Below are 72089 nucleotides of genomic sequence, written 5' to 3' on the forward strand. Positions count from 1 at the left end.
ATTTCCCATAACCTATCAGCAATGGGAACACACAATCAACCTTGATATCTCAATACACCACTCTTCCTTATTATCTTTCTTGGCCTTAACATACACCACAAGGGATGATTCAAAACCATTATGAAAAATAACACCACTATTCTCGAAATCAACCAATCGAACACCCAAATAGGCTAATCTATGAACATCACGAACAAGTTCTTTCTTTGTATCCTCTACATGGACAATACTATTCATGCAAAATTTACTAAGAGCGTCAGTAACTACATTTTCTTTTCCCGGATGATACAACATGCTCATGTCATAGTCCTTTCATAACTCAATCCATCTCCTTTGTTGAAGATTCAAATCCTTTTGAGTGAACACATATTGCAAACTCATACAATCAGTGAATACATCAACATTGACACCATAAAGGTAGTGTCTCCACAACTTCAAAGCAAAAACCACTGTCGCTAACTCCAAGTCATGGGTTGGATAGTTCTTCTCATGCACCTTGAGTTGCCTATAAGCATAGGCTATTACTTTCCCATTCTGCATTAAAACACAACCAAGAATGACCCTTGAAGTATCACAATACACGACGAACCCTTCGAATCCTTCCGGTAAAGTCAACACCGAAGCGGAGGTAAGCCTATCCTTCAACTCGTGGAAGCTTTTATGACTTGAACCATTGAAATTTAACCTTCTTTTGAGTCAATGTAGACAAGGGTGATGAAATGGAAGAGAAGCCTTCCACAAACCATCTATAATAATTGGCTAAGCCCAAGAAACTCTGAATATCGGAAGGAGACAATGGTCTAGGTCAATTCTTAACCATCTCGATCTTTTTTGGATCAACCGTAATACCTTCACCGGATTCAATATGGACAAAAAAAGCAACTGACCTCAACCAAAACTCAAACTTACGAAACATAGCAAATAACTAAATTTTTTGAGAATTTGTAAGACAACCCTCAAATGATCGGCATGCTCTTCCTCACTCAGAGAATAGATCAAAATATCATCATTGAACACAATTACCAACATATCTCAATTTGCTTAAACACCCTATTCATCATCAGATCCATAAAATCTACAGGAGCATTCGTTAGTCCAAAAGAAATAACCATGAATTCAATATGACCATAACAAGTTCTAAAAGCCATTTTCAGAATGTCAGTCTCTTACTCAGAGTTGATGATAACCCGATCGAAGATCAATTTTTGAAAAGAAGCTTGCTCCCTGAAGTTGATCGAATAAGTCATTAATTCTTGAAATGAGATAGTTATTCTTAATTGTGAACTTGTTCAATTGTCGATAGTCAATACACATACGGAGAGAACCATCTTCTTCCTCACAAAGAGAATCGGAGCACCCCATGGAGAGATACTCAGTCTAATGAAAACCTTATCCAATAAGGCTTTCAACTGACTCTTTTAACTCTTTCAATTCTGTTAGGGCCATATGGTAAGAAGGAATAGAGATAGGCTGGGTATTAAGTAAAAGATCAATACCAAAATATATTTACCTTTTGGGAGGGATACATGGGAGATCATTGGAGAAAACTTTTAGAAACTCATTAACAACCAAAACTGACTCAAGAGTTAGAGCTTCATAATTTGTATCTCTAACTCAGACTACATGATAGATGCAACCTTTGGAAATTATTTTCTGAGCTTTATGGCACAAAATGAATTGACCTTTAGACAAAGAGTTCTACCTTTCCATTTTAGGACTGGTTCATTAGAAAACTGAAACTTGACCACACGGGTCCTATATAATATAGAAGAATAGCATGAATGATGCCAATCCATACCGAGAGTAACATCAAAATCGATCAACCAACTTCTACAAGATTAGCTGAGGTGACGTTATGAAAAACTAAAATTGGGCAATTTTGATACTCTCTTAGACACAACTGAATCACCAACTGGAATATAGACCGAAAAAGTATCAACAAGATCTTAGGACTAACAATGAATTTCATGGAAAGATAAGGAGTAACAAAATAATAGAGTAGTACTTGAATCTAACAATGCATAAATATCAAAGTCAAAGACTTTCAACATACCAGTCACTACATCGGGCTAATTCTCTAGCTCCTAATGAGTTCGAAGGGTATAAAATTTGTTTTGGCACTGACTGCTACCTGAAGTAGTACCACGCTGATCTGTACCGCATGTAGTCTGAGTCTGAGTCTGAGGTCTAGCACCACTCCTACACTCCTTCTCTTGATGACTCAACTTTCCATACATATAGCATACTGTCACGACCCAAAATGGGCCGTGAGTGGCACCCACACTTAACTTCCTAGGTGGGAGAACCAACGATACAAACCCCAACTAATAAATATAACAATAACGCGGAAGCTTAAATAAATATGTTTTCCCCAAAACCTGAAAGTCATCACATGAAGGACATCTAAATTCTAAAACTAAGTTTCGAATTATCAAACACCAAATAAATAAATAACATAACGTGTCTGAAAACTGAGGACACCATGCCATGATAAGAGATTCCATCGCCAGCTAGAAGGATAGCTCACCCTGAAATCTTATGAACTGGAGACTGACTAGAGCTGAGGTCGAGTCGAAGTCGATGGAACACTCGCTGCACCCCACAAAACAAAACAAGAAAAGATATAAGTAGGGGTCAGTACAGGACAACATGTACTGAGTAGGTATCATCGGCCGACTCAAAATAGGAATCAATATGCAATAAGTAATAGCGGGAAATCAACTGTAGCACTTAACAGGTGGCAACTAACAGGATCAAGATCAAGTGACAACACAATGAACAATTTCATAACCAATCAACAATATTAAGATCACACATGAGGACTCAAGCCTCCATATCACACTCCTTTGAAAAATGAGTTATTGGAGATTGGGTAGCATCAAGTAATTTTAATTTATTTCCCTTTAATATTACCGTGCCGGAACGTGACACCCGATCCAAATATACCGTGTCGGAACGTGACACCCGATCCAAATATACCGTATCGGAATGTGACACCCGATCCAAATATACCGTGTCGGAACGTGACACCCGATCCAAATATACCGTGTCGGAACGTGACACCCGATCCAAATATACCATGTCGGAACGTGACACCCGATCCAAATATAATTAATTTATCATTCTTCATGATTACATTCCACTTCATTAAAAATATTTCATCAAGCCTCCTTTATTCAAGGCACCATTTTTGATAGAGCAAGTTCAAGATTATGGATTTCATGGCCTCGGGATTTCAGACCAATCACAACAACATATCAACCATCCAAACCACAACAATTAAATGCGTAGTAAACTTCACACATTACCCAATGAATATCAATCACTATTAAGAGTCTATCTATGATATAGAATAAAACCATAACCTACCTCAACCGAAAAACCGAATCCAAGCAAGCTAATTCACGAATGTCTTTCCTTTCTTCAAAGCCTCACGTTTCCAATCTATCAATTATACAATATTCGTAAGCAAACGGATATATATATATGTATGTTTAACCTATACTTAACAAATCATCCAAATTTATAATCAAATTCCTAAGTTTTGATACCCACTAATATCTCAAGTCTCATATTCCTAAATCTTAAGTCTAGGGTTAAGTCTCAATTCCTCAAATAACTTAAATCTAATGGTATTTATATAATCTAATAACCTAATGTTTAATTATCTCTCTCAATATATCAAAACTTGAATCACAATACCATAACCATAAGAAAATTTCCAATTTGAACTAAACTAAGCCGTCAATACCCTACAATAACGAAACCAATCTGCACACTGCCTATATCATCCAAAACTGCATCACAAACTATCCCCAATAATTAACCCTTCATTGGCCATCATAATTTCTTATTCAATATTATCCTCATTACTTAAGAATTGAATTACTATTTGTCTACCTACTATTTTCAAAACAAAAAAAAGACTTTTCAACACCACAACAATTCGCTGGCTTATATCAATTCCTTTAGAATATATATATATAATTACACTAATATAGATGTAGCAACACCATACAATTCCCTATGTGCATTCCAGGAACTTAAAGCTTTAACAGATTCTTACCTGGGATCGTCGCCTACTCTTTTGCAGTTCGTGCACAACTGCACCAATAACCCTCTCCACTTATTTTAATAAATGGTATAGGGTATTAAATAAATTATCAACTTAGCCCCTTAATTAAATTAATGATTTAAATTTACCCCTCAACTAAATAACTTAGTTATCAATTAGTTCAAATACCCATTAAAAGTTTACGGAATGAGTCTTTTATAAAATAAAAAGCTCCAGTTTTCAAAACGACCTAATGGGTCGTTACAACAGATACCAATTTACCCACCGTTCGTCCCCGAACGGACAAAAGAAGAGTGATGATAGAAAATGGTACCTGACTCGACGAACAAATGTGGATATCTTCCACGCATATCAGCCTAAATCTCCCAAGTGGACTCCTCAATAGGACGATTCTTCCACTGGACCTTCATAGACGCAATCTCTCTTGACCTCAACTTGCGGACCTCCCTATCAAGAATAGATACAGGCTCCTCCTCATAAGACAAATTCTCATCAAGCAAGACCGAATCCCAGTGACTAATATAGTTCTCATCTCCATGATATTTCTTTAGCATAGACACATGAAACACTGGGTGCACTCCAGATAAACCTGGAGGTAAAGCCAATTCATAGGCCACCTCTCCAACATGCTTAAGAACTTCAAACGGCCCAATAACCGCCAAAATCTATCACGCACACACGAAGCATATCCTCCGGCACTTGAATTGTCCTTTCAGACTGCCCATCGGTCTGAGGGTGAAATACAGTACTAAGATCTAACCTAATACCTAACTCAGCATGCAAGGTCCTCCAAAAGTTAGAAGTAAATTATGTACCTCTATCTGATATGATAGAAATCGAAACTCCATGTAATCGAACAACCTTGACTGGAATGAAGTGAGCAGACTTAGTTAACCTATCAACAATCACCCATATCGAATCAAACTTACCCAAGGCCTTTGGAAGGCCGACCAAAAAATCCATTACAATTCTTTCCCACTTCCATTTAGGAATGGGCATTTTTTTTTGAACTGTCCCTCTAGGCCTTTGGTGCTCATATTTTACCTACAGACAATTTGAACAATGGGCAACAAAATCAACAATGTCACACTTCATTCTGCTCTACTAGTAATGTTGTCTCATATCGCGATACATCTTAGTTGCACCAGGATGTATAGAGTACCTCGAACTGTGAGCCTCTGCAGGAATAGTCTAAATCAAATTATCAATACGGGGCACACATACCCGCTCCTTAATCCTCAAGACGCCTTCCTTATCGATCACAACCTCTTTGGCCTCTCCCTGCAAGACCATATCACGAATTCGGCTCAGCTTCTCATCATCAAACTGCTTTTCTTTAATCTTGTCAAGGAAAGAAGATCTTGCCTCCACACAGGCCAAGAATCCTCCTTTCTCAATTACTTCCAGCCTCATAAAGCTATTGGCCAGAGTTTGAACCTCTCTAGACAATGAACGTCTGGAAACCTGCAAATGAGCTAAACTTCCCATGCTCCCTGCTTTTCTGCTCAAGGCATCGGCCACTACATTAGCTTTTCGTGGGTGATAAAGAATAGTGATATCATAGTCCTTTAGCAATTTCATCCACCTCCTTTGCCTCAAATTCAAGTATTTCTGAGTGAACACATGTTGTAAGCTGCGATGATCTGTATACACTTCACACTTTACCCCATATAGATAATGTCTCCACTGCTTCAATGCAAATACAATCGCAACTAATTCTAAATCATGAGTGGGATAATTATGTTCATGCACCTTCAATTGCCTTGAAGCATAGGCAATTACATTCTTCTCCTGCATTAGCACTGCACCTAAACCAGAATATGATGCATCACAATAAACAATGAAATTCTTACCTTCTACCGGCAGGGCAAGAATCGGTGCAGTAGTCAATAAGGTCTTGAGTTTCAGAAAACTCTCTTCACACTCATCCGACCACATAAATGGAACTTTCTGCTTAGTCAGATTAGTCAGCTGGGAAGCAATAGAAGCAAATCCCTTGACGAACCGGCGGTAGTAGCTAGCCAAACCAATAAAGCTCCTTACCTCTAAGACATTAGTGGGCCTTGCCCAACTCTTCACTGCTTCAATCTTCTGGGGATCCACCATCACTCCATCTTTAGAAACCACGTGCCCTAAGAAAGACACTGAATCAAGCTAGAACTCACACTTAGAGAATTTGGCATATAACTTCTTCTCCCTTAACAATCCCAGAACAGTTCTCAGATGCTCTTCATGTTCTTTTTGGCTCTTTGAGTAGATCAATATATCATCAATAAAAACAATAACAAAGAGGTCCAAATATGGCTTAAAGATTCCATTCATCAGACTCATGAAAGCAGCAGGCGCATTTGTAAGCCCAAAAGACATTACCAAGAATTCATAGTGACCATACCTGGTTCGGAAAGCCGTCTTCGGTACATCTGTTGCCTGTATTTTCAGCTGATGGTAACCAGACCTCAAATCAATTTTTGAGAAAACACAAGCACCCTCCAACTGATCGAATAAGTCATTGATGCAAGGAAGGGGATACCTATTTTTTAATAGTCACCTTGTTAAGCTGCCTGTAGTCTATGCACATACGAAGGCTACCATCCTTCTTCCTTACAAATAAGACTGGGGCACCCCAAGGAGAGACATTCGGTCTAATAAAACCTTTACCCAACAACTCCTGAAGTTGGGCCTTCGACTCCCTCAACTCAGCCGGGGCCATTTTATAAGGTGGTATGGAAATAGGGCGAGTGCCGGGCTCCAAGTCGATACAAAAATCTATATCCCTATCAGGTGGCATACCAGGTAAGTCTGCGGGGAAAACATCCATAAACTTACGCACTATCAAAATAGAATCAATCGATGGAACTTCAGAACTATCATCCTTGAGATGTGCTAGGAAGGCTAAACAACTCTTACTTACCAACCTCTTAGCACGAAGAAAAGAGATAGTCTAAACTAGGTCAGGAAGATAGTCACCCTCCCATACTAATTGATCCATCTCAGTCTTGACTAATGTCACAGTCTTAGCATTACAATCTAAGATAGCAAAATTTGGAGAGAGCCAAGTCATACTCAAGATTGCACCAAAGTCAACTATCTTCAGAATAATCAAATCTACATAAGTTCTGCTTCCCCAAAAAAAACTCACAAGGCAAGACCTATACACTTTCTCAACTAGCACAGACTTACCAACAGTAGTAGAAACACGAATAGGCATGTTAAGTAAGTCACAATGTAAATCGAGTCCATCAACAAATGCAGAAGATACATAAAAAAAATGTAGATCCAGGATCAAACAATACGAAAGCCAAGTTATCGCAGACTAGAGGAGTATTTGTGATAACAGCATCGAATGTCTCTGCCTCTAACCTCCCGGGGAAAGCATAACAATAGGCTCTGTAGCGAAGTTATCTGGCTTCACCCCCTCCACCTCTATCACAAAATCAACCACTTCTAAAGGTCTAACCCAATTTTATGTGCACGTTCTTACTAAACTCTTCGATTGTCTTTACCCAAGTTTACTTGTTGGGTCTTCTTGTACCCATAATCTTGTCGTTCCTATACCGATCCACTCTCTTGGAGCTTACGATGAAGTCACCGATCCTTATTTAGAATCTTTGGAATATAATCAACAACCTAAACGCATTAATCGTATCTAAGATATACCCCTAGAACACATTATACCTATCGAGAAGATCGTACCTCAAATAATCCGCACCTTCTTACTCATTGAATAACTATAAAACATTATCAAATTCGACCCATTCTATCTCTATCCCAAGCGATATACATTCTTTCATAGGTCAAGTCGCTAGCACAAGTAACACAATCCATAATCTAACCAAGTAAGCATCAATATCATTATAGTAGTCATATCCTGACCCTTTTTGATATACACTCAATCTATGAAACTGCAATAGAGATTCTGACCACAATCCTTTCACAAAGTGGCAAAATCCGCTCTTCTGGACTGAAGCAAAGTTGCATATTTGGATAAGGCACGAAACCTGATCTCACAAGCTAAAATGAATATCTTTCCTTGCTCTATATTTTGGAACTCATCTCCCCTCTTGTCCCTCTAGGTTCGGGGGATATACTTCTCTATGAAGAAGTCAGAAGACGTTTCCTACCTGCCTGATCTCTGCCCCTGATGGGCTTTCTCCTGCGACCTCTACCACGATCTCTCGTCACTAACCACCTCTAGCTACAGCCTTAATGGCTGGCTCAGGCGATGCTATTGTTTTAGTTCTGAACATTTGCGAAAATAGAGTGAAGAAGGTCAGATACCAATTTGTATCACCTAGATACCAATTGGATTCAAGTAATAGCACGAAAGAAAGAAGGAATAAAGTTTTCCTAATGTCCCGTAGCCTCTCGAAGAAAAGTAAAGGCGTCCCTGTACCGTTCCGCAAGACTCTACTAGACCTGTCCTTATGTGATGAGATCACCGAACCTAAGGCTCTGATACCAAGTTTGTCACGACCCAAAATGGGCCGTGAGTGGCACCCACACTTAACCTCCTAGGTGGGAGAACCAACGATACAAACCCCAACTAATAAATATAACAATAACGCGGAAGCTTAAATAAATATGTTTTCCCCAAAACCTGAAAGTCATCACATGAAGGACATCTAAATTCTAAAACTAAGTTTCGAATTATCAAACACCAAATAAATAAATAACATAACGTGTCTGAAAACTGAGGACACCATGCCATGCTAAGAGATTCCATCGCCAGCTAGAAGGATAGCTCACCCTGAAATCTTATGAACTGGAGACTGACTAGAGCTGAGGTCGAGTCGAAGTCGATGGAACACTCGCTGCACCCCACAAAACAAAACAAGAAAAGATATAAGTAGGGGTCAGTACAGGACAACATGTACTGAGTAGGTATCATCGGCCGACTCAAAATAGGAATCAATATGCAATAAGTAATAGCGGGAAATCAACTGTAGCACTTAACAGGTGGCAACCAACAGGATCAAGATCAAGTGACAACACAATGAATAATTTCATAACCAATCAACAATATTAAGATCACACATGAGGACTCAAGCCTCCATATCACACTCCTTTGAAAAATGAGTTATTGGAGATTGGGTAGCATCAAGTAATTTTAATTTATTTCCCTTTAATATTACCGTGCCGGAACGTGACACCCGATCCAAATATACCGTGTCGGAACGTGACACCCGATCCAAATATACCGTATCGGAACGTGACACCCGATCCAAATATACCGTATCGGAACGTGACACCCGATCCAAATATACCGTGTCGGAACGTTACACCCGATCCAAATATACCGTATCGGAACGTGACACCCGATCCAAATATAATTAATTTATCATTCTTCATGATTACATTCCACTTCATTAAAAATATCTCATCAAGCCTCCTTTATTCAAGGCACCATTTTTGATAGAGCAAGTTCAAGATTATGGATTTCATGGCCTCGGGATTTCAGACCAATCACAACAACATATCAACCATCCAAACCACAACAATTAAATGCGTAGTAAACTTCACACATTACCCAATGAATATCAATCACTATTAAGAGTCTATCTATGATATAGAATAAAACCATAACCTACCTCAACCGAAAAACCGAATCCAAGCAAGCTAATTCACGAATGTCTTTCCTTTCTTCAAAGCCTCACATTTCCAATCTATCAATTATACAATATTCGTAAGCAAACGGATATATATATATGTATGTTTAACCTATACTTAACAAATCATCCAAATTTATAATCAAATTTCTAAGTTTTGATACCCACTAATATCTCAAGTCTCATATTCCTAAATCTTAAGTCTAGGGTTAAGTCTCAATTCCTCAAATAACTTAAATCTAATGGTATTTATATAATCTAATAACCTAATGTTTAATTATCTCTCTCAATATATCAAAACTTGAATCACAATACCATAACCATAAGAAAATTTCCAATTTGAACTAAACTAAGCCGTCAATACCCTACAATAACGAAATCAATCTGCACACTGCCTATATCATCCAAAACTGCATCACAAACTATCCCCAATAATTAACCCTTCATTGGCCATCATAATTTCTTATTCAATATTATCCTCATTACTTAAGAATTGAATTACTATTTGTCTACCTACTATTTTCAAAACAAAAAAAAGACTTTTCAACACCACAACAATTCGCTGGCTTATATCAATTCCTTTAGAATATATATATAATTACACTAATATAGATGTAGCAACACCATACAATTCCCTATGTGCATTCCAGGAACTTAAAGCTTTAACAGATTCTTACCTGGGATCGTCGCCTACTCTTTTGCAGTTCGTGCACAACTGCACCAATAACCCTCTCCACTTATTTTAATAAATGGTATAGGGTATTAAATAAATTATCAACTTATCCCCTTAATTAAATTAATGATTTAAATTTACCCCTCAACTAAATAACTTAGTTATCAATTAGTTCAAATACCCATTAAAAGTTTACGGAATGAGTCTTTTATAAAATAAAAAGCTCCAGTTTTCAAAACGACCTAATGGATCGTTACACATACATCCGATCCTGCTAAGCATTCTCCCTTATTGTTTCTTCCACACTTCTTGCATGGAGGGATGACTTGACCACATGGAGCTCCTCCTTGTACCTTAGGATTAGGCATCTTATCTTTACCAAATTTTGGAGCCAGAGTGTTTGAAAAGTTTTGGCTGGAATACTTTTGATGAAACTGAGGATGGCCATCATTTCCAAACCCACCATATGAGAAATTACCACAATCAGTTCAAGTCCTCTTGGACTCCCTTCTAGACCTCTCCTTTAGCTTCTCTTTCTCTATTTGTTCGGCATGTGTCATAATCCTCTAAATGTCCACTTCCTTGATAAGCATGGTCATTCTATATTATTTGACCACCAAATCAGACACACCCAAAACAAACTTGCTCATCCGATCCCTTAGATCTACAACCATGAAAGGAGCATATTTTGACAACTTAGTGAACTTGAGGGCATACTCCCTCACACTTATATTACCTTGACGTAAATTTATGAGCTCTTGCACCTTAGTTTCGCTCAACTCCAAAGGAAAGAACTGGTCTAGAAAAGCACCTTTGAATTCCTCCCAATCAACGGGACCATTATTTCTACCTCTTTCATCTTTCCATTGATCATACCAAACTTGAGCAACCCCTTTGAGTTGATACGCTGCTAAGTCTTCTTTTTCCATCGGGCAAATACCCATGATGTCAAGAATCTTACCAATACCCTCCATAAACTCTTGTAGATCCTCATCCACCTTAGAACTATGAAACTTGGGAGGGTTCATATGGGTAAAATCACAAACTCTGCTAGCCATCGTACCCATATTTGGGTTCACGGGAGCTACCACTTCCTTATTTGCGTGAGCGGCTAGGGCCTGGGCTAGAACTTAAAATGCGGCCCGAAACTCTGCATGAGAGACTTGCTTATTCAAAGGGTCATTTGGAGCTTATTGCTCCTCCTCAACATTCAATGGGGTTTCTTCTTAGAGGCATATTTCTTAAATCGTAAAGAGAAAGCGTTAGAGAAAAAATCGTTAAAGTTCAACTCTACCGCATGATGAGATTATAAAAGAAGTGATGTTTTTCCTAAGATGCCTCATAGCCTCTTATTCATAGATATGGCGCACTTCACACCAATGAACAATACTCTACTCGATGCAGCATGTTAGACTCCCTGGAAAACTTTAAACCTTGTACTCTGATACCAAGTTTGTCATGACCCAAGTTAGACCCTAGCTGCGACACCGCGATTGGAATCCCGAGGGACCCTAACCAAGCCTCTTAGCATATCATTCATAATCATACATAAGGTAAATAAAGTAATAAAGCTAAGACATAGATGCGAAAATAAAGTCTCAACATAAAAATCCTCAATAAAGGAGAACAAGTCTCAAACTCGAATGAAAAGTTATATAGACTCCATGACATCTAACTTGCCTCCACTAACTCGATGGGGGCATAAGACAAGCTCCTAGATCACCCAATATAAAAGATATAAAAGTCATAAATACATAAGGTAAGAAAAATTTCATGTCCTCTGAACATGAGGACTCACCACAAGTGAAAGTAACAAGCTCAACTCTACTTACGAATAGGAGGTGCGCTATAATCGTTCGGCCCTAGATTATGATACAATGTAGGCAAAAGTATGTGTTAGTACATGGAATGCACTAAGTATGTGAGAAGTATGCATGAACAATGAATATATGACATAATCAATATGAATCATTAGATGCATGAGCAATATCTTTAAACATGAGCAAAACCTTGAAAACCTTAAAATATCATAATAATATAGTCAATGCATGAAAACATCATCCTGAGAACTTTATACCTTTTCAGATACGTTGATGTGGATAGGACCTTTAACTGACATATAATACCATGTGAGCTATAACATAGAATATGATATACTTCCACATCGAGAGAAGGGAGGCGACTTTGCCAAGGTAGACTTCATGCTACTACTTCCTCTAATTTTGTGCTATATGTAGATCCACTAGCTACGCCATATAGGCATTTTAAACCTACACGGGCAACATAGTTGGGGACTAAAGATTGCTATTAGAATTTTCTTGGTTAGCTACTATGACTACCAAACCGAAACAACCTTAAAGTCCTCTCGATGCTTAGTCATTATCCCAAAGGATGTCATAAATTATAGTCCTTAACATCCTCATCATAATAAAATCATAAGAGTAGCTCATTAACATGGTTGATTCATAATAATTCATGAGTTGGTGAGAATGCCCTTTCACCTCTTTAACATGATTGTGTGAGAACTACCTTATCACACCATAATTGATTGATTAAAACATAATTGAAATATCATTCATCATCTTTCATAAGTCATTCATAATCTTTAATAAGCATTCATAAAACATTCATTGAAATCCTTTTAAATTCATGATCATAATTCATTGAAAACAAACTCGAAACTAGCATATAGTATGGGTCATTGAAATTCATCTTAAAATCATGCAATATGATATGATTTTTTCATAATTAGTCTAATAAAATGAAATATATCATAATTAAGAAGATCCAATGTAAATTCATGGAATTAGGGCTTTTAGAAGAAGAATTCATAAGATAAATTTGAGAAGAACCTTGGAACTCCATGAGTGAAAGGATCCATGGATGAATTCCCACATACCTTAGATCATAGAAGCCCTAACTTGTTCTTGGCTTGAAGACTTGACTTGATTTTCTCTTTGAATTGCTTGAGGAAGAAAAAGACTCTTGAGAGAAGATTTTGGAATTTGAGTGTTACGCTGAAAATGAGAAGGTTAGTATGGCTTAGAAAAGTTAATAGGATAAAATAAACCCCTTAAAACCATCCACATTCATTAATGATATCATAGGGAAAAGACTAAAACACCCTTAAACTTAACTAAATAAACATCTGCATGAAGGACCCACCACGGCCCATGGTGGTGGTCATAGTGAAAAAGTTGTCTTGGGTTCTGAAGGAGGTCACCATCACAGAGGCCACATGGCTCGTGGTACTCACCACGGCTCGTGGTGCCTCTCGTGTTCTGCATCCTCTTTCCAACTTGCACTAGGCTGGACCATGGTGTCTCTTTACGACCCGTGAAGGGCTTCATCAAGACCCCCTGGTGCCAAAAAGCTGCAAATTTTAGGAACTCCTCTTAAATCCTCATTTATGACTTTCCAACTTCTGAGGTCTTACAGTATCATTGCGTTCATGTTGGGTTGTTATGTCTCTTTCCCTATTGTATTCATGCTAGCCTGAGCCACATATGTTCCCAATGGGTAGATATTGTAAGACCCCAAAAGTTGAAAATACGAAACATAGGAAAAGTTTCATAAAATGGGTTGGTGCAGGTTTTCACGAACCTTTCTACGATCCATAGGAAGACCTAAGAGCCGTAGGAAGGTGGTCATCGGAATCCTAGGCACTTGTGAAAAAATTTGGATCATAGGAAGTTCTACAGGCCATAGGAAGGTTCGTAGGAAAGAGTAGAAGACTTGGTAAATTGAAGTATGCAGGATGAACGGATCCTACAACCCGTAGAAAGATTGACGAGCCATAGATTGGAATCGTAGGGTGGGTCCTGAGGTTTTAAAAATTTGACTGAGTGTCAGGGCATTTGACGAGTGGCATCTATGAACCCTAGAAGGTCCTACAGTCCCTATATGGGAATCGTAGGGTTAAGGTGCAATTCCTGTAGCTACTTTTTTGGTGCACTAAATTCTACGGAAGAGTCCTACGACCCATAGGAATTTATATGACCCGTAGAACATAGTCTGTAGGTGTTGGGTCAAGTTTGGGATGGATTCTACAAAAGGTTTTATGACCCGTCCCCTGACCTACGACTTGTAGGTCCCCGCTCATAAGTCCTTTCGACGGTTTTAATGAGAGGTATTTTGGGTATTTTCCATTCTATCTACACCTAAGCTACGTCATTTTCAGGCCATTTTAGAAGACCTATATCTACACAAACACTTCAAACTAACCCCATTCTCTCAAAATCACCTAAGGATTCAAGGTTTCCTCTCAAGTCTTCTTTCCCAAGAAAGAGCTAGGGATTCAAGGATCTTCAAAGTTTCAACCTCAAATCTCTACTGCTTTTTGGGATTTGATATCTAAGATATGTAAGAATTCACCAATGGATTCCTTTCATCCATTGGGTCCCAAAAGAATACAACTCTTCCAATTCAAATTCATCCAATTTCAAAGGGGTTTCATACCAATTATTCATGGGTCTTTCTCAATTAATGTTATTCTTTTATATTATGCATGAATTTACTATGATACATGATTTTAAATTAATTTCATATGCATTATGTCAATGATTTTGAACTATGAATTTATGATCATGAACTCATGAAAGATTTATGAATGATTTGTGAAAAGCTATCAATTATGTTTTCAAGTATGTTGTCAACCATGAATGAACAAATTGTGAAAGGTTTTCTCACAATATGATGAAATCATAATTTAGATGCTTAGAAAGGTATGTGTTTATATGAATTATGTTATGATCATGATTTTCAAGGTGTTATTCTTATGATATACTTTATGATGCGGATTGGTATTGATTATTGTCTTTCCTAATGATATGAATGATAAATAATTCACTTATTCCATTGGGATTAACTTATCACCGAGAGGACTTTGTGGTCGAGACTTGGTAAGGGAGTCTCTAGTAGCAATCCCTAGTCTCAAAATACATGCCTCCGTAGGTTTTCCTTAATTGGTCTAGCTAGTTGATCCACATATAGCACATGATAATGATTATGATATGGAGTCTACCTTCGAAAGTAGACTCTTTCTTCTCGATGTGGGAGTTACATCGGATTTCATATTGTAGCTCACATGGTCTTAAATGTTGATTAAGGGTAATATGCCACAAATGACTATATTTTTCTTATAAGTTCTCAAAGGATGTTTTTATGATGCATTGACCTTGTTATATGTTTTCATGTTTTACTTCATGCTTTCAAGTTATTTGGTCATGCATTACATGTTCATGTTTATTATGTTCTTTTTTTATGATCATGCATATTTTTCACATACTTAGTACATTCCATCTACTAACGCATATTTTTTCCTACATTGTCTAATAATATAGGTCACGACGTTCCCGCTCCTCCACGTGGCTAGTTGGTGATCTACTCTTGCTTAGCTATTTTTGGTAAGTCCTTATGCTTTGAGGCCGAACCCATCATATTATTTCTTAACTATTCAGGCATATATCTTTTATATTTGGTGAGCTAGGGCTTGTCCTATGCCCTGTCTAAAGTTTGTAGAGACATGTCTAGACTATAGAAGTATGTTTAAGTCATTTGGCTTTTATGTTTGAATTCTCCTATACTCGAGATTTTATATATAAGATTATCTTCCATTTTTCAAAGTTTACTCTTGATTTACATTATGTTTTATCATGCTATGTATGCTAAGAGGCTTTGTTGGAGTCCTTTGGGATTCTAATCGTCGTGTCACATCTAGGGTCTAGCTTGGGTCGTGACATTCCAGAGGATCAATTATATAAGTCCTAGATCGAGACCAAGTAGTGTAGATGGACTTCCCACATCTCTTATGGGTTCGTCTGACCATGTGAACATTGAACAGGAAGAGGGAGCCGCATAGGTCCTACCTCACTGTCGGGATAGGACGTAAGTGTATATACTTTGTTGTGCAGCACTTGTTACAGATGGCACTATGGATCTTATTGCATAAATTGCATTCATATGCATATCCTATCACTAGTATATTGATTGTTGTTTGCACCTATCGGTCTTATGGGAGACCGGTTGGATTATGATTGTTGTTTTGTACCTTCCGAGCTTATGGGGTCTAATTAGGTTATTGTTGGACTATATTCATGTTTTTTATTGTGTTGAACTACTAGTTGGTTATGTATGTGGCCTGGACTTTCCTTGATATTGGTACTCCCTGATTTGGTAGAGTTAGATTGACTTTTAGGTTGTTTTGTTGAATAGCGGTGATTATCGTCAGTTTATCTATGGTTAGTTGACTTTCGTAGTATGATCTTTTCATGATTAATTGGTTGGGCTAGTGTTCTCAGGTATGTTCCCTTGTTTCGATCTCTTGCTCATTTATTCTACTATTTTGTCTCTAATTACTTGTATTATTAGTTGTTTGTGTTATACTTTCCCTTTTTACCTGTTGCTCATACTTTTATTATATTTGGAGCTCAGTCGGCCTTTGCCTACTGAGTACCACTTATTTGATACTCATACTACACTTCTGCATGTTGCAAATCATAGTATGTGCTCTTATTGTTGTTTTGGATCTCGTCCGAAGCAGCTTCTTGGATTCAGAGACTGGGTGAGCTCCTGACATACGAAGCAACCATTCTCCATCTGTTCCGAATAGGACTAGTCTTTTTTTTCTTTCGGAGACAGTCTGTATATTTTTTTTTTGTAATACCTTGTATCACTAATTTTGAATTAATAGCTTAAGTATCGTCTGATATTAGGTCTTGGGAGATGTTGTTTGTGTATTTGACTCTATCTATCTCTCGAGTACCGTCTGATATCACGTTTTGGGATATGTTGTTTGTATATTTGACACTATCTATCTCTTTTATTTAGTTACCCTGTTCTTTGTTTTCCATATATTTCTCTTCCGCGTGATAGCCTATTGCTTTTGGCTCCGGGTCATGGGTTAGGCTTACCTACCAGTGGTGTTAGTAAGTACCATCATCACTTGAGATTTTGGATCGTGATACAATTCCCACACTATTTTATGATAGGTTGCATCCAATACAACTCTTCTAAACTTCTTTCTCCTTCTTGCTTTAACTCTCTGTTGAACCTCTCCTTCATCATCACTGTAATCATCTAAATTTGTTTCAAAGCTAGCAGCTTCATCTAAGGGATAGTAAGGCTCATCACCAGCTAGCTTGCCTTTTAAGTTGTTTCTATTATTACCTATAAATTAGCAATGGAGACGACGACACAGTAAATGCTCCAAGCAATGAACTCCTCGATTGTAACCACCAACTTTCTCCCAATATGACTCAAAAACACTATAAAATCAAAGAAATCTACAGTAATTTCTTTGATTTACGATTGAATTTGTCGATTAGGTTTTCATGTTCTTAGAGAAATTAAACGGGTGGATGAAATAAAATGGATTAGGGTGAAATAAAATGGGTTTGGGTGAAATGAAATGGATTTGGGTGAAATGAATTGGATTGGGGTTCATTAAATATGTGGCATCATTAGGGTGCGAGTCTCACTCTATACACAATATATGGGTGTGGGGTATAGGAAAGGATAAATAAATTCACTTTTGAGTAGTACAGGTGTGTAATAGATCGCTTCAATAGTTTAAGCATGTAACTGACTGATCAAAATAACTTCAGGGGTGAATTTATGCCTTTAACCTCAACTATATTGCAATTTTATCATTGTATAAATTTATTTGATGTGTTGAATTAGTTGTTGTATCCTTTTCTTAGTTTATATTGTATATAATGATTGTGCCATGGTAAATGTAGTATGTATACATTATTTATATTTTGCTTGTATGCATATCTAGTGTTTTTTTAATGAATGAAATCTTATGGATACATGTGGCATATCAAATTTTTAATACATACATTAAACTATATTGCAAATTATATTTGTATGCATTTATTTAATGCGTTGATTTAGTAGATGTAGGCTTATTGTAGAGTATGGTAGACTTATAACCAATCCAATCGGAAACCTTTTATTTAATTCAAAATTTACTGTATACATGTATTGTGACATGTTAAATGCAATATGTCTACATTACTAATATATCATTTGTATATATTATAAGTATACATAAATATTTTGTGTACCTATTGATGTGTACGATTGACAGATACATTACCTTCCTTCAAAATATTTTGATACAAATAATCAAGTTTGTATACACATTGTCAATTGTGTGTGCATAATACTGATTGCGTATACATTCAATTTGAAAATGTATACATCAGGCTGTCATACAGTCATGCCTCAATGTATACAAATTAATATTTCACATTAAATAAGAACCAAGCCTTTCTTCAACTTGGACACCGAAGTGAGTTTGCATATATTGAAAGCGATGTTGTAGATGGAGAATCTTTAAAATCAAAATTATTATTCCAATTCTTCATAGGTTTTTTAGAAGAGTCACTCTTACCCGTTGACTTTAGAAAAAAAAATACACCAATTGTAGTAGTAGTTACTCGAAATTGAAAAATGAATACTCAAAACCCTGGGGAAGGGGGGATTCGAGTTGCGTAAAAGGAAAAAAAGAAATCATGAGTATAATGGACTTCTGGTGAGAGAGTTATTTTAGAGAAGAAAAAGAAGAATAGAACCGTAAATCCTTAAAGAAAGAAGAAAGAACAAAGAATAAAGAGACATGCACAAATTAATAATATAAATTAAAGAGGGAGAATAACGAGAGATAGCACAAATTAAGTAAATAAATCAAAACATAATAACCAGGCTATTGACTAGCCCAAAAGATTCTTGTTTGCCCAAAAAAAAAGGTATAATAGGTCTATTTAGTGTCAATTTTATCTATAAGTTTATATACCATATCATTTTTTCCAATAGTAACTAGAGAAAAGACAAAGGCAACCCTTCGTCACATCACCCTATGAATAAGTAGAGCTCCAGAGTAACTTTTGTGATATCTGGATTAAACCCCAGGTCGAAACAATCACATTGACACCTGTTTCCTCTTCAGAGGGCAATTGCAGATGCACAAATCCAATCCCAAGCTCAAAACACTTTATGCTGGCAAACACTCAATGGCCTATTAAATTTACTTATTATCTGAAGCTTCTCTTGACCTATCACAGAAATATTACAGAAAACGTAAGAAATAGGGTAGTCGATTTAGTGTTCTAGAGTTTCTTCAACTTGTTGTTTTGTGGTTAGGTTAGATGAGAGCAACAAAGTCATCCCAGCCTCAGAGAACTTAGGTCATCAACAGAAAGAACACTAATTAGACCTAGCTCTAGTTTGAAAAGTGAAAATAGACCTTTCATAAACTGAAATTGACAGTTCACAGACAAACACAATAATCACCTAATACAGAAATCACAGGAGATTCTACTATGAACGACAAGAAAAAGTAGAATCGCTTCCACAATACCAGTCAATAATCAACATGGAACAATGAAGCTTAGCTTTTCACTTTTCACCATTTGGGATGGTTTCCTTCACTAGACAAATCTACATATTCGTTGTCCAAAGTCCCCAACATACTCCATCCAAGCAAAATATTGTCACTTGTTCAAACATGCAGCTATTCTCCTTTAATTAAGAAATTTAACCGACTTTTTTTTAAAACTGGGAAAGGAAATAAAACAAAAGAATGTAAGCGAAATAATTAAGCATGTGTAATAACACGGTTCTGCAAGGTTTGAACTGCAGATGAGCACACAAGAAGATATATACAAAAGAAACGGTGGCTTCACCAAGGTAGGAATGGGGGACAACATGCCCTACTGGAAGGGAGGGGGTGGAGAGAAAAGCAGACTGGGGGAGGGAGCTGACAAGATGGTCTAAGGAACCTGAGAGAGGCCAGGAAAGTGATCAGGGCAGAACAGTTAATTTTGGGATTCCATTACTATCAAACTTGGATTTTCAAATGGCTACGGTCAATCTAGATCTTAAGGTTGAAGAGTATTTAGGAATATCGATAGATCATTAATATCAAACCTTGGGGTGTGTTTTTGCTATGGAGGAAATTATTCAATTTTTTCATGTATGGTTGCTCAAAAGTTTTTGAAAATCAAAAAGATACTTATTGTGGAAGAAGAGCCCAAGAACTATGAAGAGAATGGACTAAGTGCTACATATATTTCAAGATAAAAGTCCAAGTCCAAGAGGAAGAAGATTCGGTTCATATGAAGCCCAACAAAAGGGGCCCACATGGACCCCAAGAGAAGTCCAAAGGAGTGCCCAACAAGGGGCTTATTTGTATGCCCAAAGTCCTGAAAGTTAAAAACCAAAAAAGGCTGAAATTCATGCCCAAAGTAGGGCTGAAATTAGACGTGTGAATTGAAGGAAATTTGGCCACTTTTTTCTTTCTTTTTGTTAGCTAATTTTAGAAAGAAGTTTGGTAATATATTTTTACATGCTTTCCTTTTTGGTTTTAGTATTTATTATTTTCATTAAAATAGGATTCGAATCCCATGCTATTTGGATAGGTTTCTTTTATATATAACGATGGATTTTGTTATTTTTCATTAGACATTATGAATATTATTTGAGAGGTTTTTCTTCTTTCCACCTTTCTCTATGGTGAATTTGAATTTATCTTATAACCTTATAAGAATGATTCTTTACGTGGTAAGATTAATTCTTAATTTGATATTTTTGATTCTTTTTCATAAATTAAAAAAGGTAATCAGTCTTATACTAATTATTGCTTTAATTTCTTCGAAAGAGGGATCATATCACCTTTTGATCTAAGTTCTTGAATTGACTCTATTAGTATCATAACTAGTTTTAATCCGCTAATTTGAATACTAAGATCAATTAGAGTTCTTAGCGCTTAATCTTGAAATCTAGGGATATTATTCTTGAATTTTGCATATCTTTAAACTCCATCTTTAATCTTTGTATTTTCGCTTCCGCATTATTTTTTGTGTTTATTCAAGTAAACCCAATTTATATCAAGTGGTACTAGAGCGGTTCTTATCAAGTTTTTGTTCTTGATAATCTTGGAGGTTCTTGATCCACAATAGAAAACTAAAAAAAAAATCCTTAAAAATGTAGTAGCTTAAAAGGTAATCTACATATATAGCAAAAAACTGAAAATTACCGAGAAAGAGAGAGAGAGAGAATTCAATTGCTTGAGAATTAAGGTATTTTCAAGAAACTCCGAATTTGTTTTGATTCTTGGCTTTCTACATCAAAGAGGAAAACCAAGAAGAGGGGGAAATTAGAAAAAAATTCTTGTTACACAAATTGATTATTTTTTCTTGTTTCATCAAACCCAATTCGTTTGATTGTTAGTAAATTATTTTTCTTTCTACGTCTTACTTCTAAAGGGTTGTTACTAGCAGGGTTTTCTTAAAAATGTAGTAGCTTAAAAGGTAAGCTACATATATAGCAAAAAATGAAAATTACCAAAAGAGAGAGAGAATTCAATTGCTTGAGAATTAAGGTATTTTCAAGAAACTCCGGATTTGTTTTGATTTTTGGCTTCCTATGTCAAAAAGAGGAAAACCAAGAAGAGGGGGAAATTAGAAAAAAATTCGTGTTGCACAAATTGATCTTTTTTCTTATTTCATCAAACCCAATTCGTTTGAATGTTAGTAAAGAATTTTTCTTTCTACGTCTTACTTTTAAAGGGTTGTTACTAGTAGGGTTTATATATAAATCCTAAAGGATCCAGCCAAAGGTAGTATTTGAGTAGAAAAAGCAAGAGAGAGTGAGATCAATGGAGGGGGAAAAAGGTCAAATTGAGAGATACTTGTTTCTTTGATATTTTCTTGAAATGTCTCAAACAGGTAAGGAAACTGAAGCTGGAACTCAAAACGACAACAACTCAGCTGAGGTTCTTAAAATGATTATTGTCTGACTAGATGCGATAGATTCATCATAGTTGAGCAAAGGAAGACCAACCGAATGAATGTACAACTTGGCAAGGATGAGGAGGACCAAGGTAGAGTTAAAGAATTGTCTAAGCTATGCGCCATGAGAATTGACAGAGAGTGGCTATAACTTAATTAGCACTTATATGGTTGAGAGATTGAACTTACGTTGTATTTAGCTTATTTCACCCTACATGTGGAAAGGAGTGAAGAAAAAATAAAAAGGTGTTATTGTCGTTCACTCTTGAAAGTTATGAGGACAAGGTATGGTGTGATGTTGTTCCCATGTATAATTGTCATATCTTATTCCGGAAATCATGGTATGCTAATTGCAGAGCTTCATACAACATAGAAAAGAATAAATACTCTAACAGGGAGAAATTTGCTCTCGCATCTTTGACTCCTCATAAATTCGTGAGGATGTAAAAAAAATTAGAGAGATATGGATGATGATGAGAGAGAAAAGATTGAAATGAGCAAGAGAGTGCATGTTGACATCCCAAGAAAGGAAAAAAGAGAGGATGTGTTGTGTTAAGAGAATAGGATGTCAAGTGAGAAAAAAAGTGAGATCGAGTGAAGAAAAGGGAGTAGAGAGAAAAGGAGAGAAATGGTTGTGAGATACAGAGAGAAAAACAAGAGAGTTTGAGTGAGGTTATTTCGTATTCTAACTCTAACATTCCTACTTCTTTTTCTAGTTGTTTTGACACTCTTGTACGCACTCATGGGAAAGTTTGCATTGAAGAACCATCATCGGATGAACTTAATCCTAAGATGGTCAAAACTATATTCCCCACTGAGCAAGTGCATGTTGATGAGAAGGATAAAGGTAAAGAGAAATATTTTGGGTTCGTCCAAGATAAGACTCGTGAAAAGAAGTGCAACAAGACAGATGTGGATCTAACACCAATGAGCAAGAAAAAAAGAGATGATGTTATTCCTTTGCTGCATAAGACCAAGTACGGTATGTATAATTGATTTATTCACATTCTTGTATTCCTACAATACCTGAAGTTTTTTTGCAAGTAATGGAGTACACTTTTATTTCTTATGTTAGTGACCTTATTAATTTTGAGGATGATGATAGTTTGCTATATAATAAGTCATTAACTATTACTTTTAAGTTCAAGCATAACAGTAATTCTTTCCTTTTTAAAATTGAGTATAACATTATTGATTATAAATTCTCACTTGTTGACAAAAAGGCGCGATGTTTGTGGGAGGGGACTTGTGAATGAGTTAGATGATTCCTCCTCTCTTAATCAAGAGTTGAATCAGTTTTTGTGTGATAACTTGTTGAAATATGATTCTTTCTATGGGATGAGACATTATTCTTCAAGTCTTGATGATTGTAAGCTTAAAAAGGTGATTGCTATTAGTGATGGGAAGATAAATGACTATTATGATTCCTTGTTTAAGAATTTGAGTAATTACTTAGAATTTAACGGAGATTCTATTTGAAATTTAAAAATTCTTTTAACCTTCTTGAAAACTCTTGTACTCATGTGAATAGTTTTTATGTGGAAGAATTTGTGAGTAGTGTAATTGAGGATGCTTAATTATATCATAAAAGTGTTCAATTTGATGCATGTTTTAGGGATCCTGAGTCGTCTTTCTTGTGCCCATTGAAAATACTTTATTGATAGAACTAAATTGAAGTTTCATGTATAATTTTCTATGGCATCTACACAAGGATTTTGTTGTGCTTATATAAGTAGGAGAATTTTTTATTAGGATGATGATGTCCATATGCTTTATAAGTGTATTTATACATGCTAGGCTTAATTGGGTAAAGTTGACACATGGTCACTATCTTGTTTTGTTCCTATCATAGTTGCTTTTGCTTGATGGTTGTTGTTTATTAATGTATGTCTTCTTGATTTTGTGAGATTCAAATTAGAGGACAAATTAATTTTTAGCATCCATAATGGCATACCTCCATTAAAGTTGATGGGAAATCAATAAGATGTTTATCATGGAAGAAGAGCCCAAGAATTATAAAAGGAATGGACTAAGTGGTACATGTACTTCTTACTCTAAATTCAAGTCCAAGAGGAGGAAGATTGAGGCCATATGGAGCCCAAGAGAAAGGGCCTACATGGAGCTGAAAAGAAGCTCAAAGGAGTGCCCAACAAGGGGCTTACTTGCATGCCCAAAGTGCTGAAACTTAAAGCCCAAAAAGTTCTTGAAATTCACACCCAAAGTAGGGCTGAAATCAGGTGTGTGAATTGGAGGAAATTTGGCAACTTTTTCAATTCTTTTTGTCAGCTAATTTTAGGAAGAAGTTTAGTACTATTTTTACATGTTTTCCTAGTTTAAATTTTTCTAATTTGGTTTTAGTATTTATTATTTCTATAAAGTAGGAATCAAATCTCATGCAATTTGGGATAGGTTTCCTTTATATATAGGAGTGGATTTTGTTGTTTTTCATTAGACATGATGAATATTATTTGAGAGGTTTCTCTTCTTTACACCTTTGTATGTGGTCACTATGGATTTTTCTTACAACCTTATAAAAATAATTCTTTAAGTGATAAGATTATTCTTAACTTGATCTCTCTTTGGTTTTCATCCATAAATTAAAGACGTTAATTAGTCTTAACCTAATTATTGTCTATAATTTCTTCGTAATAGAGGGCTAGATCACCTTTAGATCTAAGTTCTTGAATTGAATTTGTTAATATCATAACTAATTTTAATCCTTTCTAATTTTGAATACCAAGATCAATTAGGATTGATAGCACTTAATCTTGAAATTTGAAAATTTTATTATCGAATTTTACATATCTTTAAATTTCATCTTTAATCTTTGTATTTTTGCTTTCTCATTATTTTCTTATTTTTATTCAAATAATCCGATTCTTATCAACAATACTACAGGAAGATTCGCTTGCTAAAAAGCCATCATTAAGAAGTGGTCTAACACGTGAAATTTAGGATATCACAAGAAAAATCCAAGAGTCACTGCAATATAACTTGGCATTGGCCATGGATGGTACCCTTTTGTTGGTGTCAAATCGAAATATGATTCCTTAGGAATGAAGAAATGAAAGCAGAACAAGAGTTTGATTGATTATTTCCAATGGTGAAATCGAGGGTTACGTTTATGGTATATACAGGGGGCATGGGTCTTTTTAAATTGGATCGAATTGTTTTTGTGCTAGTCCTATTGCCATGTGGGACCAATAAATTTTTGCCACGTGTTCAATTAAAAGACCCACATATTCCATATATCGTGTTAAAATGAGGGGCAATTTTGTGGTTAAAGATAACGTTAAGGGAAATTACAGTCCAATAGCTCGAAGGAGGATATTTTTTTATCCATTTTCAATACGTTAAGGGAAATTTTAATCCTTTTCTGATCATTTTATAAAAACAAAAAATGTTATATGGTACACTTTCGCTCTTCTTGAATCTTGATATAACATATGTTCTTTTATCATCTAAAAACATAAAAGTTAGCATGCAATTATCAGTTCCCCCACAAATACTGGACAATGCACAATCAGACTCGTCTCTATTTCCTTCCAATGGTCAAAAGAGACTATGTAAACGATAAAGCAGCATTTTGGTTGAATGAGAGTTGATTCAGCTCAACATATATAGCAATGATGGAAAAATTACGGTTTCCAAACTCATTGGAATGTAAGTACGGAAAAGGGTCAAACATATCTCTGTACTATTGAAAATAGTTTAAATATACCCCTCGTTATATTTTCGGGCTAAATATACCCCTCCTGTTATACTTTTGATTCAAATATACCCCTTTCACTATACTTTGGTGCAAATTCACCATTAATTTTAACGAAAAAACACTTGAAAAGCTCAAAATTAAATAACTTATTCCCAATTTTAAATATCTGATTTTTTTAGGAATAAATAAAATTTTCAAGTACTAATTTGAGTTTTTTTTTTCCCTTAGAAATAACAATACCACACTAATACATGACATTTCTAAGTACTAATTTGAGTCTTTTTTTCTTACAAAATGATAAGACAGAAAATGCTGAGAAATAATTTTGCAGCATTTTTTGTCATATAATTTTGTAAGAAAAAAAACTCAAATTAGTATTTAAAAATTTCATGTATTAGTACTTAAAATTATGCAATGCATTCTGTATTGTCATTTCTAAGAAAAAAACACTCAAATTAGTACTTGAAAAATTTATTTATTCCTAAAAAAATCAGATATTTAAAATTGGGAATGAGTTATTTAATTTTGAGCTTTTCAAATGTTATTCCGTTAAAATTAAGGGCGAAATTGTATCTAAGTATAATGAAAGGGGTATATTTGAACCGAAAATATAACATGAGGGGTATATGTAGCCCGAAAGTATAACAAGGAGTATATTTAAACAATTTTCAATAGTATAGGGATATCTTTGACCCTTTTCCGATGTAAGTATTATGCTTAACATCTGTAGTCACCATTTTAATCCCAGAGTAGGAGTTTTACTTACTTGCTCAAGAGTCAAAAACATGATAACATTCCACGATCCTAGTCGAAAAAAATTGGGGAGGAAACCCTTATAAAAAGCAAGTGGTCCCTGCATTAGCCATGTTAAGCTATATAAGCATTTCAATTAGTATCTACTAATTCGAATACCATCTTTTCTTGAGATTATCAGGGTAAATTTAAGATCAGTAATGCAACACAATGTAAGTTGAGAATATAGGATCAGCAGCAAGCAGTTTGTCAACTAGTACCTGAAGGGTGACCACTTCTCTGAGCTCCCCATTGACACCAGTTAACACACCAAGGAATTAAGAAGTATAGGCCAGGAGGAACTCATACCAAGAAGACAGAAACAGGAGTAAAATATTTGCTTAATAGTATAGCTGCTTTCTATGTTATAAAAAAAATCCTCCATAGCAATACCTTTCCTCATACATTATTTAGCAATTAGACAAAAATAGGTCCTCTCTGTCATCAACTATTTGTTATCTATCTCGCTACCTACCCCTACCACTCTTTTTCTTTCTTTTTTCTTTATGATCAGTGGGAGAAATCCACTTCTCATTGCATGCAAAGGCACATTTCAACTTCTGGATTATTTTTGATGAAGTACGAATTTGCACTAAAAAGCATCAAGAAGATGTATAGCAAAAATAAAAATGCGTGATTTGTAACTTCAACTTCTGGATTCTCCAAATACAAATAAAACAATCTTATGGGTAATGTTCAAGCTGAAATTAGAAGTGTTTACCTATTTCAAGCATGACTACTGTTTCATACTTTGGGACGACTATTACTTTTCCATATACAATTAGTGATTGGAAACACCTTTAGCTAGACTTTCTACAATTCTGAGTCTACATATGCAGTAAACAATTTTAGGTCGCAAATTACTGAAGTACGTTTTGATAATATTTTTCTACCTACAATAAATATGATATGCTGACAAATGACCATGCATTCTGAAACAAGAAAATGATAACAAAATTACCTCGTACTTCAATGTTCTGAAAAAACAATCAAAGGTGTTCCTGTATACTGAATCACCCATCATTCTTGATTTGACCTAAAAGACAGCAAGCAAATGACCTTTTCACAGGCATAACATAAATTGTGTTTTTACAGAAAGTATTCATCAAACTTCCAAGAAAAACTCGAACAAGTCATGAATATGTTCCCTTGGTCATCACTTAGAGGACCCTTGTGTTTGTGCATATGTGAGAATGCTGCATGCTTGTAGTCTTTTAATTCTTATTAATCTAACCATTCATGAAAAACTATGTAATAAACAACATATTTTTATAAGTTACTTTTTCTTTTGATGAAGTAAGTAGTATTATAAATGGCATCAAGAAAATGCATATCGAAAAATAGTTACAAAAGAGTGAGATTGATAGCTCTGTTACAATAAGAATTGAGACCTATGCTAAAGATAAAGAGCTAATGAAGTCCAACAATTTCAAATGAGAATCTATGGGGAATAGACTATCCCAGCTACCCAAATCTAAAAGACATCTAACCTTAAGGGGATGGTTTGGAATTGATGTTCCATCAAAACAACTTTTGTTCCTCTCATTCCAAACACACCAAAAAATACAAGCAGGAAACATTTTTCAGACTTGTCTGATGGATTTATCAACTTGCCATGAAATCCAACTAATGTAGGCACCCTTGATACTATCAGGCATTATCCATCTTATGCATAAAATTGTATTGAACATGTTCCAAATATAAGCAGCCATTGTGCCATGTAGGTGTAGTGTCCCTGAAATTTCAATTTAATTTTTTTTTTTATGAAGTGAAAGATTTCATTAAAGAGCGTCAGGGTGATGCTAAAGGCAGAAGTGTACAAAGAAAGAGAGTTAGTTCCTTAACAAGAGTACTAAGCTAGGATCAAAGAGCTAACAGATTCCAAAAAACTGTCAACATTATTAACAGGAGACAAAAGTTCCAACTAAACAGATTGACTAGGCATCTAGCTTTTAGAGTTTGGCTTGGAGTTGAGATCCCATCTGTAACACCCCAAAATATTCTAACTCAGATCAGTCTAGAAAAAACTCAGGAAAAGACTTCAGTTCTGCTGAATTCTGACTTGTACGGACCCCATCTACGGTCCGTAGAAGTTTCCACGAACCATAGATAGACTCCTGGAGTTGAACTTCAGTAATTGAAATTTGGACCAGGAACTACGGACCGTAGAAGTTTCCACGGGTCATAGACCTGATCCGTAGACCAAATCCTGAAACTCAGAAATCCCAAGTGTACAGGGCGAGTCCTTGTATGAGTCATAGTACCATCTACGGACCGTAGATCAAAGTCCTAAAACTTCACCCTCAGTATATTTTCTACGACCACCCTTGTACGACCCATAGAAGGGTTTAAGACCGTAGAAGGGCCTGTAAACCCAAACTTCAGAGACCCCGGGCTCCAGACACTTTCTACGAGAGAGCTTCTACGGCCCGTAGAAGCTTCTACAGATCGTAGATGGCACCTGTAGATGTTTTCGTCAGATTTTAAGGTTAGTTTGGTCTTTTTCCACCCTTTCTAAGCCTAAACCCCGACGGTTTTACACCAAATTAAGTCCCTTAACAGTACTATTCGACCATTTTCCTCTCTAATCACTTTCAAGACTTAGAGAGCAAGGATTCAAGAGGAGAAAAGTTAGGGTTGCGTGCATCTTCTTCAGGTTCTTCAAGAATTTTGTTCTTCCAGGCATGTAAGGCAATTCATAATGTTGGACTAAGTTCGTCCTCACACCCTATATCTAAATTAAGTCAGTAAGAGATTAATCTAGGGTTCTAACCCAAGTTTTCTTCAATTCTTGAATGGGTCTAAATTCCTTTTATTAAATATTGAGTATTATCATTGAGTGTATGTTTATTATTGTAATTCTGATCCTTGAATTATCGTTCGTGTTTATTCCTCACATGAACCCTATTAGCTAAGAACTTTGAAGTTTTTGCATTACTATTCATTATGCATGATTTTCAAAACTTAAGTAAGATCAAGTAGTTTGTATTATTATCAAGAAAGAATTTTAAGGGAACTGAAGGGTTCAAAATGCATTATTGTATTGAGAAAAACATGTCTATTTTAAAAAGAGCATAAATAGTTTCCAAAGCATTTTCAGTCAATTAAAGAGAAGTTCAGTATAGCTTCAAGAAGTATTTTGAGCATTGACACAACACATACAGTAGTATTATTATGAGCATTATTGCATTGTTTTAAGAAAAATCACCTTTTAGATTAGGATGGGTGCCTCTAGCAACCCAACCGGAGCACATCAAGCTGGGAACGAGTGTGTATCTACTACAACGCAGGTTTCAAATCATATGAGGAGCCCATTTGAATTGGCTTTAAGTTGATCACTTTTTAGCTTTTGGACATGTTTGTCTAATGCTGACTTTAAATCATAAAGTTCTTAAAGTCAGTCAAAAATGAAAAGTTAGAATTCCTAACTTTTTTTTTTCAAAGTGCTTAAAGTCATTTTCTTTGACCATGGAAATTACTTTTATATCCCTTATATTTTAACTAAATTCTCAAACTATCTTTTTTTATTCTTTTAACCTTAAAATTCACATTATAAGCACTTTTATCCAAACACTCAACTGCTTATTTATAAAAATAACTTTCAGCACTTCAAAGTTCTAAAAGCACTTCAAAGTTCTAAAAGCACTTCAAAGTTCTAAAAGCACTTCAAAGTTCTAAAAGCACTTCAAAGTTCTAAAAGCACTTCAAAGTTCTAAAAGCACTTCAAAGTTCTAAAAGCACTTCAAAGTTCTAAAAGCACTTCAAAGTTCTAAAAGCACTTCAAAGTTCTAAAAGCACTTCATACGTAAAAGTTACTTTTTTTAAGCCAATCCAAACGGGCTCGAGATCACCAGGTTCAAGAATGAAGCAGAAGTATGGTTAGAATGGGTGGAGCGCAGCCAATTTCAGATAAGAAGAGTCAAAATTAGCATAAAAGTCCTGAGGTGGTTGGTAGCCATATTTATTGAAGCTTCAAATGTACAAGGGAGAACAGTTCAGAGGTGGAACATGAAGGACCACTATGCGGAGTTTATTGCGCACTTAAATACAATGAGAAGGGGAGATACATCAATTTCATTGCAATTCAGGAAAAAAATAGATCAATCAGTATTACACCTGAAACAAATAACAAAGGGGGTTGGGGGAACATAGCACACAAAATAGCTGGTTTCATTTATGAACATGCAAGAGCACAGGGGATAGATAGAAAAGAGAAAGTGCAACAGGGAAAATCATATAAAGAAGCTTTTAATCGTAGCAGATGGATGACGGAATCAGTTGAGACGGCTAACATCTGAAACACAACCAACAACATTGATATCATCGAGGAAACAACAGAAAAAGAGAACGACATTTTGGGTCAATGTGTCATTGGAAAGTTCCAAAATCAAGGACAAGAAATTTCAGTTTGAATGACGTGAGGAAATGGGCTTGTAATTCCTCGAAATCAGCAATAGAAGTCAAAGCCTTTGCAATGAACGATGGACATTTTTTGTTTGAACTTTCGACAAGGAGAGTGTAGAGCATGTTCTGACGGGCCGATGGATCTAGAAGAGGATGAAGCTAGATCTTGATTGGTGGAAACCAACCACTGGATGTTGGCCGGCGGAAATCAAGAGAGACTGGGTCTGGATCAGGCTACTAGGGTTACCCATGAATCTATGGTCCAAAAAGGTTCTCGAGGAAAACGGGAATCGATGTGGAGGATATATCGAAACGGAGGAGGAGACTTCGCTAAAAAATCATCTCCACTGGGCCAGAATTAAAGTGAGAGGAGACGACAGCGATGTTCCCAAGGAAGTATAAGTGAACAGTGAAGGATTCACATACACCATGCCGATGTGATGTGAAACCCCGGTGACAGTGAGAGTATCGGAGAAGAAGAGAGAGGAAAGGGGAAGATATCGAATGGATATTATCCAAAGACAGGCTGAGAAGGATTTTCAAAGCTCTTGTCAGCGGAGTATGTGTAGGGGCACGTGGGTACTTCAACATAAGGGGCACATGCCAAAGGTGGGTCAACATTAAAAGAAAAAGAGAATAAAAGGGTAGACCAAAGGGGTATGGGCCAGAAAGAGATATTGGGCTTATTCAAAGACCCAATAGCAGAGGAATTAGTTAAAGGAAAAATTACTTGATTGAGTGCTTTTTAAAAATTAATTACTGATTTTAGCGATATTTTTTTATTTATTACCATTTATAGCAATATATAGCAATATTATGATAAATCTACACTTGTATTAAAAGTGAATTATGCATACAATATAAATGTATTATAAGTGTTTTAAAATATATATTATGTTTGTATAGTAAGAAACTGACATAATATATTATAAGTCTATTAAAATATGTGATAAATGTATTATCCATCTATAAAACTTGTATTATATATGTTTTATAAATAGTTCTCTGCAATATGTATTAAAACTGTATTATAAATGTATTATAAGTGTTCAGTGGAAAAAAAATTATTGCTATAAATGGTAAATATTTTCTTAATATTGTATATTTATGTAAGTTTCCCTTAGTTAAATCAGCGGAGATGGCCCAAAATTTTGACATAATTAATATCGAAAGATCAGTTAAATCTATACAGACTGGCGAAATAAAATTAGTTAGAATGAGGATGAACAGGAGACACAACAAACAGGGAACTCAATGGAGATTTTGAATGAAAAATAAGGAGAAGGGGGGGAAAAGACAGAAATGGTGATCCTAGAACAACAAATATAAGATAATCAGAGCCAAACAACAGAAGATGTTGTGCCATTGCAAATCCAATTCCCAGAAGAAGAACAGTCTGGCTCAAAAATATCTGAATGGATACAGCAGAATATAGTCAGACTCAACATGGAGTTTGGAGTTAATTTTAAGGGATGTGAAGAAAAAGCAAAGGAACTGTTGATGAAGATAGAGAGGAATAAGCAAGGAGATAGGGGACCACAAAATGAATTGGGAAATGGCAAAAAAAGAGGGCTACAGGAATTGAAAAGTCTACAATTGGACACCAAAATTCATGAGTAATGGCACTAGAAGTAGAGGGGCGTATCTGGCCATCATGGAATAATGAAGGTGAACATAATATCTTGGAACGTAAGGGGACTGAATTGCAAGAAAAGAAGATTAATGGTTAGGAATATGTTGAAGATATGGAAAGTTGATGTAGTATGTCTACATGAGACAAAGCTAGAAGGGGAAATTACAAACTATGTCAAAGAGATACGGGGCAGCAGATGGGTTGATCATGTGCATTTGGAGGCAAGTGGAACAAGGGGAGGAATAGTCATAATGTGGGACAAAAGAATTTGGGAAGGACGGTCAGTAGTGTAGGGAAATACTCAGTGTCTTGTAGCCTAACAGGAATGAATTTTGCTCTCAACTGGCACATCACAAGTGTGTATGCACCAAATGACAGAACAGAAAGAGAGGAAACATGGTGGGAAGTGGGGGCAGCCAGAGGTCTAAGTAATGGACCTTGGGTGTTGTGTGGGAATTTTAATACATTCAGATATCCATCTGAAAAGTTCAATGGCAACAGAATCAACACATCAATGACACAATTCTCAGAGTTCATTGAGGATATGGAACTGATGGACCTAGAATTAGCTAGGGGAAATTACACTTGGAGGAGTGGGGAGAGACACACCACAACTGCTAGGCTTGATAGATTTCTGTTCTCAGAAGACTGGGATTCAACCTTCAAAAACATTAAACAATCAGTAATGCAGAGGGTAGTATCGGACCATACTCCAATATTTCTACAGTGTGGAGAATGGGAGGTGTCCAAGTCATATTTCATGTTTGAAAATTGGTGATTAAATATAGAAGGTTTCAATGACATAATAAGAAGCTAATGGGAATCTTTCAATTTCCATGGCAAACCTGATTTCATTCTAGTATCAAAGTTGAGGGCATGGAAAGACAAGCTGAAAGAATGGAGCAGAACTGTTAATGGTAATCTGAAAGTACAAAAACAATTAGTCCTAAATCAGTTAGCTGAACTTGAGATCATACAAGAACAAAGAAGCTTGGAGGAAGGGAGATAGTTTCAAAGTTGGCACTCATCTCAGAGTTTGAAGGTATAACAAACCATGAGAAAACAACTTGGAGACAAAGGTCCAAGGCAACTTGGCTTAAAGAAGGGAACAGAAACACTGAGAGTTAACACAATTGACAAGTTAAAAGTCAATGAGGTGTTAGTGACTGAACCAGAAGAGGTGAAAAAAGGTGGTAATTGAGTACTATGATAACTTGTACTCAAAAACTGAAGATTGGAGACCTGACCTGAATATGAGAGATTGTCCTATGATCAATGAAGAAGACAATAATATGCTAATGGCCCCTTTTGAAGAACAGGAAATTGTAGATGCCATCAAATCATGTGCTGGCGACAAGGCACCAGGACCGGATGGCTTTACAATGGCTTTTTTCAGCCACTACTGGAACATCATCAGTAAGGAGGTAGTGGCAGCTTTTAAGGCTTTCCACAAGGATGGGATTTTTGAGAAAAGTATAAGTGCTAGCTTTGTGGCTTTAATCCCAAAGAAGGTAGGGGCAATGGAACTAAATGATTTTAGACCCATAAGTCTAGTGGGGGGAGTATATAAAATCTTTGCAAAGGTCCTAGTAGAAAGGCTGAAAAGAGTGATGCATAAGTTAGTAGATAGGCAACCAATAGCATTCATAAAGAACAGACAGATTATGGATGCAATGTTGGTGGCAAATGAGTGTGTGGACTCAAGACAAAAAGACAAATAGGCAGGGATCCTATGCAAACTGGATATTCAGAAAGCATATGATCACCTAAATTGGGAGTTCTTAATGAATATGTTGCAGAGGATGGGCTTTGGTTCAAGGTGGCTCAGGTGGATTAGACAATGTATCAGCACAGTCAAGTTCTCAATTCTGATAAATAGAAGCCCATGTGGCTTTTTCTCCTCCCATAGGGGTTTAAGGCAAGGGGGTCCACTATCCCCTTCCTTTTCATCCTTGCCATGGAGGGACTAAGCAATCTAATATATACAGAAAAAATCAGAGGATGGGTCAGAAAATTTCAAGTGGGAGATAGAATAGGCAATAATATGAGGTTACACATTTGCAATATGTAGATGACACTCCAGTGTTTTGTGGAGCCACATGAGAACAAATGTTGATTCTCAAAGTTGTCTTTAACATTTTTGAAGCAGTATCTGGTTTGCATATAAATTGGGGAAAGAGCTTCATATACCCAGTCAATACAGTGCCAAACATTGAAGTTTGCAGTTCCAAAAGAAGCTTTATGGAAAGAGGTGATCAGAACAAAATATGGCATGCAAGACAGATGGATGACAGAGGAGGTGACAACCCCTTATAATTGTAGTGTAAGGAGATTCATCAGGAATCTATGGCAACTAGTTTCTTCAAGAACAAGTTGCAAGGTTGGAAATAGAGAGAAAGTGGCCTTCTGGAAGGATATATGGTGTGGGCAATGGCCTCTAGCAAGGAGAGTACGTCAGGCCTCGTGGATGGCATCTCGAGTGTTTACATCACATATGATTATGAGACTTGAGACGTTGACATCAGAACTGTGGAACACTATGACACTTGAGATGTTTTTAAGATCCTAAACATGTTATAAAGTAATGTACGCTTCATTACATACTTTAATGAATTAAACTATATACTTGGTTCCTCTATTATACGATTCTAGTTGTGTTCCCTTTGTATGCTTTTGGTGAATTAAATTGTTTATTTGATATATCTTTCATGTACTTGTATCTTTCTCCATATATTTTTGTATAAATCTTGCCCCACCACGAGTGGCGGCTATGACTCATATTTGAGTATTCCAATACTCAGGTATCATTTTTTTAAATGATTTCAAGTTTAGGTGTAGGAGATGGTCAGGTGCAGGGTGATCAATGTACAACAAGAGTTCCTGCAACTTTCTCCTTTTGGTGAGCTAACCTTTGTACTCGTGGGATCACTCTATTTCAATGGTATATTTTTGTATAGAGCAGGATTGCCCTGTAACTTCATTATTTTATTCATAGTGTCATAGAGACTCCATAGAGACTTTGTATTATTTTGGGGTAATGAATACTCATGTGGCATCATGAATGACATTTCTACTTATGTCTAGTTTATGATTTGATGCACTTTTATCGTTAATGAAGTCTTTTCTCATTTATTTTGCTTAGTATGGAAATAAGTTAGATCATTGAGTTACATGGATACAAGTTATGTAAAACATCATAATGGTTTACTTGGTGCAAGCTGATAGGCACCGGATGTCATCCATGTCGCAATCCATTTTGGAGCGTGACAGTAGGAGGAAATGTGTAATGGTTTCTATGTTCTGTTTACACATATAGCATCTGTTAACAGTGATTATCTTCCTTCTACTAAGTTTTTCTTGAGTCAACCAGGCCTCATGCATTGCTATCCAGCTGAAACATAACACCTTGGAGGTGCTTTAATTTTCCAGCTTAGTTTCCATGGCCAAGTGTCCATCTGATTTTGGGCACACAAAGTTGTATATCCTTCCTTCACTGTGTATTTGGCATCGACTTTCCTTCCCATCTGACTTTGTCTGCATCTTGCTCATTGAATGTGCAATTCTCCAATCTAGCAAGCATGTTAGATAAGTCTTCAAGTTCCCAGTCTTCAAAGTATCTTCCGGAGATTGGAGCTCAAGTGTTGTAGTCTGTTCTGGGAGATGGAGGAACTTGGGCTGCTTGATATTGAGTAGAGAGCTGGATCATACTGGAGAGTGGTGTTACCAGTCCATCTGTTTTTCCAGAACTTAACATGTAAACCACAGCCAGCTTGGTATTTACAATGCTGGTTGAATTCTTCCCAGAGTTAAGTAATGTACTTCCAAGGCCCAACCCAAAATGGTGCTCTGGAGACTTTGGTGCACCAATGTGATTGGATTCCATGTTTTTCAGAGACCACTATTTTCCATAATGCTATCTTCCCTATTGACCTCCATAACCATTTCATAATCAGACATCTATTTTGGACAGCCAAGTTCTTGATGCCTAAACCACCCAGATGCTTAGGGATGAGTGTGACTTTTGGCCACTCTCCCGAGACCCTTTCATAGAATTCCAACAATTTCTCCCGCTCCTCAAAAGCCCACAGGAACGGGACTAGATAGAATTTGTGGAGCTTGGTGTTTCCTTCCCATAGGAAGTTTGTTCTAATTGTGTCTAGCTGTAGCAATATATTTTTTGGCATAGGGTCGAGGAACATGTAGTATGAGGAAATGTTGTCTAAGACATTGTTTATGATTGTAAGCCTGCCCCTTAAAGAAAGGTATTGCATCTTCCATGAAGCCAACTTCTTCTCAAATTTCTCTATGATGCTCTCCATTTTAAAAAATTTCACCAAGTACATTTTTTGAAAAACAAAGAATAACATGAATATCAACAATAACATAGAACGAAGCTTGATGGGATTTTAAGTCGGTCCGAAGGGGATTTCCACTTTCTGGTTCCAACTAAAACTGTTGGTATGGTTTACGAGATCCTAATGGAATTCGAGCATGCAACCAAACATCACAGATATAGCTATGCCCTAAGAGTATGATTGTAATAGCCACATGATCTCAACTACAACTTATTCACTTTCTTCTAAAATCAATTGCTTGAAAGATAAAATGCACTGAAATCTAGCTACGCAATATACAGAGCAACGCTTGTATCAGTTCTACCAGATTCTACGGTTTCTTTTGTTCTTCAATACTAACAGTGCTCTAAGGTTTAAATCAACTCCGCCTATATGAGCTTCACAAAGCATAAATGTCAACGTTCGGATAAGGAGGAGGCTTGCAGTTGGTTAACAATCTACATACACATAGTCTAACTATATAAATCCTTTAATCACCAAACTCAAATTGAGACACTGACCCTAGTTAGCTTGGAACGAAAAGGAGTAGATAATTAAGTTGTGACTATCAGTCCTCTAAACCTTCTTTTCTTTTCTTTTATAACAGTGGCATGCAAGCACCTGCTATGCAACATTTTGGTGCATTTCTATATATATATATATATATATATATATATATATATATATATATATATATTAATTATCTCAAAAACTTCTGGTATCAAAACGATAAATATTTCCATGATTAAAAAAGAGCAATTTATCCAAAAAACAAGGAATTTTACCACATCAACTGGAGAACCAATAGAAACTGCAAAGAATCCAGCGCCTAAACCAGCTAGGAGATGAGTTAAAACAGTGTCTGTAAATCCTGGAAGTTTTAAAATTATCTGCATATGATATAATTTTAGAGAAGCAGCCAATGAAATAGTTGCAGAAAATTAGTCGAGGTACTGCAAAAAAAAGTCAGTGAATCAAAATATCATTAGATCTACCTCTTTCAGATGATCATAACTGGCCAGTTCAGCAGCATTAATAATAGCATTCCGTGCAATATTTGGGACAATTCCTGTCCACAAAGCTGCCAGTCCTTCCTATAATTTGATCAACTAAAATATGTAAAATGACTGTGCATCAATAAATTACTTGTGCATCTTAGTTCCTCGATCACCTGTTTGGCTATGGTACAGTATGCATCGAAAGCACCATCATAACGCCTAGGTGTACCAGCTTTACCTTCAGCCTGGAGTCGAACTTTTACAAGATCAGTTGGATTAGCCACAGCAATTGCTATTGCACCTTCGCAAGGAAAGAAGACGTCACTACAAACCATAAGTGTGATGTAGAAGCAATATCAAGTTTATCTCACCAGTAACAAGAGCAGCAAACACTTTACTGAATAAGGAACCATCTCCAACATAATAGCTACCTGCAAAGAACGCCTTAACCTGGTCCAATTGCAATCAATCAAAAAATGTTTTATTTTTAAGGAATTGGAATATAAATTTCAAATGACTACTAACAGGCTCATATAACCCAATCCTTAGGCCTCCATATATACATTGTCGATGTAAGCCAGGTATAATGCCTTTCCAAAGAGCTAATAAACCTTCCTCTTTAGCAATTGTAGCAACTGTACCTAATAATCCCCCGTACTTGCCTTCCCCTGATCCTGCTCTCTTTTGTAACTGTAGTCTAACTTTGGCGGTATCTAGAGGTAAAGTACACAACTGCAATTTCACAGATCTAATCAAGTATCTCAAAAACTAACAATATCAGTTGACAGAGAAATGCAGTAACTGTTCAATGTGAGAGGAAGAAAAAATACCTCGGCAAAACAAGCAGCGGTAGCGCTAATAGCGAAGATTCCGGCGAATGAGATCTCGGATGCCAATGCCATTGAAAGAATGTTGAATGAAGAAATGGAGATAATATTACTGTATATAAGTAAATAGGAATTGAAGGCATGATATGAAACAATTACACAAATTGAAACCTCAAGCAACAACTCCCATACTACTGCTCAACTACTAAAAAGATTCTCTCACATTTCAATAGTTTTTTTTAATTATTTTGGACTCTTCAACTTTCAACTAATCTCTCTTATTTTCAGTTTGATCACCATAATTATTCAAACAGAAAAATGCTTTATTTAAAAATCAGTTTTTATCATGAAAATTTAAATATGATTTGAAATTTTTAAAATGCCTCAAAATTTGTTTTCACTTTTCAACCATTATATTTAATTTTTCTTTTTAAAAAAAATTAGTCTTGAATTTTCTTATCTATTTATTTGTCTATATCTTATCTATCTATCTATATTTATCTATCTAGATATTAATAGCACAAATATCTTTAGAAAAATGTTGTTTGAAATCTTTACCTTTCGTTAAAATATCCCATTTTAGACAATCATTTTTTCACCATTTTTCTTCAATTAGTATATTATTATTTTAATAATATTAAATATTGATTTTGATAAACATAAATAAAAATAAATGCAACCGATTTTTTTATTATGGTTAAGTTTCTACCCTCTTAAAAATATGATAAGAAGAAATTTTATGACGTGTGTATGTGAAAAACTCCAAACATATATGGTTCCTAAAAATATAGGACTCCCAAAAATATGGTAAGAGGTTAGTGTAAATTCATAATTGTACATGAAATTTTTTGTAAGTGGAAAACTTCCAAAATATTAATATTTATGGTTCCTTGTCACGACCTGATCTAAGACCTAGCCGCGACACGGTGATTATAATCCTGAGGGATCCCAACCAAGCGTCTTAGCATAATATTCAAAAGGATACATAAGGTAAATGAAATATATAAGCAAGGATCAAAGATACGGAAGCATAATCTTAATATAGAACATAAGTCTCAAAATGCGGAATAAGAGACAACATAGACTCTATGAACATCTAACATGCCTTTACTAGTATAGATAGAGGCATAAGACAACCTCCTAGCTCACCCAATATAAAAGATAAAAGAAGTCATAGACTCATAAGAAATAACATGTCTCATCCTCGGAATATGATGACTCACCAACAATACAATAGTGCTAAATCTAGCCACGAGCGGGAGAAGGATGAACATGATCGTTGGACCTTAAATTATGATACAATGTAGGCAAAAGTATGTGTTAGTACATGAAATACACTAAGTATGTGAGAAGATGCATGAACAATAAACATAGGACATATTCAATATGAATCATGGGATGCAAAACTAATATCTTTAAAACATGAATAAAGTCATGAAAATATTAAAACATTCATCTCATTGGTCACAGCATCAAAATCTCATAATTAACGTCAGAACTCATAACTCAACTGAAACTGTTGTGGGATAGGACCTTTAACGGACATATAAGACCATGTTAGCTAATACATGAAATTTGATGACTCCCACATCGAGACGGGGAGGATACCTTGCCAGGGCATACTCCATTAGTAACTCTTTTAACTTTGCTATGTGGATCCACTAGTTTCACCATAATGACGTCTTTGAACCTATGCGGGCAACGTAGTTTGGGACTAAAGGTTGCTATAGGATTTCCTTGGATAACAAACCTTTGGTTACCGGACCGAACTCCACCCAATAGTCCTTTCGGTGCTTAGTCATTATCCAAACGGAACTCATAAAACATGATCATAAACTTCAGAGGGAAAGATAATAATAGATATTGTTATGTCGGAAAAAGACGGTTTAAAATTAATTTCAATTTTACTTTAGAAAAGAAGAGTCGCCACTTAATTTTTTTAAGAAATTAAGAAAACTTAATTTAAAAGACCCTAACAGATTTAAGTCTTAAAAATTTAGAGAAAAAGGTACGAGGTTCTTATTACTATTTTAAGAAGGTTTTAGCATTTAAAATAGCCGCTAACATGCGATTGTCCGATGATTTGAAAATAATTTGACTAACTTTGGGAAAATGTGTTTTAACAATAATCAAAGCAGTAAACAATTTGAAAGAAATATAAATCTTAAAACATTTAGGATAATTTATAAGAGTAATAGACTTGGTATAAAAATTATTAAATAAAAGAGGGATAATTTAAATAAATCACTTAAACGAAACAAACGATCATAAAAAAATGGTTTCCCTTCAAGGGATTTAATTAAGCTAAACTAAATAATTAATGTTAGAATTAATACAGGATAAATAAATATTATTAACTAATTAAATAAGAGTAAAGGCAATAGAAATTAGTGATGCCTAAAAGGAAATATTTTAGTTTTTAACATTAAACTACCCCAAATATGTACAAACGAAAATATTTTAAAATAGATGGGATAAAAATATTTATGTATTCACATTCTTCGGAACAGCGCCGGCTTATTAATAGGAAGACAAAAATATAGTATTTTGTCATTTTTCTACTCGGGTCGACTTTCATCATTTACGAAGGGCCTATCTACCCTACCCCTCCTAAGTTTATTTATTATTATAATCCTAAATCGATCTAAAAATAATAATAAAATCTAACGTCCCAACTTAATATCCAAGAGGCATTGGATGTACTATTAGGGTAGGTTTTAGACTAAAAAAAACTATAGGCATCCTAATTAGACACATCGTCAAACAAAACAAGTAAGATGACATTTAGCATGTAAAATCTTAAATAAGCCTCTACATTAATTAATTAACGTACTTGAAAACACAGATAAGTTGTGAAGGTCATAATGATTATGGGTGTGCATACAATCAGACGTAGGTTCGTAAATATAAAAACTTGAATAACATGAATGACAAATTTTATTATTTAGACATATGAAGGAAATTTTAATTACTAAGGTGATTATAATAAAAGGAAGAATGCTTGATAATTTTAGTTATTAACTAATAGTGTTTATAAAATCCTATTAACATGATTCTTAGTTAGCAGCGTGCTGAAAATTTATTAAAATACTATAAATATGATTTCTAAATGTTGATATGTTAAAGATTTATTAAAATATAGACACGATTTAAAAAATAAAATAATATAATAAATATTTATTAGAACCCTATAGGCATGACTTCTACACATAATATTATAAAAATATTTATGAAAGACTTAATATCTATTTAATTGGCATATTAAAATTATAATACATATAAACATGATTGTTATATGATAAAATATTCTTACCGGCATGATTTCTATATGCTTGAAATAATATTAAATCCTATAAATATGATATCTAGGTGATTAGCATGTTGAAATTTATTTAAAATACTATTTATAGACATGGTGTCTAAATGAAATGGTGTGCTAAAAATTTATTAAAATTGTAGGCATGGTTTCAAAAATAGAATAACATGATAAATATTTGTCAAAATTCTATAGATATGGTCTCTATATATAATATTATGATAAACATGTACTACAATTCTAGAGGCATGGTTTTAATATAAGGTGCTGAAATATTTATTAAGAATTTAAAGGCATGGTTTCTATTAATAATATTATACTAAAAATATTTATAATGGCCTATAGACATGATTTCTATAAAATGGAGAAAATATTTATTAAACTCATAGGCATGTTTTATAGATGATAACATACTACATTAGACATGATTTCTATGTGGTTAACCTATTGAAAATTAAATCTTATAGCCATGATTTCTAAACGACATACATGTTCTGATGTAAGCTTAATTATTTAAACAATTATTCTAATAATATAGGTTGGTAATTTTAGTTTAAATTAGACAAATGTAAACATATACAAGTTAGGCAAATCATTTTTTGAAATTCATGTTTGTAATATACAAGAAGACAATACTAGAATAAAATTATTGGCACAGTAATTTTAGACCATTGTTTCAATTACATTGACTAGGCTAACTCAAAAGACCGTGGCATTTCAATGGACTGATGAGTGTGAGGCGAGCTTTCAAAAGCTCAAGGAATTATTGTCTTCAGCACCTATTCTAGCCTTACCCAAGGAGGGCGTGGCATTTATTGTGTTTTGTGATGCTTCGGGAGTCGGCTTGGGTGGTGTATTGATGCAAAAAGGTAGAGTTATAGCTTATGCTTCTCGACAGTTGAAGGTACATGAGAAGAACTATCCTACCCACGACTTAGAATTAGCAGCGGTGGTGTTTGTTCTGAAGTTGTGGAGGCATTATCTCTATGGAGTGCATTGCGAGGTCTATACTGACCATCGTAGCCTTAAGTATATCTTTTCTCAGCCGAATCTGAACATGCGGCAGTGTAGGTGGTTAGAGTTATTGAAAGACTATGACATTACCATACTTTATCATCCGGGCAAAGCTAATGTGGTAGCGGATGCCCTGAGTCGCAAAGCATCTAGCATGGGTAGTTTGGCCTTTCTTAAGGCTGTGGAGAGGCCTTTGGCGTTGGAGGTTCAGTCATTGGCTAGACAGTTGGTCCGACTTGATATTTCTACACATCATGGTATTTTGGCCTTTGTAGAGGCTAGGTCTACTTTGATGGACCAGATTCGTACACACCAGTTTGAAGATGAAAAGTTGAGGGCCATTCGAGACAAAGTGTTAAGTGGTGAAGCAAAATCAGCCTCTCTTGATTCGGAAGGAGTTTTGAGGATTAATGGTCGCATTTGTGTGCCCAAGGTTAGTGAATGGGTACGTATGATATTGGAGGAGGCTCATTGTTCCAAGTATTCGATTCACCCGGGAGTGGCAAAGATGTTTCATGACTTGAAACAACACTATTGGTGGTGTGGCATGAAGAGAGACATTATTGATTTTGTGGCTAAGTGTTTAAATTGCCAACAAGTGAAATATGAGCATCAGAAACCGGGTGGTCCTATGCAAAGGATGCCCATTCCTGAGTGGAAATGGGAGCGTATCACTATGGACTTCGTGTCTGGATTACCCATGGCATTGGGTAAGTATGACTCTGTCTGGGTGATTGTGGATCGATTGACCAAATCAGCCCATTTCCTTCCGGTGAAGACTAGCTACAATGCGGATCAGTTAGCTAGGATCTATCTTCGTGAGATTGTTAGGCTGCATGGGGTGCCTATCTCTATTGTATCGGATCGGGGTTCAGTGTTCACCTCTCACTTTTGGAAGGCATTACAGCGTGGTTTGGGTACGCGGCTAGAGATGAGTTCAGCATTTCATCCCCAAACCGATGGTCAGTCCGAGCGGACTATTCAGGTGTTGGAGGATATGCTTAGGGCCTGTGTGATTGATTTTGGTGCCCGATGGGACCAACACTTGCCCTTAGCAGAGTTTGCCTATAATAACAGTTATCACTCCAGCATTCAAATGGCACCATTTGAGGCATTGTATGGTCGTAGGTGTCGATCACCCATTGGATGGTTTGATTCTGTTGCGGTTGATGCATTGAATACTGACTTACTTAGGGATGCTGTGGAGCGGGTACGTTTGATTCAGGGTCGACTATTGACAGCTCAGAGTCGTCAGAAGAGTTATGCTGATAGGAGGGTTCGTCCCTTAGAGTTCATGGTGGGTGATTGCGTGTGGCTTAAAATATCGCCCATGAAGGGTGTAATGAGGTTCGGAAAGAAGGGCAAGCTTAGCCCAAGGTTTGTTGGCCCGTTTGAAATCCTGAGGAGAGTAGGTGGAGTGGCGTATAAGTTGGCCTTACCCCCTAAATTATCAGCTGTCCATCCGGTGTTTCATGTTTCCATGCTTCGCAAGTACATACCGGATGAGTCTCATGTGATTTCTTATGATGCGGTAGAGTTGAGTCCGAATTTGACTTATGAGGAGGAGCCGACAGTTATTCTAGATAGGCGGCTTCGTAGACTCAGGACCAAGGAGGTCGCTTCGGTCAAGGTGCAGTGGCAGCATCGGCCTGCTGAGGAGGCGACTTGGGAGTTAGAGTCTGATATGCAGGCTCGGTACCCTCAGCTTTTTGAGACCCCAGGTACTTTATTTTATCTTATGTTCGAGGACGAACATCCTTTTTAGTGGTGGATATTGTAATGACCTTGAGGGTGATTTTCGAAAATTTGTACAAAACACGCGTGAACAGTAACACGCGTGAACAGTAACTTTTTGGGCAGAAAATTCCCCTTTCTTCCCATTTCAATATTTTTCATCATTTGTTTGAGTTCTTGAACTCCTTGAGGTGATTTGAGAAGAGATTTTCGAGGCAAAGTGTTGGGTAAGTGATTTTTGACCTAAAACCTTCCTTTTTCATTAAGTTTTTGACGATTTTAACTCTTAAATTTTAGTTTCAAACTCCAAAAATCTTTGTTTCTTCCCTAATCCGAATTTAAGGAAAATTGTGATTTCCAACTCGTTTTGAGCTCTATTTTTATGGGTTTTTCAACCATGAGTTCCTTATTACCAATAGAATGGGATTGTTCAATAAATTTCCAGATTTGACCCTTTTCGAAAATAGTTAATTTTTGGACCATTTTACCCTCGGTTCCGAAACCTATCAATATGGGTGTCATTGGACTCCTTGTGACGTGTATGTTTCATTGTTGATAGTGGATTGTCATTCCGGGCGCTGAATTCGAGAGTTGCTTGTCCGGTGGAGGTATTCGAGTGCGGTTTCGGCAATTGAGGTAGGTTTGGCTATCTTTCTTTGAGATTGAGATGGGGTAATTAGTCATTCATATGTTATAGACTTTGGGATGGGGTTGTAGTATGAGTTGAGAATGTTATATATATTGTGATGTCCGTGTGGAGGCTTATTTATTAATGTGTTGCCGTGACGGGGTTTATTTGTATTACATAGCCCGTGTGGGGGCCTTATTTGTTATCTTATTTGCTTTGAGAGCATGTGAATTATGATTTGCCTAAGAGAGAGGCTTGAGTATATTATTTGACTTGTGATGCCGCCTGAGAGATTGAGTTGGGGGTTTTGAGCATACTTGAGTATTGAAATATTGTTGAGAAAGGGGTGAATATTTAAATGAAAGTGTGTTCTTCCCGTTACTATTTATTGAGGGTGAATATCATGTGTAGGTTAAGTTTTGAGAACTTTGAACCTTATACCACATGTGAGTTGATTATTACTTCCATGCATATATGTTTTGATGCATTCATCCTCATTCATCATATCATGAAACATGGGAAGTTGAGAAATATGGAAATTCTTTTTGAGAAAGAAAATGAAACACCTTTAAACCTTTGTATCTTGAGTCCCTGATCGAGGCAGTTTTCCGGCAGGGTAGTGGATGCATTGTGATCCTAACCTTTGTATCTTGAGTCCCTGATCGAGGCAGTTTTCTGGCAGGGTAGTGGATGCATTGTGATCCCTTGACCACGAGGAGGTGGCAAGGATAATGAGATATTGTGATTGAGGTATATGGTCTGCGAGACCCCCATGGGTCCTGCTTGGTAGCACAGCTCAGCAGGTGTATACGACAGGCTGTGCGACAGTCTTGATTCCACCGTACCACCACATCATTGCATCATCATATTGCATTGCATTGCATTGATATTTGTGTTGCTTGAATTATTCGATTAATTGTGATTATGAGTTGTTATTATGGGTTTTCTTTACTCGTGCCACTATATATATAAACTGGCGGCACCGATGCCGAAGTGGGACTTTTCTGTATGCAGGTGGAAGCGTTCCTTAGTTTATTTCATAGGTTTGATTAATTCCTTATACTCAGTCAGCTAAAACCTACTGAGTACATGTGAATTGTACTCACCCCTACTTCTGTGTCCCTTTTTGATGCAGATACTAGTCGGGGTACCCCACGTGGCAGTTAATATTCTAGCGGATTGTGTATTCTCAGATTAGTGGTGAGGTCCCAGAATTCGGATCGTCACTAGTCTATCTTTATTTTTCAGTCTTTTGTACCATTCAGAGACTTATGTTGTATCTTCAGATTCGAACCTTGTATTAGATGCTCTTTATACTTATGACACCAGGTTTTGGGATAATTTCTTCATTGTTTTTTTGTTATTTATTTAAATCGTGGAATCACTTTCCCCTTTGGGAGTCTTGTATGAGTTTTATTTTTAGGGTTACACATCAGATTGGGTTTTGAGATGTGTGTCATCATGACCTCAGTTTTTGGGTCGTGACAATTGGTATCAGAGCACTAGGTTCACCGGTCTTATAAGTTAAAGAGCAGGGTGTCTAGTAGAGTCTTGCGGATCGGTACGTAGACGTCCGTACTTATCTTCGAGAGGCTACAAGATACTTAATAGGAGAATTTCTTTCTTTTTACTCCCTTCGTGCGATTTATTCATATCAAGTGTTATTTACCTCTGATCTATTCCTTCCGCATTAAAAGTAACTGTCGGGTTCGAAATATCGGCTCTTGCTTAAGGATGATTTAGTGATGCCTATTCGAGCCTGATTATGAGTATGAAGATGTGGAGCAACAAAAAAAAAGTATGGAAGATGGTCGGTTAGACTTTGACAGTTAGATTTCAAATTTTAGATATCTAATTAGCCCACTTTGGATTCCTTTGAGATCTGTGGTTCCACCTATGTCTTCTAGCGTTGCTATGTTTATGTTAGACCTATGTCGTCAGGGTATTGTCTCCCAAGTTTGAGGTTATCACTGTTGAGAAGGTTTATATCTTTTTGACCAAGTGTCAGGACAGGTTGTTCAAAATTGGGTATCTTGAAGGCACATGGAATGTCTTATTTCTTTTTATAATTGCGGGAATGGCTAAGAAGTGATAGAGGTCTATTCTTGCTCATAGACCTGTCGGTCCTCCTATGATGAGTTGGGAGTAGTTTACTTAGGTTGTTTTGTGATGGTGAGTTTGAATAAGGGGCAAATATGTGATTCTTCTTCTATTTAGCCAGGGTCACAAGTTGTCTGCAATACACCAGTTTTAGTTGTTTGAGGTGCTTCATGGAGTACTCGAGGTGGTGGTTGTAGTGGTTCACAAGCTAAGGGTGACTATTAATTATGCTATGCTATACTAGGTAAATTTGAGGCAGAGGCCTCTGATGTGGTTATTACATGTATTGTTCTGGTTTGCCATCATTTTACGTCAGTATTATTTGACCCAGGGTCTACCTATTCTTATGTGTCGACTTATTTCGATGTGGGTATTGATTATGTGAGTGAGTCCCTTATTGTGCCTATTACTATTTCTACCCCAATAGGTGAATCTTTAGTAGTGGATCGGGTATACAAGGGATGTTTGGTGATATTTTCGGGTAGAGAGACCCGTGCAGACTTGATTTTACTAGACATGCTTGATTTTGATGTGATATTGGGTATGGACTGGTTATCTCCTTATCATGCTATATTAGATTGTTATGCAAAGACCGTGACCTTAGCTTATCCCGGTTTACCTAGCTTAGTATGGAAGGGTAATCCGAGTTCGTATCCTAAGGGGGTGATATCTTATATTCGTGCTCGTCGCTTGATGGATAAGGGTTGTTTGTCTTATTTGGCTCATGTACGTGATCTCACCACGGAGTCATCTCATATAGAGACTACGAGGGTGGTGAGAGAGTTTATGGATGTATTTCCTACAGACTTGCCGGGAGTTTCTCCTGACCGTGATATCGATTTTGTGATTGATTTGGAGCATGACACTAAACCCATCTCTATTTCTTCTTATTGGATGGCTCCGGCAGAATTGAAAGAGTTGAAAGAACAATTGGAAGATTTATTGAAGAAAGGGTTTATTAGACCTAGTGTATCACCGTGGGGTGCACCGGTTTTATTTGTGAAGAAGAAAGATGGTACTATGAGGATGTGTATTGACTATCGACAGTTGAACAAAGTCACTATCAAGAACAAGTATCCTCTCCCTCGCATTGATGATTTATTTGACCAGCTTCAAGGCACATCGGTGTTCTCAAAGATTGATTTGGGGTCGGGTTACCATCAGTTGAGAGTTCGGGAATCTGATATCCCGAAGACTGCATTCAGGACTCGTTATGGGCATTATGAGTTTGTGGTTATGTCCTTCGGGTTGACTAATGCCCCGGCTGCTTTTATGGAGTTGATGAACCGGGTATTTCGACCTTATTTGGACTCGTTTGTGATCGTTTTTATTGATGACATCTTGGTTTATTCCAAGAATGAGGCGGATCATGTTAGGCACCTGAGGACAGTCCTTCAGAGATTGAGAGAGGAGAAGTTGTATGCAAAATTCTCCAAATGTGAGTTTTGGCTTGAGTCCGTGACATTCTTGGGTCATATAGTGACCAAGGATGGTATTATGGTTGATCCAGCCAAAGTTGCAGCGGTTCGTGATTGGGTTAGGCCTACTTCGGTTACCGAGATTCGGAGTTTTATTGGGTTGGCAGGCTACTATCGTCGGTTTGTTCAAGGATTCTCTTCTATTGCAGCCCCATTGACTAGGCTAACTCAAAAGACCGTGGCATTTCAATGGACTGATGAGTGTGAGGCGAGCTTTCAAAAGCTCAAGGAATTATTGTCTTCAGCACCTATTCTAGCCTTACCCGAGGAGGGCGTGGCATTTATTGTGTTTTGTGATGCTTCGGGAGTCGGCTTGGGTGGTGTATTGATGCAAAAAGGTAGAGTTATAGCTTATGCTTCTCGACAGTTGAAGGTACATGAGAAGAACTATCCTACCCACGACTTAGAATTAGCAGCGGTGGTGTTTGTTCTGAAGTTGTGGAGGCATTATCTCTATGGAGTGCATTGCGAGGTCTATACTGACCATCGTAGCCTTAAGTATATCTTTTCTCAGCCGAATCTGAACATGCGGCAGTGTAGGTGGTTAGAGTTATTGAAAGACTATGACATTACCATACTTTATCATCCGGGCAAAGCTAATGTGGTAGCGGATGCCCTGAGTCGCAAAGCATCTAGCATGGGTAGTTTGGCCTTTCTTAAGGCTGTGGAGAGGCCTTTGGCGTTGGAGGTTCAGTCATTGGCTAGACAGTTGGTCCGACTTGATATTTCTACACATCATGGTATTTTGGCCTTTGTAGAGGCTAGGTCTACTTTGATGGACCAGATTCGTACACACCAGTTTGAAGATGAAAAGTTGAGGGCCATTCGAGACAAAGTGTTAAGTGGTGAAGCAAAATCAGCCTCTCTTGATTCGGAAGGAGTTTTGAGGATTAATGGTCGCATTTGTGTGCCCAAGGTTAGTGAATGGGTACGTATGATATTGGAGGAGGCTCATTGTTCCAAGTATTCGATTCACCCGGGAGTGGCAAAGATGTTTCATGACTTGAAACAACACTATTGGTGGTGTGGCATGAAGAGAGACATTATTGATTTTGTGGCTAAGTGTTTAAATTGCCAACAAGTGAAATATGAGCATCAGAAACCGGGTGGTCCTATGCAAAGGATGCCCATTCCTGAGTGGAAATGGGAGCGTATCACTATGGACTTCGTGTCTGGATTACCCATGGCATTGGGTAAGTATGACTCTGTCTGGGTGATTGTGGATCGATTGACCAAATCAGCCCATTTCCTTCCGGTGAAGACTAGCTACAATGCGGATCAGTTAGCTAGGATCTATCTTCGTGAGATTGTTAGGCTGCATGGGGTGCCTATCTCTATTGTATCGGATCGGGGTTCAGTGTTCACCTCTCACTTTTGGAAGGCATTACAGCGTGGTTTGGGTACGCGGCTAGAGATGAGTTCAGCATTTCATCCCCAAACCGATGGTCAGTCCGAGCGGACTATTCAGGTGTTGGAGGATATGCTTAGGGCCTGTGTGATTGATTTTGGTGCCCGATGGGACCAACACTTGCCCTTAGCAGAGTTTGCCTATAATAACAGTTATCACTCCAGCATTCAAATGGCACCATTTGAGGCATTGTATGGTCGTAGGTGTCGATCACCCATTGGATGGTTTGATTCTGTTGCGGTTGATGCATTGAATACTGACTTACTTAGGGATGCTGTGGAGCGGGTACGTTTGATTCAGGGTCGACTATTGACAGCTCAGAGTCGTCAGAAGAGTTATGCTGATAGGAGGGTTCGTCCCTTAGAGTTCATGGTGGGTGATTGCGTGTGGCTTAAAATATCGCCCATGAAGGGTGTAATGAGGTTCGGAAAGAAGGGCAAGCTTAGCCCAAGGTTTGTTGGCCCGTTTGAAATCCTGAGGAGAGTAGGTGGAGTGGCGTATAAGTTGGCCTTACCCCCTAAATTATCAGCTGTCCATCCGGTGTTTCATGTTTCCATGCTTCGCAAGTACATACCGGATGAGTCTCATGTGATTTCTTATGATGCGGTAGAGTTGAGTCCGAATTTGACTTATGAGGAGGAGCCGACAGTTATTCTAGATAGGCGGCTTCGTAGACTCAGGACCAAGGAGGTCGCTTCGGTCAAGGTGCAGTGGCAGCATCGGCCTGCTGAGGAGGCGACTTGGGAGTTAGAGTCTGATATGCAGGCTCGGTACCCTCAGCTTTTTGAGACCCCAGGTACTTTATTTTATCTTATGTTCGAGGACGAACATCCTTTTTAGTGGTGGATATTGTAATGACCTTGAGGGTGATTTTCGAAAATTTGTACAAAACACGCGTGAACAGTAACACGCGTGAACAGTAACTTTTTGGGCAGAAAATTCCCCTTTCTTCCCATTTCAATATTTTTCATCATTTGTTTGAGTTCTTGAACTCCTTGAGGTGATTTGAGAAGAGATTTTCGAGGCAAAGTGTTGGGTAAGTGATTTTTGACCTAAAACCTTCCTTTTTCATTAAGTTTTTGACGATTTTAACTCTTAAATTTTAGTTTCAAACTCCAAAAATCTTTGTTTCTTCCCTAATCCGAATTTAAGGAAAATTGTGATTTCCAACTCGTTTTGAGCTCTATTTTTATGGGTTTTTCAACCATGAGTTCCTTATTACCAATAGAATGGGATTGTTCAATAAATTTCCAGATTTGACCCTTTTCGAAAATAGTTAATTTTTGGACCATTTTACCCTCGGTTCCGAAACCTATCAATATGGGTGTCATTGGACTCCTTGTGACGTGTATGTTTCATTGTTGATAGTGGATTGTCATTCCGGGCGCTGAATTCGAGAGTTGCTTGTCCGGTGGAGGTATTCGAGTGCGGTTTCGGCAATTGAGGTAGGTTTGGCTATCTTTCTTTGAGATTGAGATGGGGTAATTAGTCATTCATATGTTATAGACTTTGGGATGGGGTTGTAGTATGAGTTGAGAATGTTATATATATTGTGATGTCCGTGTGGAGGCTTATTTATTAATGTGTTGCCGTGACGGGGTTTATTTGTATTACATAGCCCGTGTGGGGGCCTTATTTGTTATCTTATTTGCTTTGAGAGCATGTGAATTATGATTTGCCTAAGAGAGAGGCTTGAGTATATTATTTGACTTGTGATGCCGCCTGAGAGATTGAGTTGGGGGTTTTGAGCATACTTGAGTATTGAAATATTGTTGAGAAAGGGGTGAATATTTAAATGAAAGTGTGTTCTTCCCGTTACTATTTATTGAGGGTGAATATCATGTGTAGGTTAAGTTTTGAGAACTTTGAACCTTATACCACATGTGAGTTGATTATTACTTCCATGCATATATGTTTTGATGCATTCATCCTCATTCATCATATCATGAAACATGGGAAGTTGAGAAATATGGAAATTCTTTTTGAGAAAGAAAATGAAACACCTTTAAACCTTTGTATCTTGAGTCCCTGATCGAGGCAGTTTTCCGGCAGGGTAGTGGATGCATTGTGATCCTAACCTTTGTATCTTGAGTCCCTGATCGAGGCAGTTTTCTGGCAGGGTAGTGGATGCATTGTGATCCCTTGACCACGAGGAGGTGGCAAGGATAATGAGATATTGTGATTGAGGTATATGGTCTGCGAGACCCCCATGGGTCCTGCTTGGTAGCACAGCTCAGCAGGTGTATACGACAGGCTGTGCGACAGTCTTGATTCCACCGTACCACCACATCATTGCATCATCATATTGCATTGCATTGCATTGATATTTGTGTTGCTTGAATTATTCGATTAATTGTGATTATGAGTTGTTATTATGGGTTTTCTTTACTCGTGCCACTATATATATAAACTGGCGGCACCGATGCCGAAGTGGGACTTTTCTGTATGCAGGTGGAAGCGTTCCTTAGTTTATTTCATAGGTTTGATTAATTCCTTATACTCAGTCAGCTAAAACCTACTGAGTACATGTGAATTGTACTCACCCCTACTTCTGTGTCCCTTTTTGATGCAGATACTAGTCGGGGTACCCCACGTGGCAGTTAATATTCTAGCGGATTGTGTATTCTCAGATTAGTGGTGAGGTCCCAGAATTCGGATCGTCACTAGTCTATCTTTATTTTTCAGTCTTTTGTACCATTCAGAGACTTATGTTGTATCTTCAGATTCGAACCTTGTATTAGATGCTCTTTATACTTATGACACCAGGTTTTGGGATAATTTCTTCATTGTTTTTTTGTTATTTATTTAAATCGTGGAATCACTTTCCCCTTTGGGAGTCTTGTATGAGTTTTATTTTTAGGGTTACACATCAGATTGGGTTTTGAGATGTGTGTCATCATGACCTCAGTTTTTGGGTCGTGACAGTTCCCCTCCCCTTAGTCTATCCCCAATTTTTCACTATTTGTATAGAGAGTTACTTACAAAATTATTACAAAACCACATAGAGAAGCAAATAAATAAAGTAATACAAATTACAAACAAAATTTAAAGTAGAACAATAAAATTCTAGATTTCTTGCTCAGGCAAGCTCTTCGTGTCTCAAACTTTGAAGTTCACGTCCTGCTAAACCATAAGGAAAATGCAAGCGGTGTACGAATAATATGGAGATATAACATGATTATGCAATTTTCATCCGAACAAAATAATCAAACAAAAATAAGAACACATTTAAAATAATAGACCCCTACATATAAAGAAGAAGATTAGGACTAATCTGGATGCTTCAGTTAGGAAGGATACACAAATAAAATCTAACTGGTGATGTTGAGAACAAGCAAAATAATATTGAAGCACAAGACAACTATTCTTATTGCTTTGTTTTTGTTTGAGATGTAAGAAATGTAAAGTAAAATATATTTTGTTCTTTTCCTTTCTTTCTCTACTCTTTTTTGTGTTTTTGCCTTTCTTGTTTCTGTCCGTCCCTCCCTTCTTTCGTAACTCTCTCTTTATATTGATGAACCCTTGGATAAAATGCAATGAAGTCAACAAAGACAGATGACCCGGTTTTTTAATTCAAACCTCAGCCAAAAGAGTCCTAATCCGTTTCAAAAGAGATGGCAAAATTTTCAAAATTCTGTCCACAAAATCAAACAACATCTGCTTTCCAGATTTGATCCAAAATTTATCCAAAAAGATGTTTCAAAAGTCAAAAGTTATGCCCAGAGGGACCACTATCAATAATTGTAAAAAAATAATTACTTACAGGCAAAATAAAGTGATATTTACCATAATAGGAATAATTGAGAATTCAAATAAATTAGGTTTAGAGTGTTCAAATTTTAAGAACATCAATTGTATATGCTATAAAAGGAAAAATTGATCAAGGAATATTATATCTTACCATATCAGATGCAGGAAATTAATTAAGACAAAAATTAAGTTAATTAAGCAAAGTTTACCATAATAGGTACAAGTAAGAATCTAAGAAAATCAAAATTAAAGTCATTTAATAATAAATAATATCGATTACACGTACTAGAAAGGAAGATTTATCAAAGAATATTTTATCTTATGATAATCAAACTCCACAATTACACTAAATAAGCAATGTATTCCCAGATTAAAGAATTGTCAATGTAGTAGCGGTTCAAATACCAAAATCTGTAAAACACATTCTCAAATTAACAAGACTAATTAGACAGAGATGAAGGTTTCACCTATTTTCATACGAGTAATATAGATATGTAATATGTATATATTAATATGAATAAGTAAATTATAAAATAAACTTAGTTAAGTAATATTTTTTATATAAAAAACACACACATATATAACATATACTAAATACACATGTAAAAATATTCAAATGTATGAAACTCGTTATTTTAAAAAATAAAATAAAGATAATAGTTATAATATTAATAAATAACACAAATATTATAAATTACAAATGTCAAAATATATGATTTATTGGGTAAAACTAAATATAAATTTATTTATTTAATAAAGAAATAATTTTGAAAAATGCCAATTTATTAGGATAGAAATCCAAAAAGTAGTTATGGGTTGGTCAAAATTAGGTGTCAACAGATATCAATCCATCTGTATAAAATAACATAAGAATAGCCCATCTAACATTATCATAGTAAAATCATAGGATTAGCTCATCTATCATATAACTCATGTAATGTGGGTGTAGGCCTTCCATCATTACATATCTTTGATCATAAAACATCTTTAGGGACTTAACTTGCTTGAAACATCATAGAATCATCATTTATAAACTCTTTTGCATAAATCATCTTTAAACTCATTCATAAAGTTTTCATTGAAATAACTCAGTACATGTATCGTACTGACCCTCCTTTCTTTGGAGGGCTGCGTTTCATGCCCGCAGGTACAGACGCACGTTTTGGGGATCCGCTAGCTTAGGGTTCCACTCAGCAAGTTTGGGAGAAGCTCCATTGAATCGAAGCCAAGCTTTTGGGTACTAGACCTTCTATGTATATATTTGTATATTCAGGGGTACGACGGGGGCCCTGTCTTGCCTTATATTGTTATTAATACTCTTAGAAGTCTGTAGACATGGAAGTGGGTTGTGTTTATACGTGTGCTCGATCGTGTCTGTATGATTTATGTTTAGGACATTCCCGTTGTCGTGGCGGCCTTGTCGGCTCATATGCATGTATATCATGGAATGACCCCACATGCTATGTTAGCCTCAGCGGCTTATGCGTTATATTGCCTAAATAATAGGTGTGATAAGTAATGACCCCTCGGGGGACAGGTTGTGCTAATACGTAACTATGCGATAGGGGTATACGCGAGTGTCCAGCTTGGACACCCATAGCGGCCTATGGAGTTGGGTCGTGATAGTAGGTGATACTTTTAATGACACTTTGTTGAATCTTAGTAGGGCTTTGCAGAGATATGAAGAGGCCAACCTAAGTACTAAACTGGGAAAAATAACACTCTATGGTCAAAGAGGGTATTCTGCTGGACCACAAGATTTTGGAGAAAGGTTTGAAGGTCGATAAGGAGAAAATAGAGGTGATTGAGAAATTACCTCTTGCTATCCCTGTAAAGGGTGTCCGTAGCTTCCTGGGTCATGCAGATTCTTATAGGCATTTTATCTAGAATTTCTCTAAAATTGCACACCCTATGTGAAAATTATTGGAGAAGGAGGTAGAGTTCTACTTTGATGAGGCATGCATAAAAGCGTTTGAGTGCTTGAAGGAGAAGTTGATCTTAACACTAGTGATTATTGCTCTAGATTGGTCTGCTCCATTTGAGATCATGTGTGATGCTAGCGATATGGCTTCGGGGGTTGTCGTAGGACAAAAGCACAACAAAATCGTTTATCCCATATATTATGCTAGCAAGGAACTAAATGCAACCCAAAAGAATTATACTATGACTAAGCAGGAATTGTTGGCAGTAGTGTATGTGTTCGAAAAATGCAGAGCGTACCTTTTGGGTACCAAGGTGATAGTGCACACTGACCATGTAGCCTTGAGATGCTTGATAACAAAGAAGAATGCCAAGCCAAGGTTAATCAGATGGGTGTGTTGCTTCAGGAATTCGATTTTGAGGTAAAGGACCGTAAAGGTAATGAAAATCAGGTGGCTGACCACTTCTCCAAACTGGAAGATGAGAAAAGAGGTAAGTGTCATGACCCAAGCCTAGGTTCTAAACGTGACATGGCGAATGAGGAATCCGAAAGTAGCTCAAACAAGTCTCTTAGTATTCTTTTAGCCTTTTATAGGTAATGACAATAAATAAACAGATAGAAATCATAATAGTAAATCTTCAACTTACATATGTCCAACAATACCTAACTTTTAGATTTAACAGGGCTAAAATAAGTCCCTAGCTCACCCTTAATCATAATAGAAAGAACTGTCATAGTAAGCATTTAAAGATCTCAACATATCATAAGCTAGAAAGATAATGAGTATTGTTCCTGAAACATGGAAACTCACCAAAAGTATTCTTCAAACAAAATCTCAACTAGCCATGTGGAGGAGAACGAGGAGGCGCACCGGTCCCTACATGATAATATCATGTAGGCAAAAGAGTATGCGTTAGTACTTTGAATGTACTAAGTATGTAAGCATGCATGAACATTGAGGAAACATTAAAATATTTATGTTATATGAAACATAATGCAATGCATGCATAATCAATCACATAGATATCCTATAAAACATTCACATTGTGGGAAAATGACCATAATTGACATTTAAGACCATGCGAGCTATTACATGAAATCCAACTAACCCCCTACGTTGGCTGGAGAGACTACTTACCGGGTAGAACTCCGTCAACTTCATTTATTTTTTTAACTTTAACTTTAAGGGCTATTTGTGGATCCATTAGCCTAAGCCTACAAGGGCTTCTATGTTGGCACATAGTTAATGAGACAAAGAGTTGCTACTAGGATTCCCTTACCGAATCCCACCTCAATGCCCTATTCAGTGCTAAGTCAATCCCACGGAATAGTTTAATACTTTAAAATAGTCATAGTATATAGATTGAGAATTCAAAACATCATATTCGGTAGAATAGCTCATTAAAACCTTTGGTAATTCAAATATGCAAGAATTGTCCTTATTGCATAAAGAATCCATCATTCATATCATTTCATCATTCTTTTATTTCATAAGACTCCCTTTTAATTATAGATATTGCTTTCATAAATATTCATTTCGAGTCAAAGCTTTTAAGTCAAACTTCATTGAAAATATAGTAAAACTAGGTGGGGTTTAAATTACTTCGACTTTCAAACATATATGTAAATGAAATTATGTATAAATAATTTGAAATTTATTAATTAAAAATTATGCTTTAAACAACCACATGAATTTCAAGAACCTTTAAAGAGCTAAATAGGGAAAAATACTTGAAAACCATCAATTCATACATATGAAATCATTTTGCATCAAAATAGATCAAAAATTATTAGTTCAACCATGATTCATGCTATTAAGTAGAAATAAGAATTACCCATAAGAAAATCTTATTTGAAAACAAGAGATTTAGTTAAAATATTTTTGGACTACATGGGTGGAAGAACCAATGGATAAAAACCCACATAACTTAATATAAAATTTTAAAAAAATAAACATAATTTATCATATAATCAAAATACTTTAGGAATGAGAGTGGAAGAAATACTCTCATTGAAGCCTTACAAACCTGAAATCTGAAGCATTACTTAGAATCGAAGAACTTAATAAACAGTCTTGAATCCTAGCATTTTCTCCTCGCCGGAGCGTTTTGTGTACTATCTGAAGTATATGAATCACTGGAATAGTATTTATGTACTACTAAGAACTAAAATTATATTTTGAGAATGAGTAAATGAGTGTCTAGAGAGAAGAGTTACTTGAGAAAGATTGATGAACAAAATGATGAAATAAGGTGGGTATTTATAAGTGTGAAAGAAGGACCTAACAATAATTAAAATAATTATAAAAAAAATATAAAATTTAGTGGAAGATTGTGATGTCATGGGTTATGTCAAATGGAGGACTATTGATATCATGGGTGATATCAAATGGATCTAGATCTTTCCATGGTTGGTGAGATAAACCTTCTTTTAACGGAATATCCTTTTTTGGAGCTGCATTTGAAAAATATAACTTCCTCATTAAAATTTGATGTCTTCGTATGAATTGTTTCTCTATAAGTATACTTTCATGTCATTTAAGAATCAACAAATTTGGAGAAATCTACAGAGAGATATAATATTTCTTCTACAAATACTCCATTTTGTCACAACACCATGTCTTGCAATAATTAATTTATTTGACCTACTTAACCTCCGAAAATTAAAATATGGTCTGCACAAAAGTTGTAGCTAATGATGTTCTAGTTATTTAAAAATTTGAATCACCTAATTTGGAATAACCTATTAAAAGTTATGCTCAAAATATAGAAGTGATATTATTTTCATCGAGATTTGAAATATCATATACAACGTTTTTAAGGGGTGTTATAGTAAGAAAGAGCTTGACATTGATGATTCCTTTCTAGATGAACAGGTTTTGGCTGCCACTCATGATCTTATCCCTTGGTTTGCTGATTATGCTAACTATCTTGTTAGTGATATTATGCCCGAAGATCTTACTTTCTACCAAAGGAAGAAGTTTTTACATGATGTTTACAGGTTCTATTGGGATGACCATATTTATTCAGGATGTTTGCTGACAATGTCCTTGGGAGTTGTATTCCAGAAGCAAAAATACTCAGTATTTTGAAGGCTTGCTACTCATCTTAGGTAGGTGGACACCATGGTGTGAGTTGTGCTGCGCAAATGATACTGCAATATGGTTACTACTATCCTAACATATATAAAGATGCCCATGATATGGCGAAGAGTTGTGATCAGTTCCAAAGACAAGAAAACATATCCAGGCGCCAAGAGGTGCCTATGACACTAATTCTGGAAGTGGAGTTGTTTGACGTATGGGGCATCGATTTCATGGGGCCATTCGTAAGTTCATTTGGGATGAAGTACATTCTTGTGGCAGTTAATTAAGGCTCCAAATGGGTGGAAGTTGTCGCCCTACCAGATAATGATAGCAAGAGTGTTGATGATTTTCTGTGAAGAAACATCTTTTCCAAGTTTGGAACTCCTAAGGCTATCATCAGTGATGAGGGCTCCTATTTCTGCAATAAGATCTTTCAGACTCTGCTAGTGAAATACGGTGTGCCACAACACAAGGTAGCTACTCCATATCATCCCAGTCTAGTGGGCAGGTTGAGGTGTCAAACTGAGAAATCAAGGAGATTCACTACAAGAAAATGGCTTTTTAAGGACCAAAATATAGGGCCGAATTAAAAAACTGATCCTTGAAAGGATACTATAGGGACAAGTTTTTTCACTAGTGCTTTATTCCTAATTAATTAATGTCGGCTAAAAATACTCGTCTCTAAAGTAATAGATATGTGGTCCTAAATATCTAAATTGAGTTGTACATAAGGCCCAATCCCAAATTTTCCCATTAAAATAAATAAAAATAAAAATTAAAAATCCCTCAAAATTAAATACTACATCACAAGAAATTCTTCATCCCTCAAAATTTCTCATGACCGACGCTTATTCTCTTCTCTCAAAACCTAATCTTCAAGCTTATCCTTATATATATCCATGATTCACCACCTAAAATTTTCACTAATGGATGAGATTTGTAGTTATTTTATGCCAGAGAGTCCCAAATTTTAGATATTTGTAAAATGTGTCGCTTAATGGAGGCATTGTACATTGAATGCGATTTCACAAAATGGAAACAGCTTGATAGTTTCTTCTATTTAACCTCTATACACTTCTTCATTTGACTATGGTAAGTAGTCACATACATTAGGGTATTTGATAAAATGCTTATAAGAAGTGGGTTAGCACATTCAGTTGGGATTCATGTTTTTTTTAACGATGTTGAAAGTTCATCTTTACAGGTACGAATTAGTATTTTTCTAGAGACTTTATAGTATAAATTATTTGTTTTCCTTTTATTGTTGTCTATGCTAATTTATTGGTTGTGATTATGGGTCTACGTAGTAGTTTATTGGAAAAAATCATTCGAGTGGTTAAGTATAGGCTATAGAAGTATTAGAAAGACAAAGAATAAATATGATCAACATCGTTCGACATGAAAATTTGGCTATAGAGAGAAGTCAAAGACATATCTCTGAAGGTTATTGCATTTATAGAGTTTTTTTTTAATTTGCCTGAAAGATAATATTAAGAATTTGTTGATTTAGTCTAATTTGTATCTGACAATTCTAAGTTGAGATATACTACATAAATGATGAAGTGAATAATCTCCAACTTACTTATAAATTTGTCAACAATTATTTGTATAGTGTTTGCAAATTTATTTGTTCATATTACTTAATAATGTTTGGGGTTATAGAATTGTTCAAGAAGCAAATATTTTGATATGGTTGATTTAGGCTTATGTCCCTTGAGATATATGAGATAGTTTGGCTAATCGTATATGAGCTTATCAAATGTGAAATCACCAGGAAAATTATTTATTTGGTCTTCCTCCAATACATCCTTATTATTCACTTTATAAGCTATTCATATGCGCATGAAAATAGATTTAAGGGGAATGAGAAAATTATTAGATAAGTGTCAATATAAACCAAAATTGTAGAGGTGACAATGTTCACGAGCTATAAATTGTTAGGTTGTCTATAAACTTACTTTTAAATCTTAGTGGCATATTCTTATCACATAAGACAATCGGATGCAAGCCTCCATTTTTTATAAATTAATTGGTTGAGTTTATGGGAACTAGAAAAGTATTTTTGTCTTTGCGAACTAGAAAATAATTATGATCCTTCCTTATATACAAGTGATTTTCATATAATATCCTTAGCGTAAAGATGTCAACGTTTAATGCAACCAAATGATAACAAGCACTTTGAATTACTGTTATTAAGTATTATTATTCATTCTTTTAATTGAGACTATTTATTAAGTCGAATTGTGTGAGAAAAAGTTTTATTAAAAATTGTAGAACAGAAGGACTGTAATTTTTAATCTCTAAATTTTACTGTTCAAGTCAAATTTGTGTGAGAAGATTTTGCTAGCAGATTGTGGAATATAGGAGAATAGTAAGTTAAATCCATGAATTGAATATTTTAAATGTGGAATGGTTATGTTTCAGAACTATACTGTCTCTAAAACTATGCTTCCTACATGATAACCTTGATTAAAGTTAGGAGAGTTGAAGTTCTATTTTAACTTTAAGATTTTTATTCTATTGTAAAACTATATTGAGTTAGGCAATTCCACTAACTTTTTTTAGCAAAATCGTCACTATTAAAAGACAGAAAGGGTGAGAGGAGAAATGTGAAACACGAGTTTACAGTTATTCTCATCCTGCTTTTTGAATATCATGTACAAATCAGGCCCAAATGAGAGGCATTAATGTTTTACTGGATCATTTGTCAATTTGAATACCACCTGCTAATAGCATCCCACCTGCAACTCATGTATCACGCACCAATATTGTAACATCCCTCAAAAATGCTCACAAGTGCCTTAAGAATGCTTTGGGATTATACCACTCATGTAACACATTATTCTTAATTTTTTTGGAAAATCTGAGTTCGAAACACCGATTAGGGGGTCAAAATTTGTAGGAAAATAGTTTCAGTGGATTTTTAGGACCCGTACATCGAAACATAGATTTCTCAAGGATCTGTGCAAACCAGTAAGGTCCGCAACAAGTCCGCATCGCGGACTTGCTTGCCTCTGTGTCGTGGACCTAGCAAGGATTTTCTAGCCAAATTTAGTTTTTAGTAAGGGCACTTTAGACTTTTTCCTAAATTGTTAGGTAATGAACCTAGACGTTTTTAGGACCTAATTCAACTCTATAAATTAACCTAAACCCTAATTCTATTCATTCTTCTACTATTCACCTACTCAAATATTTCTCTCTCTACAAAATACTCTCAAGGACTCCATTGAAGACTTCAAGTAAATTCACTCAAGCTCTTCATCAAAACTCTTAAGTTCTTCCAAATTAATTGGTGTTCTCACTTAAGGTATGCGGGTATTGATTAATGGATCCTTTCATCCATGAAGCCCAATCAATTTCTCAAAGTTTTCTATCAAATTAAAGTATGTCATTTTATGGGTTTTATGATCTCTATTTCTATTGCATGAATTATGATTTAAAGTATGATCATTAGTCTATTTTGATATAAATTAATGGTTATTGCATTGAATTAAAGAGTTTTTTTTATGAATTCTCCTATTTGATTTCTAGGGTTTATGATATAAAATATGAGTATTTTCAATTATACTTCCTAATGATATTATCTATATGAATTATGTATGGGCTGAAAGAAATTTTATGATCATGCATGTTTTCAAGTCAATTTTATGATTTCAAGTCAATTAATCATGCATTCATGTCTTGCCCTAATTTCAAGTATAAGCTATGATCTTGAAATTCTAAGTATGAATCATGTCTATGTATGTATGATTTCTAATATGGAAGAACAATGCCCGTATTGCACTTATGTTATGAAAATGAGCTACTCTATGATTTTCAAACCTATGATAATGACTATGATATATGAAATTATGATTTCTATGCTATATATGTATTCCGTGGGATTTGACTTAGCACTAAATGTGGACTTGAGATGGGGGCTCAAAATACAGGGTCCTTATATAAAGTCTCTTGTCTTATAACTACGTGCCACCGTAGGATTGCCTTTTTGGCCTAACTAGTGGATCCACATATAGCATATGCATGACCCGCCTAGCAGGGTAGAGTCTACCTTGGCAACTAGATTCTCCTTTCCTCCAATGTAGGGATAACATTGGGATTTCTTGTTATAGTTCGCATGGTCTTATTGTCGGTTATGGTTCCTATCCCACATAAATATGGTCCTTGTTATGTTTTAAATGACTAATCCTATCTTTTATTTTATATGATACTCTTATGGTTTATTATGCATTGATCCTTCTTAAAGACTACTTATGATTTTTACTACTTCTCCCATCATGCTATTTTAAAATGGTCATTTGCACAAACATGGTTTTCTATGCATTGTATTGCCTATATACTTAGTACATTCCAACGTACTAATGCATACTTTTGCCTACATTGTCTCATAATGTAGGGGTTGAGGTTAAAGATCATATTCCTCTATGTGGCTAGTTAAGCTTTCCTATCAGCAGTGTTTGTGGTGAGTCCTTATCTATCGGGGACTAGTCATCGAGTTGGTTAATATTTTTCAAAGACTTTTGTTATGTTTCATATTGAGGGTTAGCTAGGGACATATCTTAGCCCCCACCCATGTTCATGAGTAGAGGCATCTAGTTGGACAAATATTTTGAGTCTATGTTGTCATATGACATTCTTAAATTTTTATTCATAGTTTAGATTCTCTTATGATGTTTTTGCTTTTATTTTACCTTGTGTATGCTTATGATATGTACAAGAGGCTTAGTTGGATCCCTTCTGGGTTTCGATCGCCATGTTATGACTAGGTTCTAGATCGGGTCATGACAAATGTTTACTTTAAAAGTATAGTGAATCTATAAGATATATTGTCCTCACCTTCTTCTCTTTTAGTTCAAGTCTCTAATATAACTATAAGTTCTCCTATGTTGTATTTATTGAATAGATTCCCTTCCAACTCACTAATTGCTTTTGCATTCTCTTTGTGTGCTTTATCCTTCATTAAGGTCTAATGCTTCTTCAAAGTTGACACATATTTTCAGTTATTGAAGGCAATGATCCCGCATATCCATCAATACATTGCATTTGATAGTAGCTTGTTAAAATTAATGCTCAACTTCTCAAAGAAGCCTGAAAACCCACAAACAAAACTTATTGAAGCTAGTTTTACTAACAAGTCAAGAGGAATTCTCACAAACTTTATTTTCCAAGCTATAGTTGTAAAGGTAATTGTACTTTAATGTTTTCTGCTTTTCATTTGGGAAGAAAAGTTGGCATAGAATGATTGATTTAATGATATGAACTGATCAATTTGCCTTCTTGAGCTTGTACCATTTGTTATGATTCTAAATCATCATTTTTGATATATCAGTTTTCTTTCGACATTTAGTAGAAACTAGTAATTGCAATCAAAGTAGAAAAAATATGAAATTATCTCACCCCATGTTAGGGCAGAGCAATTTTTTCAAAGTAATATCTTCATGGTTAAGACATTTGAGGCTGGAAGATTTAGTGATATGACAGGTTTAGAATTTGTCCAAAGGTTATCTTCATGTTTAGATAAACTTATTTAATAGTTTTTCAACACTTTTGGAATGTTTGAATAAATTAGAAAAGTACTCATAAGCACTTGATTTTAAAATAAAATAAGTAAATAAGTAAAAAGTCATAATTAAGATTTCTAATTTAAGCTAAAAGCTAAAAGCCAATCCAAACAGGATCTAAGACATGTAAAAAAAAACACATCAACATTGTTATTAAATGTATTGTAATAGTCACTGTGCTTATCCAATGTAAACTCTATGAAAAGAACTCTTCATAGGATTGAGACAAATTCACAGAGTACATCGGTGTTGTTCTTAATTTTGTTGGGGCTTCCATTATGGAAGAGGAGGTGCATGATAGAAAGTAATGAGTACCACAAATTTGTGGAATGTGGGACTAATGAATATGAAATGAGTATATTATGAACATTCCTTTGTGATAAATAGATTCTTGATAAGTTGAGGTTGATATTTCAAAAAGATGGTAATCTATAGAAGAACTGATATAAGGAGGAAAATGAAAGTTAGAACCGTAATTTTGTTTAGTGAAATTCTCAAATAGCCAAAGTTTTCTCTATTAGCTGCACAATGTATTTTTTACTAATAGTGAGGTGTTTGGTTCTTCAAGAAGGAAAAGAGAACCTACAGTAGTTATGTTGGAATGTCTCTTCATTTATCACACACATAAGAGTTTCAAGCATCCATAAATCTAGAGGACATGTTGAGATTAAGATAGTTGTGTTGTTTAGAAGGAAGATATTTAAAAGCTATGTAATTGAAGATGTGTTTTATTTTTGCACTTTATTCATACAAAGAACACATAGACACCAAAAAAAGTTGCATTTTCATTTTAGATATATCATGAGAACTGACTCTTATATTTGAAACTTTTAGAAGAGGAGAATGATGAGTTGGCGTTTACGTGGAAGTAGTCATTTCTTGGTTTATTGTTCTGCAATCTAGTAAATTGCAACAACTTAATAAAATAGTACATGATTGAACATATCATATATACTTATAAAATATGTTATTCCTTATGCTATAAAGTTGGACACCTCTTTTTAATCACTTGTTATTACCTCGATTAATGTTGCTATCTTCGAGCCTTTTCATTCTGCATAATGTATTTGTAATTGCTTATGTATCATTTTGGTTTTTAAAAAATTAGCTCCTTTGATTTTAAAATTGAATTTAACACATATTGGTCAAATGTTTTATGTCCTTAACCATTGCAGGTGCATTAAATTACTGGACTTAGTCAACACACTACTATCCTTGCAATAATGATCAGTGTATTGACTGATGTTAGGCCTTCACAATCCATCTGTACTTTGACAATTGGTAGACCTTACACTAGAAATATATAGACTTTGCTCCACTTCTAGAAGGTTGAAATCTGCGTGAAGATTAGCTCCCTCCATGGGCTCGACACACTAAACCTGAAACTGCTCAAAATAGTAGCTGGAGTTGACACTTTTTTAGTTATGAGAACTGCTAAGTGTTGATTTTGGAGCTCAAAGAGCCTACGCAGTTGGATAAGCATATATGACATGATCTATATTAATATTATTTGATGAAGGATGTTAGTTCTTTTTTCATGAAGTAGTTGTGTAAACTCTGACGGTGACTCATATTATGATGAGAATTCATATATATATATATATATATATATATAATTTTGTTTTGGAATTATGTATATATGCATTTGATTATTGCTTTTAAAAATTATATTATACTTTCAAAAATAGGAAATTAAGGAGCATGTATATAAATAGCCTTCTAGGACCAGTAAACTGGTTATTGAAAACCTTTAAGAATCAATTGGTCTTATATGTAAATATCAGTAAATCTAGTCCCTAAACAAATTATCAGGACCAGATTTTTAATGGTTGTAAAATTTCTTTAATCAGGGACCAAAAATACGGTCCCTTAAATCATTTTAATGACAAGTTTAATACTTGTCACAAAAACAATTTAAGGACCAGTTTTTTCATTTAGTCCTAAATGTTTTTTAGCGAAGGAGGCTATAAGGACGAGATGTCGACCGGATTTTCTAGTTGCTATTGAACTTTAGGGACTAGAATTTCATTTTTAGGGACTAGTTTTTCCTTCTTTATTGAGAGTTTTTCTTGTAGTGATTCTAGCCAAGTCTGTGAATACCAACAGGAATGATTGGGCAAGAAAACTAGATGATGCTCTATTGGCATATCAGACAGCTTTCAAAACACCCATTGGTATATCCCCATACTAGTTAGTTTTCGAAAAGGCATGTCATTTGTATGTGGAGCTAGAATATAAGACGTTATGGGTACCTAAAAAAGTTGAACTTGAATTGGAGTGAAGCTGCACATATGAGTCTAGATCAAATCAATGAGATGGATGAGTTTCGCTTGCATGCATATGAGAGTGCTGCTCTTTACAAAGAGCGGATGAAACTATACCATGATAGGCATATTGAGCTGCGCCAATTCAGCATTGGGGATAAAGTATTGCTGTTTATTTTCAGGCTGAGGTTATTTCCAGGAAAGCTATGGTCAAAGTGGTCTGGACCTTTCACCATCACACAAGTATTTTCTCATGGAGTAGTTTAACTTGAAGCTCAAGATGGTCATAGGTTCAAAGTGAATAGACAGCAGGTGAAATAATACTTGGGATCTCCTGACGAAGTGAAAGTTGTTGAAGAACTACAGCTTGATAAAGTCTAAGTAGTCAAGGAAACTGCGTCGTGCCGCGATGTTAAATCAGACACTGCATAGAAGGCAACCCATGGGGAAAAGCTTTACAAAGTCTGACTAGTGGAGTGACCCGCATTGTGATGCGATGTTAAATTAAAAGCTTGGGAGGAAACCCAAGTATTGTATTAATATTAGATAGGCTAAATTCTATTATTTGATGTTTTTATAGTGTCATGGTGTTTTCAGTAAGTGCAGGGTCTCATAGAAGGAGAAAAATATTAAAAAGTTGCCAAGGTTCCCCACCACGAGCACATATACAGACCATATAGGGCACCACGTCCTGTGGTGGAATGGTATAATGAGCACTGTCTTAAGGAACTCGAGGATTACAGGAGGGATTATGGTCCGTAATGCACTTCATGGACCATTTTTCCTTCCGTGAATCCCAGGTAAGGTCCCTCACCTTTTGTCTAAGTCTATCACTACGGTAGAGATTATGGTCTGTGGTTAACTTCACAAACCATTTTTCCCTCCGTGCAGCCCTTGCAAGACCCCTTTCTTTTTGTCAAACTCCTATATCATGAAAGGGGACTACACCCCATGGTTCTCTTCACGAGTATCCACCATAGGTCGTAAGCCAAGTTGGCTAATTAATTTTTTAAACAACTGGTCACGACCCGAACCCAAAGTAATTAGGGATTTTTGAAGTATTACCCATTACCACCATAAAATTGGGTCTTTCCAATTCTCTCCCACTACGAACGAAAGCACAACAATCCCTCTGATCCCTTATTATGTAAACCACTCCTCTTCTCATTGATTCCAGTCGCAAGTAGTATTTGTGTGGGTAGTCTAGTGTCTTAGTACTTGGGCCTATGAAAAAGATCAAAAGTGTGAAGCATACATTTAACAAATCAAGTAAGTACTTATTTCAATTTCTTGTGTCGATGCAAAATGGGAGTTGAGTTGTAGTTAAGATTATGTGTGCATAACTATTGGGCTATGTTCGAATATAGGGTGTATCTATAAATGTGCACTTGATTGGGTTATTTGAATTTGGATAGTAGTAGTTGGAATGTGGAGTGAATGCATTCTTGTATTTACTTATCTATGAATGCCTAATTGATGAGTTACGTATTGCAATGTGCTAAATGTTCTTGAATTGGTGTAAAGATTAAGTTGTGAAGAGTGAAGTCATTTGAACAATGGCAGAACCGAGAGGTTAGGGACGATGACCTTCACCATAGACCGTATTGTGATTCATGATCCATGGTCGAGGCTAATTGTCCTCACTATTGAAAAGGTTCCAAGTATAGGATCACTGAAGGCATCACAGACCATGAAGTTTATCACGGCCTGTGGTATTGTTCCATGGTCCCAACACTTAGAAAATTTTCAGCGTACCTCCTGAGACCTAGATTCTGAAAGGCAATAAGGAAGCCTTCACGGTCCGTGAAGACCTCCACTGCCCGTGAAGGTCCACCATATTGAAACACTTTGAAAATTTTTCTGAAAATTTGAAAAATACAAAAATACTTCTTATTTTAGTTTTCACTTACGATAACTCTATGATAGATTAAGCGACGCCATTTCTTAAGGATTATTATCATGCTAGTATGAATCACGGGAAAGTCTGAGTATCTATTTAAATTCGTTGCATTGTCTTGTTAAAATACTAAATATTTATGGCTTTTGTAGGTACCATGGCACAGCCATGCACCAAGAACGCTTCCCAATTCACACTCTATTACTCCATATCCGAAGAATCAGAGTATGAACTAATGTATGAGTAAGAGAAAGTATCGGGAAGTGAAGCATCTAGTGGTTCTGAGGTCCAAGTGGACACCCATATCTCTCCTCATGCTCCTACATGACTAGATCCAAAGCAGCTGCTGAGGCTGAGGCCACTCCCTCCCAGTCTAAAGAGGAGGCAGCCAGCTTGGACAATAAGGCAAATGGGGATGACACATAATCCAGAGAAGGGGGTAGTGTTGCCGGTGATGAGGATGACAGACTGGATCCTATAGAGAGATTTGTCCATGCAAAAGAAAGTGACCAGTTGCGGGCTGAAATGTTATTACTTTTTTGAGAAATGGGTGCCTTGTTCTAGGTCAAAACGATATCTTTGCAAATGGCTTAACCAAAGGGTCTAAAGGCTTGTATATATGAGCCATTGTGCTAGAGGGTTAGGTGGTCCCTGATAACCTCTCCTCCCTACCTAAGCTCAAAGAACTCTTCTATAAGCATCATTTTGGGTAGATGACCAAAAACCCAGGATGTTATGGTAAAAGTCTAGTCTGGGAGTTCTATTCTGCCTATGCCGCCTCAATGATAAATGATATGCCTACTGAGATCTCGAAAAAGAAGAAGAGGGCCTTAGCGTTAACGAAACCACCATTAGATGAAGTCGCAGTTTGTGGAATGGTAATGAATATCTCTGAGACTACACTCAACAGGTTCTTATATGGTCCGAAATTCTAGACTGATGTTCGGACAGGTCCCTATGAGATCGACAACACGAGGTTAGTGATAAGGAAAAGATGGGCAATCTCAAGGTGCGAGGAATGATTATGGGATAGATTGTGAAGCATATCGCTATTGAGGGAGAAAATATGTCGTAGGTCACTAATGCCAAACATCTGATTACTAAGGCTTCACTCACATTTCCAACTAAGTTTTGGTGGGCCATTGTCCATTCCCATCTCCAACCCACTGCAAATGAAAACACCCTTCATCCCATATAGGCATCTCTAGTAGCCTGATTTATGGCTCGGTTTGAACTATAAAGCGATAGGCTAATTGCGGCCGAAATTTGGGACCAAGTATTTAATGAGCGTGCTGGACTTCCATTCTCATGTCTGATCATGGCGTTATGTGAGTACATGGAGACAGTGGTAAATCGCCACTTTGACAAGCGCATCCCAGTAATGAAGTCCTCAAATGCGGCACTGATAAAGGATTTGGACAACCCGATGTACAAGACCAAGCTGGGCTGACCTATTGGTCTAGTCACTATGCCTATAGGTCCACCTCCTCCTACTCTGGCTTTGAAGGGTGAGACTTCATGTACTATGAAGGAGGAGACCACAGAGAAGCTAGAGGGAGATACCATGCCTACCCTTTCCACACCCACAGTTTTAGGTATTAGATCCTGTTCCTTATGCCCTCCTTGAGCAATTGGTGTAGGATAAGTGGTAGACACGGGCATTAGTTGATCAGGTGATTGAGAGACTCCCGAGGGTTATCTAGATAATGATATAAGCGAAGGTGAATCAGATTCGTATCGAGCTCCGATGGGAGGTGACATTGATATAGGGCCACATTGATGGCCTTGAGGCTCATATTACTACTCAGAGTGGTCTTTTAGGTGATTCAGAGAATGCTTCCTTATGGGCTGAGTTGGCTGCCTTACAAGAGGATGTGGGTAAATTGGAAGCGAAGTCTTCCTCTATTATTCCTGCTAGTGCTACATATACCTTGCTATAACTGTTTTCGACACCCCCTGCACTTGTGTAGCTTGATGGAGTGTGAGGCTCCATTTTGGCACCCGAGCCCAATAACAAGGGCATGGGAAAAAAGTAGTGACAGAGAGATGATTCCCTAGATAAGGAAGAAAAGGAAAGAAGATCAGAGATGAAAGCTGATAAGAGAGCTAAGTGCGCCTCCCAAAAAGAATTCCAGGAAAGGTAGGAGTTTGAGAGGAAACAACTTGACGCTGCAAGTTTTAGAGAATCGACTAGCGGAGTCACTCATTTTGATACTGCTATGATCCTGGCTCCAGATGGGACTGTGAGTGAAGTGCTTCCTAGCACACTTACTCCTACTACAGGCGATGACCCTTTGGGGGAGCCTATATCATTGAGTCCACCAGCCGATGATGGTGTCACTACACCACCACCGACTGATGCCTAGGGCATCATAGGTATGATCACTTCCATTGTAGTTATTATTAAGTTCTTTGACGTGCAATTAAGGACAATGCACATTCATTTGATAGGGGGTGGGGCATCCTAATGCTTAGAGTTTTTGTTGCCATGTTTCATTTCTGTGAAGCGTATATATAGTGGAACTAGCATGTTTAGGATTGTTGTTGTGTAAATACCAGAGTTTATAGAAGGATACAATAGCCTATGAAAGGAAGAAGTCAAATTGAACTAAAATGACTCCTAACTAAAATTTTTGTAAAATACTATATGATTGATCTGGCTTGTGAAAAATGATTTGTTAAGATCTTTATAGGAAATTGTACATATTGACTTGTCGATCAAATGCTAGCTAGGGCATGACTGGGTTGATTAGTGCTGAATTGTATAACATATGTGCCATGTTTGTGTGAGCTTAACTACTTAGTTCGAACAATGCATCTATAAGCTAGAACTTGCCTGGTTTGTCTTACTGAAATGATTGAATAGCTTGATTAGGACATGATCATAGTGCCTTGGTTGATAATGAGCCATTTACCCTAAATTTAACCAGCCAAATGAAATTATACCCTTTAAACCAAAAGTTTGAGCTTGAATAGAGTCTTTGATTAACCAAAATTCACCTTCTCTTTATGTTTGTGAATCTAAATTTTGGCCCTGGTCCCTTGAAGGACAATGTGTACCTCAACTCAGTCTAAAAGCCTAAG

The 72089-nt window shown here is 36.2% G+C and overlaps 1 protein-coding gene and 3 long non-coding RNA genes across 9 annotated transcripts; 3 read left to right on the forward strand and 1 right to left on the reverse strand.

Annotated features, from left to right (window-relative positions):
• Positions 1 to 19023: 19023 nt before the first annotated feature.
• LOC129882516 (mitochondrial uncoupling protein 2-like) lies at positions 19024 to 39141 on the reverse strand. 4 transcript variants are annotated; one of them, XR_008765785.1, is made up of 9 exons: positions 38853 to 39138; positions 38548 to 38754; positions 38394 to 38472; positions 38196 to 38323; positions 38020 to 38118; positions 37810 to 37914; positions 26875 to 27689; positions 26628 to 26714; positions 19024 to 19413 (listed from the first exon to the last, which is right to left on the reverse strand). XR_008765785.1 is itself a non-coding variant. In XM_055956840.1 (9 exons), exons 1-9 carry the CDS (start codon positions 38922 to 38924, stop codon positions 19393 to 19395), a joined length of 873 nt encoding a protein of 290 aa, XP_055812815.1. In that variant the 5' UTR covers positions 38925 to 39129; the 3' UTR covers positions 19024 to 19392. The 4 variants fall into 4 exon arrangements, 3 of the variants coding, with proteins under 3 accessions (XP_055812815.1, XP_055812814.1, XP_055812813.1); XM_055956840.1 differs by having other exon boundaries at positions 27615 to 27689; positions 38853 to 39129; XM_055956839.1 differs by lacking the exon at positions 19024 to 19413 and adding an exon at positions 19420 to 19879 and having other exon boundaries at positions 27615 to 27689; positions 38196 to 38278; positions 38853 to 39141.
• Positions 39142 to 45168: 6027 nt separating this feature from the next.
• LOC129881609 (uncharacterized) lies at positions 45169 to 46869 on the forward strand. The gene is made up of 2 exons (XR_008765634.1): positions 45169 to 45549; positions 46677 to 46869. It is a non-coding gene; the product is annotated as an uncharacterized LOC129881609 (long non-coding RNA).
• Positions 46870 to 51591: 4722 nt separating this feature from the next.
• On the forward strand, positions 51592 to 53292 carry LOC129881610 (uncharacterized). Its single transcript, XR_008765635.1, has 2 exons — positions 51592 to 51972; positions 53100 to 53292. It is a non-coding gene; the product is annotated as an uncharacterized LOC129881610 (long non-coding RNA).
• A 6745-nt stretch (positions 53293 to 60037) lies between these two features.
• On the forward strand, positions 60038 to 66480 carry LOC129882517 (uncharacterized). 3 transcript variants are annotated; one of them, XR_008765787.1, is made up of 3 exons: positions 60038 to 60375; positions 63680 to 64466; positions 66020 to 66480. It is a non-coding gene; the product is annotated as an uncharacterized LOC129882517 (long non-coding RNA). The 3 variants fall into 3 exon arrangements; XR_008765788.1 differs by lacking the exon at positions 60038 to 60375 and adding an exon at positions 60382 to 60487; XR_008765786.1 differs by lacking the exon at positions 60038 to 60375 and having other exon boundaries at positions 60495 to 64466.
• Positions 66481 to 72089: the final 5609 nt, after the last annotated feature.

The sequence above is a fragment of the Solanum dulcamara genome, chromosome 3 (genome assembly GCF_947179165.1).
Source record: "Solanum dulcamara chromosome 3, daSolDulc1.2, whole genome shotgun sequence".
In the NCBI taxonomy this organism is placed as follows: domain Eukaryota; kingdom Viridiplantae; phylum Streptophyta; class Magnoliopsida; order Solanales; family Solanaceae; genus Solanum; species Solanum dulcamara.

Bases quoted from the DNA above. Each gene is read 5' to 3' on its own strand.
- LOC129882516 (XM_055956838.1), bottom strand. From the start codon at position 38,924: ATGGCATTGGCATCCGAGATCTCATTCGCCGGAATCTTCGCTATTAGC. The intron at 38,473-38,547 runs GTTAGTAGTCAT...CAATTGGACCAG, and splicing joins GGATTGGGTTATATGAGCCT to GTTAAGGCGTTCTTTGCAGG. The intron at 38,119-38,195 runs GTGATCGAGGAA...ATCAAATTATAG, and splicing joins ACTGTACCATAGCCAAACAG to GAAGGACTGGCAGCTTTGTG.